Source organism: Apodemus sylvaticus, chromosome X (genome assembly GCF_947179515.1).
Source record: "Apodemus sylvaticus chromosome X, mApoSyl1.1, whole genome shotgun sequence".
NCBI lineage: Eukaryota > Metazoa > Chordata > Mammalia > Rodentia > Muridae > Apodemus > Apodemus sylvaticus.
In genome coordinates this window covers 66,212,730-66,284,818 of record NC_067495.1, presented here as the reverse complement: position 1 = coordinate 66,284,818, position 72,089 = coordinate 66,212,730, and the positions used below count along the sequence as shown (strand labels likewise).

At 38.9% G+C, this 72,089-nt stretch overlaps 1 protein-coding gene across 1 annotated transcript; it reads left to right on the top strand.

Annotated features, from left to right (window-relative positions):
• The first annotated feature begins 21,182 nt into the window (after window positions 1-21,182).
• LOC127675336 (fibronectin type III domain containing protein 3C1) lies at window positions 21,183-68,673 on the top strand. Its single transcript, XM_052171432.1, has 26 exons — window positions 21,183-21,260; window positions 21,953-22,066; window positions 22,405-22,480; window positions 45,540-45,616; window positions 47,194-47,464; window positions 48,861-49,562; window positions 50,475-50,530; window positions 50,820-50,959; window positions 52,297-52,356; window positions 52,767-52,905; window positions 53,437-53,490; window positions 54,235-54,356; window positions 54,443-54,617; window positions 55,803-55,889; window positions 56,049-56,187; window positions 56,783-56,854; window positions 57,539-57,657; window positions 57,782-57,884; window positions 58,312-58,418; window positions 58,629-58,742; window positions 59,722-59,871; window positions 63,200-63,474; window positions 63,761-63,973; window positions 64,308-64,474; window positions 67,449-67,570; window positions 68,276-68,673. The coding sequence occupies exons 1-26, from the start codon at window positions 21,183-21,185 to the stop codon at window positions 68,609-68,611; spliced, it is 4,068 nt and encodes a 1,355-aa protein (XP_052027392.1). The 3' UTR covers window positions 68,612-68,673.
• Window positions 68,674-72,089: the final 3,416 nt, after the last annotated feature.

Below are 72,089 nucleotides of genomic sequence, written 5' to 3'. Positions count from 1 at the left end.
AAAAATACTCAATAAAATTCTTGCCAATTGAATCCAAAACACATAAAAATGATTATTAACCATGATCAAGTAGGCTTCATCCCAGGGATGCAGGGATGGTTCAATATATAAAAATCTATCAATGTCATCCACTACGTAAACAAACTCAAAAGAAAAAAAACATATGATCATCTCATTAGATGCAGAAAAAGCATTTGGCAAAATTCAGCATCCTTTCATGCTAAAAGTCTTAGAAAGAACAGGAATTCAAGGCCCATACCTAAACATAGTTAAAGCAATATACAGCAAACCGTTAGCCAATATCAAGCTAAATGGAGAGAAACTTGAAGCAATCCTACTAAAATCAGGGACTAGACTATACACAAAGGATAAGCAGGCTGAGAAAGAAATTAGGAAAATGACACCCTTCACAATAGCCACAAACAATATAAAGTATCTTGGGGTGACTCTAACCAAACAAGTGAAAGATCTGTATGAGAAGAACTTCAGGTTTCTGAAGAAGGAAATAGAAGAAGACCTAAGAAAATGGAAAAATCTTCCATGCACATGGGTTGGCAAGATTAATATACTAAAAATGGTCATCTTACCAAAAGCAATCTACAGACTCAATGCAATCCCCATGAAAATCCCAACTCAGTTCTTCATAGAGTTAGAAAGAGCAATTCTCAAATTCATCTGGAATAACAAAAAACCCAGGATAGCTAAAACTATTCTCAACAGTAAAAGAACTTAACGGGGGAATCAGTATCCCAGACCTCAAGCAATACTACAGAGCAATAGTGTTAAAAACTGCATGGTATTGGTACAGTGACAGGTAAGTGGACCAATGGAATAGAATTGAAGACCCATAAATGAACCCACACAACTATGGTCACTTGATCTTTGACAAAGGAGCTGAAACCATCCAGTGGAAAAAAAAATAGCCTTTTCAACAAATGGTGCTAGCTCAACTGGAGGTCATCTTGCAGAAGAATGCGAATTGATCCATTTTTATCTCCTTGTACTAAGCTCAACTCCAAGTGGATCAAGGACCTCCACATAAAACCAGACACACTGAAACTAATAGAAAAGAAACTGGGGAAGACCCTTGAGGACATGGGCACAAGGGAAAAGTTCCTGAATAGAACACCAGTAGCTTATGCTCTAAGATCAAGAATCGACAAACGGGACCTCATAAAATTACAAAGATTTGTAAGGCAAAGGACACTGTCAAGTGCACAAAACGGCAACCAACAGATTGGGAAAAGATCTTCACCATCCCTACATTCTACAGAGGGCTAATATCCAATATATACAAAGAACTCAAGAAGTTAGACTCCAGAGAGCCAAATAACCCTATTAAAAAAAAGGGGTACAGAGCTAAACAAAGAATTTTCACCTGAAGAACTTCGAATGGCTGAGAAGCACCTTAAAAAATGTTCAACAACATTAGTCATTAGGGAAATGCAAATCAAAATAACCCTGAGATTTCACCTCACATCAGTCAGAATGGCTAAGATTAAAAACTCAGGAGACAGCAGTTGTTAGCGAGGATGTGAAGAAAGCGGAACACTCCTCCACTGCTGGTAGGAATGCAAGTTGGTACAACCACTCTGGAAATAAGTCTGGCTGTTCCTCAGAAAACTGGGCATAACACTTCTGGAGGACCCTGCAATACCACTTCTGGGCATATACCCAAAGGATTCCCCGGCATGTTCCACTATGTTCATAGCAGCCCTATTTATAATAGCCAGAAGCTGGAAAGAACCCAGATGTCCCTCAGTGGAGGAATGGATACAGAAAATGTGGTATATTTACACAATGGAATACTACTCAGCAATTAAAAACAATGAATTCATGAAATTCTTAGGCAAATGTTTGGATCTGGAAAATATCATCCTAAGTGAGGCAACCCAATCACAAAAGAACACACTTGGAATACAGTCACTGATAAGTGGATATTAGCTCAGAAACTCTGAATATCCAAGACACAATTCACATATCAAATGACTCCCAAGAAGGAGGAAAGAGAGGTCCCTGGCCTGAAAATGCTTGTTCCAGCACTGTAGGGGATTACCAGGACAGAGAAGTAGGAGGGGGTTGATAGGAGAGTGGGCAGAGGGAAGAGGGCTTAGGGAACTTATGGGGAGGAGGGAACCGGGAAAGGGTAATCATTTTGAATGTAAACAAAGAATATTGAAAATAAAAAAATTATAAAAAACTACGTAGATGATCTTTTCTACATCTGATAGACAATATATGACTATACCACAGGTATCATACAATGGTAAATCACATTTTTATTTAAGATCTAAAAACAGAAAATGGATGCCCAATCTTGCCAAAACATAAATAATAAGCAAAAGATGAAATTAGTTCCTCATCTTACACCATAAAAAACCAACCTGCAATGAGTTAACTATTTAAGACTTGACATTTTAAGAAGTAAACAGAAAATATGATCCACAGCATTGGGTTTAGCAGTTCTCTTTTGGATATCGCATGAGAAGGACATCAAGAAACAGAAAAGCAAAATCTTGATAAGTAAGTTTACATCAAACTAAAAACATTCTGCACAGTAAATAAAACAAACAAGATTAAAAGACAACATATGAAATGGAAGAAAGTATTTGCATGCCATGTAACCAATATGGAGCTAATAGCTAAAATATGTAACAACTCATGACATGTGTGTGTGTGTATGTTAGTGTGCCTAGTTATAAGATAAAATAAAATAGATGGAAGACAAGTAGATATTTTCAAAAAAAGCATATAAATGACCAACATGTACATAAATGAAGTAGCATTACTCATCATCACAGAAATGCAAATCAAGACCACAATGAGACACCACATGTATTAGGATAGCTATTATCAATAGTCAAAAGATAACAAGTATTTATAAAGATGTAGAGAAATAGAAAACCTTATACATTGTTGGCAGGAAGGTAAATTAACACATCATGGAAAGTAAGCATAGAAGTTACTCAAGATACTAAAAATAAAAATAACATATGATCCAGGAAACCTACTTCTAGGAACATGTCCAAAGGAAATGAAATTAGCACCTCATGAAAATATCTGCACTCCTAAGATCACTGCAGAATTAGTCACAAGAGACAAGACAAGGAAACAACCTATCAGTTCACAAGTAAGAAAAATTGCTATTAGATTTGTGTAGAATATACATGTCGGGAAATATTATTCAGACCCAGAAAGACAAATGCTACATGATTTCACTGATATGTGGAATTTTGAAACATTAAACTCATAACTGCTGAGTAGAATTGAGGTTAGCTGATCAAGGGTAGAGTAACAGGGAAATGGTGATAAAGAATTATAATTTTTGGTTATAAAATAAATAAATTTGGTGTAATTCTAACCTATATCATGGTGACTATAATTAATAATTCATTACATACTTGAAATATTAAGAGTGATGCTTAACAGTATTCGGCAAAACCAGAACGGGGAAGTGGGAAGGGGTGGGTGGGAGGACAGGGGAAGAGAAAGGGGCTTATGGGACTTTCAGGGAGTGGGGGGCTAGAAAAGGGGAAATCATTTGAAATGTAAATAAAAAATTATATCGAATTAAAAAAAAGAAAAAAGAAAAAAAAAGAGTGATGCTTAAGCATACTCACCACAGTCACATAAATGCTGACCATGTGAGGGTACTGTGAATCTCCTCACAGCATATAGGCATACCAAAAGACCACATTACATACCTCAAAAACATCAAACTTTTCCATGGATAATCTTGATTCATCAACTTAATTTAAGAGGTGACTAAAAGAATTAGTAAAGCACACTTCTAAGTATGCATGTGAGGCCATTTCCTGACAAGATAAACAGAGGGAGACAACACACCTTAGATATGAGTGGCATCACACTACAGTTCTTCAGGCCCAAAGGGAATAAAAGGGAATAAAAGAGAAAACCAGCTGGCAGGACATACTCAAATATTCATAATCATTCATTCTTTCTCTTCCTCACCTTCTGTCCTCTTCCTCCTTATGTGCCACCATAATATGAACTATTCTGCTACCATTATATGAAAAACTCTGCTACCATGATACAGATACTCTACTACCATATCGCTTCCTCTGTTCTGCCATACTCTACACCATAAAGGACTCAGTTTCCTGAAACTGTGAGCTAAAATAAATCTTTCCTTCTCTTCTAAATTGTTAATTCAAGTACTCCATAGCAGCAAGGAAAGAGTCATGAATACAAAGTTTATTGTCTTTTATACCTCAATAAAACTAGGAAAATTAAAAATATTGAGGAAATAATAATAAAAATAGATAACATAATAAATATGGTAGGGTTGCAAACTAGTACAACTCTGGAAATCAATCTAAGGTTCCTTAGAAAGTTGGAAATAGATTTACCCGAAGACCCAGAAATACCCAAAAGATGGGCATATACCCAAAAGATGCCCCACCATGCCACAGTAGCACATGTTCCACTATGTTCATAGCGGCCTTATTTGTGATATCCAGAAGCTGGAAAGAACCCAGTTGTTGTCCCACGACAGAAGAATGGATACAGAAAATGTGGTTCACCTACACAGTGGAATACTACTCAACTATTAAGAATGAGGGCATCCTAAGTTTTGCAGGTAAATGGGTGGAACTAGAAAATATCATCCTGAGTGAGGTAATTCAAACCCCAAAGGACATGCATGGTATTAGTGCTCACTAATAAGTGAATATTAGCCAAAAAAAAATGTACAGAGTACCCAAGATACAGTCCACAGAACTCAAAAAGGTCAACAAGCTGAAGGGCCCAAGAGAGGATGCCTCAGTCCCACTTGGGAGGGAAAAGAAAGCAATCACAAGGAGGAGGGAGGTACCTAGGACTGAAAGGGGATGAGGGGGCAGATAGGGGAAAGTCATCTGGTATGGGGAGGAGGACTGAACTTTGAGGGCCAGCAGAAAGAAAGGAAATAGGCAACCTCGGAAGGTAGGATGTTGAGGGTACCCTCCAGAATGTAGCAGAGACCTGGGAGGTGAGAGACTCTCAGGACTCAAAGGGAGGGACCCTATATGAAATGCCTGACAGTGGGGAGAGGGAACTTGTAGAGCCCACCTCCAGCAGAAAGACAAGTGAGGGGTGGGGTTGTTATCTCGCAGTCACATCTCTGGCCCATAACTATTCCTGTCTGAAAGATCTATAGGGATGGAAATGGAGAGGAGTCTGAGGAAAAGAAGGTCCAGTGACAGGCCCAAAGTAGGATCCAGCTCAAGGGGAGGCCCCAAGGCCTGACATTATTAGTGAGGTTATGGAGCACTTACAAAAGGGACCTAGCATGACTGCACTCCAGAAGACCCAACAAGCAGCTGAAAGAGTCAGATGCAGGTATTTGCACCCAACCAATGGACAGAAGCAGCTGACCCCTGTGGTTGAAATAGGGAAGGCTGAATGAAGCTGAGGGCAACCCTGTAGGAGGACCAGCAGTCTCAATTAATCTGGACCCCCAGAGATCTCTCAAACACTGGACCACCAACCAGGAAGCATGCACCAGCTGATATGAGGCCCCCAATATACAAACAGTAGAGGACTGCTGGGTCTGTGTTCATTTGGAGAAGATGCACCTAACCCTCAAGAGACTGTTGGCCTCAGGGAGTTTACAGGTCAAGTGGGGTGGTGGGTGGTTACAACCATGAGGAGACAGGAGGTGGGGAGGTGGTGTAGGATGTGGAACAGTTGGAGGGTGGAGGGTGGAATAAAATATGGAGTGTAAAAAAATAATTAATTAATTAAAAATAATATCTTTACCAAAACTAAAATAATAGTAATAGTAATAGTATAATTGTTTTATAATTATTAATAATTAATAACGAGGTTAATTATGAGTATTAATTATTTTAATAATAAAATATTTTCATTATTTAATTTTCATATTTCTTCTATAAATTGCCAACTATATGGGCAATTTCAAATATGGATTGGATTATATGACATACTTTTTAAAGCAACTACTATTAAGTGCAGTAAGATCCCTGGATTTAGTTGATACAAGCTGAATTTTGTACTAAATTTCTTACATGAAGTCTCTTCCTGATTCAACCTGACACATCTTTACAAATGGCTTTGCCCCCTATGTAGGAAGCACAAGCTGCTGGAAGCCTAGCACTCTAGAGGCAGAACCAGGAGGATTATGGAAGAATTCAGTGCCAGACTGGCCTGCATAGTGAATTCCAGAACACAAACAGTTACAATGTGGGACTTTGTCTTTTTAAAAAAACAAAGTTGTTAGAAATGCTAAACAATGCTTATTTGTTCTTTGGATGGATGTTTACACTTAAAGAACTAACTTAACTTGTTTTTCATCCTGTAGTTTGGTTGTAAACTTGGAATGTTCCTTAGAATTTAACCCTCATTTGCCACACAATTCCGGTCAGTAAGGTTTCTGTTTATAAAATTGTTTGGAATAAGGGTCACATTTCCAGAAGTCCAACCCAAGTCCTATTAAAAAGAGGTGTGTGCATCTATTTGTAGGATGCCCCTATTTGCTGGGCTCCAGTACTGCCGATCTCTAAGAGTTTTTCCCTATTGAGTTATTTAGGCTCAACTTGACCACTAGCCTTTGCCAAGGGTATTTTCAGTATATGGTCTCTACATACCGCTTTTTGAAGTTCTATTTCATGGCTGCTTAGACTTAGACTACATTCCTTTAAGTACTAAATCCTGGTTAGCTGATATTTATCTGGTGAATAAATTTTACCTCTGTATGAGTTTCAAATGCCACTGCAAAGAAACTGTCCCAGGTCACATACCCTGATTAAAACAACACTCGGGGGGAGACAGTAAGTCTTGTTTGATTTACTTTTACTTTTTAAGTTAGTTAAACTAGGAGATCATGAAAGAGATAGAAATCTTAGTAAGACATGGCCCTTGCCCTTCCAAAGGTCTTCTTTCAACTGTGGCAGACCCCTCCCCCATAGTCCCAAACCATATTCTCAACCAGGCACACAGCAATGCTGCAGACTGAACCGTGGGCCTCTGTGCCCTACACACCATGAATAACAAGGCTGAGAAGGGGGAAACCAATCTTGACACTAAAAGGCCAGCCTCTCCACTCACTGGCCCTCCCTACTCCCTTCAATGAGAAATTTGCTTAATGATTCTCACATCCTGTCCTCTACATTACAGCAAGTGAGTTTCTTTAGGATCTTTGTCCTGGTCAGCCTCTCCCAGAACCTTTTTTTGCGTCATCCCCTGCATCATACAGATTGGTTCCTATAGGGACTCAAAATATCAAGTCCTGTAAGTTTCCCTGCTCCTTTCTGGTTCCTAGTTTTCGAGGTCCTGCCCAACTCTGGGAGCTCACTTTATTCTTAGTTATCCCTTGTCTCGGTTTTTGTTTTTTGTTTTTTGTTTTTGCACTAGTCTTCCCTTGACTTGAGACACGTAGTCCATTCCACAGAGCTGTCCTGCTTGTCTGATATCTTCAATCCTTGCTGCCCTGACATAGCCTCACAATCCCCCAGGCTGCCTCAGTTTATGAAACTGGGAATGTATCCCTTCTATCTGATGCCAGCATCAAAGGACTCTAAAATATAAAGCAGCTTAATTGAATTGAATTGACTGAACATCCCTCTGAGAATCACCATATCACAAACTGGGCTCCTGGCACTTGTCTCCTGTCAGACATTAGCATCTCTACAACTCTTAAGGACAGTTTGTTTACTCTGACTTTAGCCAGGCTAGGGAAATTTTCAAATCCTTTTATTGGAGATGACAGGGATGGGGGGGGGGGGTGGAAGTTGGCAGGAAAGAAGGAGCCTGACCACACCGTTCTTTGTGAGCTATAGTATTTTATAATTGTCCCTGCCCTTTCCCCTCACAAATCCTTTTGTTAGAAGCACACTTGTGTCCAATTCTATGATTCAGCAATTTCCTCTTCTGGACCCTTTCACTTTGGGGCTGCAGCTGCCACAGACCCTTACGAAACAGAATCCACACAATAAAATGACCTAGGAGATAGGTTTGCAAATTGGGAGTGCTAATCTCACAAGAGACCGGAAGAAAAGGTTGGCCGGTTCCATGATTGCGCAAATGAGTGAATAGCGTAGTATACAAAGAGGTAAAAGGCCCTCATATGAAAGAACTTAGAGCAGTGGCTTTCCAGACCCGGGCCTGGGGGTTGGGGGGTAGACACGCACTGAGTCAGCGTCCTTTGATGTCCATCGATGAGTTTTAACCCGCTTTCAGAAAGCCTGGCAACAGAGGATGGCCGCTGTGTGGGACAGATCTGGGACCAGGCTAAGGACCGCCTGCAGAGTCTCAGTAGGACTCAGAACTATCTAGATTTGGGGATGGGAACCTCTCTCAACTAACAGACCTTAGCCAAGAAAATGAGAACCGCTTCAGTCACTAGTGAGTTCTCAGGCTCAGATTAAGAGACCTCGATAACAATGCCAAAAAGGCAAGAGAGGGGCAAGGTAAAGTTTGATGCTTGGTATGGTATGCCTTCCCTGGTTGGGGTGGGGGTGCAATGCCTTTCAGCAAACTCCCTTGCACCGAGCTTGGCACTCACTTGGGCTCATTTTGCACTGCACAGACCTCAGAAGCAGAAGTCAGTCTGTGCCCCAAAACCTCAGCTGTTGAAATCTACTGCTCAATCCACCACTCTCAGTTGTTCCTGGAATAACTTGTTGCTTGCACACTATAGCAATGAGGTCCAGGGCTTTCGGAAAAGCTCAGGGGCTTAAAGGACAGAGAAGACCCACCAGGGATAATAGGAAAGAATGGGATCTTTGTCAGCACCGGGTGAGAGGGGCGGTCAAGGAGCCACGGCCAGTCCCCGCCCCCTCCCTCCCTTTTCCCCTGACCTGGTGGCCTGGTTAGTCTGTTGGTACCCTCCCGGGGCCGCGGGCCTGTGACCCCACTGAGTCGACAGCGGGGGGGCGCGGGCCTCCAGCCACTCTTGTTTTTCTTTTCCTGTCACTTTTTCTTTCTCACCCCTCCCCTCTCAGTCTTTGGGCTCCGAACAGCTGCTGCTGTAGCTCCTAACTTTGTGCCTTTCTTTCTCCACCCCCCAAACCCCCACCTCCCAATGGCTGTTGGCATCTTTGGAGACGCGGACTGGCCACCCCGCCAAGGGGGCGTGAGCAGGCGGCCGGTTGCTCGCCTAGGGAGCACGGATGGTGCGGAGGTAACCGGATGGAACGGGAGAGGAGCACGAGGCGGCGAAGGAGGGGCGACGAGGGGCGAGGGGGCGGGGCGGGGCGGGGCCAGCAGGCCAGGGGCTGGATGTGCCTGTTGCTGGGATGCTGATGGATAGGGTTACACCGCTGCTGGGGCCGACTCGAGGAGGTGAGGGGATATTTTTGGAGGGAAGAGTTTCTGAGTTCGGGATCTCAGAGTGGGGGGAGGGTGAGAGGACACTGAAAGTGCCTCCTACGTCTGGGCTTTCGTCTCCATTCAGACCACGTAAAAGGCGCGGTCCCCGCCAGCCTTTGGGTGCCACATGGACCTTCTACTGCGCTCCTGTGCCTCGCGTCCGGTGGCCGGCCCCATAGGTCCTTCCAGATCCCTTTCTTCGCTTAGCTTCACTTACTTGTCTTTGTATTTGTGACTGTTTTCCAGCCCGGTCTTTTAGTTTTCTTAATCTTGAATTGGTCACTGTCGCCGGATCTCTAGCTATCTGGAGATAGATCGAGGAGTACCTGAATGAAGAGTGAGGCTTTTGGAGAAGCGTTTTTGTATCTGCTTAGGTATGCTCCTTGACTTTGTAGCAACTATCTATACTTTTCTATGTGCTGTTAGTCAGAGAATTCGGGGCTCTTACTCTCTGTGAACGCTTTGCAGAAAAGCTCTTCTAATTCCGTCCTGTGCTTTTATTTTATTTTATATTTTCGTTACACATTGACTGGTAAGTGAACTAGGTGCTCAATTTATTGGGGGGGGGGGGGAGAAATTTAGATTCCTTGAAGAATGTACACAAGAGGATTGCCCTGCGCTGGGCATCATTTATTTAGCCACCTATGGGATAAGTATTTATGGCTTAGGGTGGAAAGATTGTTGGGAAATCATTGGTGTTGTGTTTTGTTTTATATCTGTACTTTTGTATCGCGCCTTGAGGGTATCATTATTTTCGTGGATGTAAAGTTTTCCGAAACTTAAAAAGAACACTAACTGGTAGTGTTCTCGAACTTTCTACTTATTTTCTTCTTATTGTTGTTGCTATGCTTGCTTAGTTGCTTGAATGAGAGATGCCTGGTGAAATACTCAGGATCACGTTGTCTGGTTCCTTCTCGGTAGTATAGTTGGAAATTTTTCATATCGAAATTTTGTCTATTTAACAAACAAATTAATTGTTTTGAAATTAGTTTGATGCAGAATTCATTTAAGAAATTAGTAATTATTTTCTCATTATTCTGACAGACTAAAGGGGATTAAGAAATTTAAACACTGATTCAAAATTTAAACACCTGAAAAAGGAGAAAGCAACCTTTTTGCTACCTCAGGGCTGGGCTCTGCGCACCAAAGTTCCCTGTGCCTTGCCAGGCTTTGGCGCACTCTGCCCCCTCCTTTGACATTCCACATAATGAATATACTTGAAATATGATTCTTAAAGTAATATCTGTGTCGTATAGAGTGCGTAACAGGAATACCAGGGAGCTTTCATGGTTTATTTTTGTAAATGACCACCACAGTGAGTTTTTACATATTTTGTTACCTTACTTTTTGTTTTGTAAAGAACGGAAAATTAGTTCTCAGAAACGTGTGTTCTTGTTTTTCTCTACAAGTGAAATATATGTTAACTTTAATCATTCATCAAGGCGTGAAATGTTCGTGAAGGGTAGCAAATTAAAGAGTCTCCTGAGAATAATCTTTTTTGAAAAAATAAATGCCTAATAAAAAAGTTTTTCATTCAACAGTAAATAGAAACCTAAATGGTAGGATTGTAAAGCATAGCTTTAGATGAATTTTTTTCCACCTGTTTTTGTGTCCACCTCAAAGCAAGCCTTCATTGAAATCTTTCCAAACCAACGTGGCTCCACATAGCTCATCACTGCTGAGTGCCAGATTTTAGCAGAAGAGTAAGCACCTTTCACTGCACTGACTTATTAAGTTCTTGAAGTCCTGATTATAAAGGCAGTATCACCCCGTATTTTAAATTGCTTTCTGCCCACTAATACAATCCTGAAGTCCTAGGACCTCAAATCCAGTTTTAAGCTCTAGGCAAAACTCCTTGTGCTCTATTCCAGTAAAATTAGATTGACCAAGAAAACGAAATCTCAACTTCCTTTCTATTATATTGGACCTGGGCTATAAATTGCAGTTGCAGTTCATAATGAAATTTATTCTAGAAATATTTGAGGAAAAGTAAGTTTATAATGATCTGCTGCTTAGACTTGCAAGCTCTAATGATCTCCCAGATCTTCACATAATAGGTTTGCATTTGTGTGTTCATTCAATTTTGTTTCCTTGTTTTCCTTTGTTTTGCTGTGACTTAGAATCAGAGTTTGACATTATTACCCAAACTTTCACTAAAAATGAAAACATATTTTTCCCAAATTTTCATTCCGTTGTAATTACATTAGTGAATTAAATAAGCTAAAGGACAGATTTAAACTTATTAAACATACATTCTTTGTTACTTTGTTAAAAGTGAGTCATTTTCTGATTAAAAGATTCAAGAATTAAAAGTAATTCACCTATGGAAAAGATCAAATTTTTGAGATTTACAATTTAACATATTGTATTCAGTCATACTTTTTGATGTTCAGCATAATTTGATGCTTAATGATAGTTCAAGACCATAAATTCAGTAGATTTTTTAAAGTTAAAAAATAAATGACATTTTTAAATCAACCTTTTTAATGATAACATCTTGTTCTATGATAAGAAAGGTTGTTCTCTTCAATATAAGAAATTTAGTAGGAATATCTGGCAAAATAAAATATATTCAAAGAGATCTTAGGCTAATAATTTGTAACATCTTAATTCTTTAAAAAATATCCTTTTAGTAGAAAGTATCTTTTCTTTTGTCAAACAGAGACAATGTTCAAATCCAGGAAAAACACATAACATATGACCCCACTGACCATTGCCAAAGAGAGGCATAATTTCTCAGTTATGACTGGCATTTTTAGTTTGAACTTTTCTTGGATATATTACCTTTAAAATGTAATATAAGCGGGATGTAAAGGAATAATAAATAAATAGATGAAATAAAAAAGAATAACAAGGAGAAAAAATGTAACATAAGTGTTTCTTAATGGAGAAACTTTTAACTTTGAAGTTAAACATGCCATTCTAGGTCAACACCAAACTGTCACAGAGCCCAAATCTGGTAGTGACACCAAAAGATGTTTTGTGAAGAATATAGCTGCTTTTTATCATAAGCCTCAGGACACTAAGAACTAGCATTTCATAATCCTTGGTTTCTGTTAAGAACCCAAAATTGATGGATATTTTAAAATTTTCTCTAACTTCTGAAGGTTATTTAAATGGCATATTCCCAGAGGCATTTATATTCAAAAAAATCTTTTATGTGTTCTCATCTACTTGAGTAATGTATTAGTTCTCCTGATGAGTTTCCTTCCCCCAGCACATACCCCCATGAATGGGGGACGGAAAGGTACTAAAAAGAATCTTGATTTTGGTATTTCAATGCATGTTGTAGAAATGCACATTTATTCTGGATTTACTCTCTCCTTTTTCTCTGTTTACACTTGTGTTTGAATTTTAAAGGTGAAATGGGAAAAATAATTTTTAAAATTATAAGTCATTTGTCACACCAGCCAACTGAAGCCAGCCACTGGTAAAGTTCAATTATATTTGTGTCCACTATATTTTCTGCATATATGTGTAGGCACAGAAAAGTGCTAGCCACTGTTGGAAGCATGCTACACACAGGTTTGTTTGGGCTTTTGTTTGTTTGGAAGTTCTTTTGTTTATTTTTGTTTTTCTTTTGGGTTTTGGAGTTATTTGGTGTTTTGAGGGAGTTGTTTGTGGGATTTTTTTTTTCTGTGATGAAACCTTCCTCAACCTATCACGTAGCTAGGATTACAGGCATACACCAGCATCATTCTATATCTTTCTATCCTAATGTTCTAACCTTTAGAGTCAGTATTTATGTATGCCAAAAATACTTAATCACTGAGACTCCAAATCATTTTTCTATTTCATCTGAAGTATTATTTTTCTGCTTATTTTATTGAAAAGCAATATAGTCTGCTCAACTGCTGTGATTTTTGGTTAACAGCCCATTACTGCAAGTTCTCCAGCAATATTTAAATTTGTAATCAACACCATTTGCACATATATTCTATACAGAAATTGCTAAACAGGACACTGAGTGCTATCTTTAATTTTTTTCATCAATATAAACTAATAAAATGTTAAGTCCCTGATTTCCCTTGAGATTAAGTCTCCCTTTGTGGTTAACCAGTCCATGTCCAAATTTAAAAGTTTTCATTGCAATGTGGCAATTTCAATTTTTTTAATTACATGAATGTTTTGTATTTATTTTAGAATAGTACCTCCTGTGCACATTTTTAGGGAAAATCTCATTGATATTGTTTATTATGTTAAACTTAACTTTGTGCTTTTTCACAGACTATATTTTTTATTAAGCTTACTGGCTAACTCATAATTATTTAAATATTACAAATATTCATTTCTAAAGCTAAGTAATTTGGAAAAACGTTGAAATAATGGTGGTGGGGTGTGGTGTGCATGTGTTGTGTGCAATGGTGGTGGGGTGTGGTGTGCGTGTGCATGTGTGTGTGTGTGAGCATGAGTGTGGCATCTGGTCTGTGTCTGGCTTGATCCTGTGCCATTAATCTTTCACATTCTTTTAAGAACTACTAAAGACTCCACTGGAGGCTGTGTTGATCATGTATGTAATTACTGTTACAGAAGGAAATTAATAGTAGTAGTCCTCTAATTGTATGAAAGAAAAGAATTTAAGATGAGAGTTTTAATTATTCACTATAGCAACTGTTCTATAAAACGTCATGGGATTGAAATAATTTTTCTCTGGCTTCTGTATAGAAAAGATTAGGCCATTTAATTTTTCTATTTTTTGTCATTTCTTCTACTGTGTATACTCAATCATAAATTATGATTTCCTAGAAATATAGTTCATATGTATATGTATTCTGGCCTAATTAAATATTTGAAAGATAATAAGAAGTCTTTAAAGTTTGCTAATATAAATACATAGTTCATAGTTCACTTCAAGAACCATCTATGGTGGCTGGAGAAGTGGTTCAGTGGTTAAGAGCACTGTCTGCTCTTCCAGAGGTCCTGAGTTCAATTCTGAGCAACCACGTGGTGGGTCTTAACCATCTATAGTGAGATCTGGTGCCCTCTTCTGGGCTGCAGGCATACATGCAGGCAGAATACATAATAAATAAAGCTTAAAAAAAAGAAAGAAAGAACCATTTATGGATCATTTCAAGTACCATTGATCTCTCCATTTCCTAATTATATCTGGAATTATTGTCATTATTACATATTTTAATGTGTTACTATACTCAGTTTAGAACTTTGTTTTATATAAGTGGCCCATTTAACAAGTAAGTTTGTGTAGTAGGTCTATATAAATATGTATAGACTCATTAATCTGGAAACTGGTGCATTTCCACAAATAAATAGTACCACAAAATAGTAATTAGTATCCCTAGAAAATTAAAATCCTTCTTGAATTTTGAATGCTGGTATTTAAGGGGGAAAATTAAGTTAGAGTATACTGAAGTTAGTACTCAAAGCAAGCAGGTAGGTGTCATGTGTTTGCCACATGTACTTTCATTTGTTTTGTTTTGTTTTGTTTTGTTTTGTTTTGTTTTGTTTTGTTTTGTTTTGTTTTGTTTCTCTGTGTAGCCCTTGATGTCCTGGAACTCACTCTGTAGACCAGGCTTGGCTCAAACTCAGAAATTCGCCTGCCTCTGCCTCCCAAGTGCTGGGATTGCAGGCGTGCACCACCCACCACTGCCGGCCCACATGCACTTTCATTTGTAAATTTAATACCTTGATTTAGATGTATTACCAACATTACTCCTTATTAGTACATGAGAATAAGGTATTTTTCCTTTCTGAGACATGCAAATTAGAAATTGATTTTAATGGAGATTATATAAGAGTGAAAAGCCAAAGTTAAGAGTGCACAGTCAACCAGGTGGTGATGGCACATGCCTTTAATCCCAGCACTGTGGAGGCAGAAGCAAATGGATCTCCAGTTTGAGGTCTATAGAGTGATTTCCAGGACATCCAGGGTTACACAAAGAAATCTTATCACAGAAAAAGAAACCACGCAGTCTTATGTGGATGAATTAAGAGATAAATATAGAGATTATAGGTTACAAGGTAAATTGGGTTAGAAGATAAACCAGAAAGAATTTGATATTAAGGCAGTTCTCTGTTTTGGCCTCCAGATTATGTGAATGGAGCATAACCGAAAAGTCATGAAATTCTTATACAGTGTTATCTTATTCTACATGTACTTTGTCTGAGTTAGGACTGTAGGTTAATGGTAAACTACCTCCTCAATATGTGCAAGGCCCTGGCTTTGACTCTTAGCACTTCAAAGGAGGCGAAGCAAGACTGAAGTGAGAGGCAGCCAAGGAAGAAAACAACTGAATGCCCTTTCTCAAAAGAAATTTAACTTTGAAATGTCCCCTACTGGTTCCACACAATATCAAGTATATGCCAATCACAAGTCAGTCCATAATAACAATATAATGAAATGCCTACTTTATATGTACTTATTAGATGACTTTATGGATGAATAATGCTCAGACTGGTACTTAGCATATACTTAAGGACCAATATCCATTTTGTTATTGCTGTTACTATTTTTTTCTTTTTTAAAATACTTATTTACTATGTATACAGCATCCTTCCAGCATGTATGCCTGCAGGCCAGAAGAGGGCACCAGATCTCATTACAGATGGTTATGAGCCACCATGTCCTCGCTGGAAATTGAACTCAGGGCCTCTGGAAGAGCAGACAGTGCTCTTAATCTCTGAGCTATCTCTTCAGCCCCCTGTTTCAACTATTTTTAATGTTAGTTTTCCTGTATGTGTGAATGTATGAGTATGTGTGTGTGCACATGCATGTATGTGTGATGTGTAGGTCTCTGTGTCTAAGTATATGTAGGTGCATTCTCACACAATAAAGTAAATGTGGAGACCAGAGCTCAATCTCTCTCCACCTTAATTTTTTGAGATGGGTTCTATGATTGAACCTGCAGCTTCCTAATTGATACACTGGCTAGCCAGCAAGCCCCAGGGTCCCATCTACCCATCCTCAAAGTGCTGGGACCCTAGACATGCACTACCGCACTCATATTTTCCATAGGTGCTGGGGCTCTGGCCACTGGTCCTCATGCTTATGCCTCAGACCTTTTACCCATAGAGTCATCTGCCCAACCTTTTAGTGTTTGTCTTCTTTAATTAAACTTCTTGATATTCTCTGAGAAGTCATTTGTGGCAAAAAAAAAAAAGCATGTCTTGGTGAAGTTAATAATACAGTGTACAGCACAATAAATACAATTAATAATATTATAGTATGTATCCAAAACTAGAAGGAATGCAAATACACTCGTCATAAAGAAATGATCAAAGCTCCTATGAGTTGATTTACTACATGAATCAAAGCATCCCATTGTACCTCATAAATATGTATAAATATGATGTGTCAATCCAATGCAATGTATGTTTTAATGGGGTCATTCATGGATGCTATCTGCTAAACATTGAATTACAGTGGCTGTGGACTTTAACCTCAGCTTCAGACAGGGACTAGGGTTGTCCTGAAAGGAACCTGGAGGTAAGCTCTGATTATGTCATCTGATGTTGATTGACTTCTTTGTGCCCACCCCCCATTATTTGGTGAAGGGCCAGAAATATTGGCAATTGCATCATTCCTGAGGTTGCCAATCTTCAGAGTCTGTTTCCTGGTCCAACTGTTGTATTCATGAGAAAATGTAGTTGAAATGTCCTCTCAATAGATGATGTTAGAGACATTCATGCCTTTTTATTTAAATAGAATAGATTTCTCTGATATTAGCCACTCAAAATAGCAAATACCAAATAAATAAATAAATAAATAAATAAATAAATAAATAAATAAATATTAAAAACCAAAAATTGCAAATACCTTGAGTGATTTTTTTTTTACAGAAATGGTTTGATCTGTAAATTAGGAAGCCTTCATTTTTAATTTGAAGCTTGTACTTCTGTCCATGACATGCACAGGGAAAGCCGGTGGCTCTCAAAATACTAATTCATTTATGTAGTAAACTTCATTATTTAGCAAGTGCTCTTTTCTTTGGGAATACAGCCTCTAATTTTGAGCACTTTGTAATTGGGACTGTTTCCTGGTGATTGCAGGTAAACTATCCAGCCTTCATTCAGCATTTCTGAAGCTCCTGTCAAGTACTAAGCAGTGAAGAATACAAACAAAGCAGAACTTGCCTAATAAAGGGCAAAGCAAGAATTTGACCCCAGGTCTTTTGACCATCAGACTTGACAATAAAACAATTCACTCTGACATAAAAAAAAAAAATACAGAACAAATAAATATAATAGCACCTAAATAAAAAATAGTAGCAGCACCTGTTCTCTTTCACCAATAAGCCCTGTTAATTCCCTATGTAATTAATATGGATACCAAAGAAATACAAACTGTGTTTGGTATAAAGTTAAGTTAGATTCAAACTGAAAAGCTAGGTCAAGAAAAAAATCTAAAAATATATGTTTACATAATTTCCTTCTAATCATATCAACCAGTATTTACAAGGAACAATTCCTAATCAGGTTACACATATGATACATTTTACTGCTTTCAACAAAAGTTGAAAATAATGTCTGGGGTCCATCTATTCCTTTAGAAATGATTTGTACATAGTCTAGTTGAACATGTATGTAGGTAACTTCCAAATCATTCTTGTTGTTGGAGCAGACAGGGTTAGGTATCAAAGCTGCATATTTTAAATATCCTTGTTTTCTTACAGCAGAATAACAGTGAATGCTTACATCGACCATCCATTTCATTGAAGTGTAGCGGTTCCCCCAAAAGAATATCGCCTTGTGTTCCTTTTGTTTGTTTCACTGGGTGTTTATGGTAAATGTGTCCAGACACATAGTTTAGCTTCAAAATTTATGTAGTGAGATTTAAAAACAAATCTTGATTTCAACAAGTAATTAGCACTTTTTAAATGTAACAGTTTCTTAAATTCCAAGATTGAAAAGGCATGAATCTAGACCCACCTTGGAATTAAAACTATAAAAAAGAGCTAAGAAGCCCTAATGTGTCTGCTTTAACATTTTCTGACCAATCTCTAAAGCTTTTTTTTTTTTTTTGCTTCCAAAATGCATATTGTTTCTTTGTGTTTTGTAATGCCTTATTTTGGCCACAGTCAATAAATTGTATTCATACACAGTAAATTTATCGAAATTAATCAGGAGATTTGTAGTTGCACAAATGCCACTCGCGGTTTTGTGCTTTTTTTTTGACAAAGCATTTTTTGTCTTCTTTCAAGTTCTTTTACATTAACTCATTACAGTCATAGGCCAATTACATTACAAAGTAGTAGCAGCATAATAGTGAATTTGTAAGGAAAATGCAATAGCAGAATGGGAGCATCTACGGGATTTTTTTTTTTTTCAGGAGACTTCAAGAGCCTGAAAAGCAAAACTTCTAAAGCTTCATTGAAAAAGGTACTTCACCTTATAGAGTAGTTAATTGACTACTTAATGAGGTGGAAAATAGATTATGTTGGGAAAGAGGTATTTAATGAAGCAACCCTAGAAATTCTCTACACTAGAAAAAAGTCCTTGGCAACGAAGACTTTGTCAAATTGTCCTTAATTGTATACTTATCTATCTTACTTGTGCCTAATGGACAAAAGCTGTATTTAAAGCAGTTGTTAAACTACACTGTAGAAAGGAAAGATGTAGGTTTTTGTTCCTTTAGTCCACTTTCGCCTGTAATAATACTGATATAACTATGGAATTTCAGTTCTAGAGCGTTTACACTTTGTTGATATTTTGTTATATATGCTTAAAAGGATAAATGTGTCTTCTTTGAAATAATTGTGATATTATTATTATTATTATTAAGTTTTTGGTGGTAGTTATATAAAGTCATAGTACCTTAAATTTTTATTAACATTATTTTATTTTATGTGTATGTGACTGCTTTGTCTACATGCTTGTACACTATGTGCAGGCCTGGTGCCTGTAGAGGGCAGAAAAGAGCATTGGATCACTTGGAGTTTGAGTTACACGAGGTTGTACCTTCTGTAAACCACCGCGTGGGTATTGGGAATCTAACTGGGGTTTTCTAAAAGAACAGCCAGTGTTCTTTACCTCTGAGGTACCTCTCAAGCCCCCAAATAGTAATACTATCTTTAAGAAATTAAAGATCTAAATATGAATTTAAAGGTGATTTTAAAAAAAAATAATGAAATTAATGACCAAGTTATAAGGAGAAAACACAAGTTGCTAATTGGATAATTTAACTATCCATACTGTAAAATATCCATACTGTAAAAATATCCATACTATAAAATAGAATAAAGATAACCTGTAAGGCTTAAAGATTTAATAGTCCAAAAAGGAAACTGAATCCCATATAATGTTTGGTTGTGGGAAAAGAATTTTCAGATGTTTCTATGTTAGAAAATCTGATACCGATTATAATTTCAGAACAAGTAAAACTTCTTTCTCAATTTGTACTAAAGAGTAGTTCGCTCCCTCAGCCTGTCCACTGTGAATCTGTTGGCATATGGATGTCATCGACAGCCAACAAATTGTAGCAGAGACATAGCAAATTATATCAACTTAAGATGACTTATGGATAAATGATTGTAAATTAAAATGAACTTTAGTATATAGGAGTGAGAAAGAAGAGAAGAAGGACAGAAAGAGGAGAGGGAACAGGGGAGAAAGGAGGTTAAGGAGAAAGAGGGATAGAGAGAGAGGAAGAAGGGGAAGAAAGAAGAGAAGGGGAGGAAGAGAAGTGAAGTGAGAGAAAGGAAAAAGGGGAAAGAGAAGAGGAAGAGAGGAAAGGGGGAAAGAGAGCAGTGGGAGAGAGGTGGACAGAGAGATAGATTCTGCTTTAAAATGATACTTTAAGTTGGTCAATCCATCCATCAGAATAGACCACAAAGCAAGGACTTTTGCCTTATATTAATCCAATACCTTGATTATGAAAGATATATGTAGAATAATGGAAATTGCTTGGCACCTCTGAGGAGGCATTTTAAAGCCCTCGAAGGGGTGACTAGTCACTAGCCCTCAAACCTAAAAGTGTGTGGTTTTCCCCACTAGATACAATCCAGATTTCTTCATGACTCCAAAGTTTTCTTTTCAAAATACTTACCTTTAAACGATATTCATGAATAAGGAGTCTCCCAAGGCCACTTTAAAAACTTGGAAAGGAAATGATACCATCAAATTATCACATATAAGTGTTCTTTTACTAAATACTGTGGGATTATCACAAGACCCTCATTTCAAGACTTGCCTCCCTTCAGAGAGCATCTTCTCTTGAGCATCTTCTCTCTCTATCTTGAAAGTAATCACATTCTCCTACCCGTTTTTCATCTAAGTGCTTATTTTGTTGTTTAGTGCCATCTATAGATGAAGTATTTCAATCAAGGAAGAAATATGACTTTAAATGTTTGGGTTTAAAATTTTACATTAAGTTTGAGCTATTGGGTTTAGTGTCTAATACAGCTAGGCTAATTTTTGTATTTCTAATATAATTAATGAGAACTAGTTAATTCTTACAGATATCTTTACAATATAAAAACCTTACTTATAATCAATGTTATAAATTGTATCTCAGTTTGCTTGACCTAGATATAAGTGGATCAAATAGCCAATGACTTGTTTAACTAAATCCTTATTTGTATTGCTTGATGTGCTATCTTTCTTTGTCTTTACATGAATGAAGAGAAAACAATCAAGCAGAAACTGTCAACTCTACATTTGGTTCTGCCTGTCATTTATGAAGATTAATGATTACTTTAAATGATGTCTTAACATAATTCCATTTAACTCAATCATCCCTAGAAAAGAAAATTAAGATGGAATTTCTCAGAGTTACCTTGTCCTGTTTTGTCTTTTAAAAAACATGATTATGACTACATTAATTAATATCTAAGTTTCTGTTTGTTTATTTATTTTAGAACTATCACTTAATGTGAAAGTCAATCCTTTTAGAGCCAATGGAACATCAACTTGCACCCATTCTTTCTGAAATACCTCCAACAGTGCCATTTATCAATGGAGATCCCATGTGCCCTGTAAGAGAAGTTTTGGTTCTTTTTTATTTTCACTATAACTGGAAATGTTATGAAATCTGACATTGGCTTTTATTGGGTTTTATGGCATATTACTTGGAATGGTTTTGGTTTTCTTTTTAACATTAGTTGTTTTCCTTGTATACCTTTTGAAAATAACTTTAAGGCATTCGACACTAGCTTACTTATCTATATAACATTTCTTTTTAAATTAGCTGCTTTTTTATACTCCTTTGCACGACTTGAAAGGTCTAGTTCTATATTGTTACATTTCTACTATTTACAATTTCCTAGGGTATATCATTTGAAATTGTGTGTTTAATGAAGACTAACATTCCTTCATAGTCATTCAGTAATAAGTTCAATTATATAATATTTGAAAGTATTGTATTTGAATAGCTATTAATTGATTTCTAGAATGAAAGGGTGTAATTAAGATTTAGCATTTGCCCCTTTAATAGATTCAGGAGAAGGCAAACTCAATATATAATGTAAAAAGATGACAAACTTTTTGTCTCTTGAAAAAAAAAGCAAAGATGATACTTTCTCATAACAGAAATGATTGAGATATATACATGCATAAAAACGTCAAAATGATACTCAGTTTTATTATTAGTGTATGATAATAAAACGTGTTACTTCTGAAAGTGAGAAAAGTAAAAAATTTTTGTAAGCAAAATTACATTTTTTTTTAGGTGGAGAGTTATCTTCTGGACCCTAATGCCATGGCAGTGTGTTCTAATTATTCACAGATTATGACTCAGCCCAAGATGTATAACACCTGGACTTGTCCTCAGTACTGTTCTCAAGTATGTCTGCATTTTACCTTCAGATAAATTGTGTTTTCTGGGATTTCCTTTATTTCTTTTTAGAGTTTTGTTCTGAGGGTAGATGCAGAGGAGAATGTTATCTTTCCACTCAATGCACCTATTTTCTATGACCTTATTAAGTTTTACTTGGGTGGAGGAATGAACTGTTCTTACTAAGGGGTATTGAATTTCTGTTAAGTATCCATTGACACAATTGTACTCTTCTTGAGCATTTTGAAATCCCTATAATTTGGGAGCCTAAATGTTATTCAAAAAATGATAATGACTTTTTCCATAGATTTACAAAAACATGCTATTAAATAATTATCTATTTCCAGATTATATTTGTTCAAGTGAATCCTGGAGAAATCCTTACCATAAAGTCTGATGATGGGTCCATTCAGAACATTCAAGGTTTGTTAAAATAATGTTCTTACTGCTTGGAAGACTAAATATTCTTCTTGATATATTCCTCATAGGTGCTTAGCACCAACAAAAGAATCAAAGCGAATCTTGCTTATCTTTATAAAAATCTTCAAAACTAACTTTTAAAACATGAAAGGAAGTTGGTTGAGGAATTGTACTTGAAGGTCAAACATTGTAGATAATGATTTTTACTTACAGCTTTACTTCTGACTTCAAATTTTTAATCACTTACCTTACAATATGACCTGTGCTAAAAACTTTAATTTAATAGTAAAATCTTTGAAGTGGTTAATGTACTTCAGGCTAATACAAAGGACTATACTTTATGTCCAGTGAGATGTTTGTAAATTTGACAGACTAGAGACTATCAAAAAGGCAATGAAAATAGTTGCATATACTTTTAATGTTTGCATCAAATTATAAGGCCACAAAAAGACATATCAGGATGTGTAAGCCAGTTTTTATATACTTCTACATTGACAAATATATCTATATTTTCAAAATTAAATGGCATTTCAATTACAGTGGCATATCTTCTTATCAAAGTTAGATTCAGGCTTATTGAATTTATGAAGCACAGTATAACTGATGAACAGAATAAAATAATTTTTTTTCAAAAGCAAATGTCTTCACACATTCTCCTTAATGGCCTTTCCTCCTCTTTTAAAAAGATGCAAGCATATATCTCTTTACTTCATGTATGTACATAATGTATTGTGATTGTAGCTTCATTGCTCTCTCCTGCTGCCCTTCCTTTTCTTATCTCATCTTTCTTCTGCTTTCATGGGTGGGGTTGCTTGGTTTTGGTGACCATATTCAGTTTAGTTAGGGTTACTTGCATGAGCATGGGTGAAAGGTTTTGTACAGAAGTATGTATCTTATACTGCAGAAGAAAATGTGTACTCCTTCCAGCCACCGTAAACTGCCAATAATTCTTCAGGAAGGTGTGGGAACTTGTGAACCCTTGCCCCTCCAGAGTTAACTACCTATAAATCTTCTCATTTTTAAACATTCTGTTAAAAGGTAAATCTCTTGTTAATTACCAATCTGTACAATCTAAAGCAACAAAACTAGATATGCATTATATAAATATGTATATATATAATGAGTGTTTAATTGATCAGTTTTAGACTGCTCTACAGATGGGACCTTCAGGCAGCTCATTTATTCACATTTCCAACAAATATTTCTTTATACCTGGCATGCACCATCATTGCACTGTATACCTAGTAATAATAATGGAGAAGACACACATATAAAGTATTACATTGCATATAATAATTTTACTATACTATTATAGTATTTTAATTATACATATACATTTTATTATGTGTAAAACAGAAATAATCTCAATTTTAAATAGTCAATAATAAAGTTATTGCTTTATATCCATAGACTTACTATCAACTATTTTAAATTAAGATGGTTTTTGCTTTATGCTAATTGTTTTATATTCTAAGGTGATTTTGATCTACTGTTGTGTCAGGAATGGCAGTAACGAGCCAGAGGCTCAGTAAATGTACTTACCAGGCCAAAATAGATGCATGGTGGGCAGTTTGTGATTACCTCCTGAAAAGGGAATGGGTTTCCTTCATTCAGTTAAGGAAAGTTACTTAAGTCTTCTTTCATGTGCTATATGCATAGGTCTATACTTGGATACATAAGCAAGCATATTAATATTGTGTTAAGTAGTAAATAGTATAGCATGAATTGCTGGGATTTTGGTCATTTGGAATAAGTTACCATGGATCCTTAAGATTTATTGGACTTTAAAACAGGGCATAGTCATACATCTTTAATCCTAGCACTCAGGAGGCAGGAGGATCTCTGTAAGTTTGAGGCTAAATTGGTCTACATAGTTACAGAACAGTGAGAGAGAGAGAGAGAGAGAGAGAGAGAGAGAGAGAGAGAGAGAGAGAGAGAGAGAGAGAGACCCTGTCTCCAAAAAAAAGTATTATTAGGCTTTTAATACTTGTATAAGACCTCACAAGGCACTGTGGTCAGGCTACATATAGTGAGGGGCTGATGGTTAAAATGTGGGGATTTTTCTTTTATTTTTAGCCTTTTTATCTCTAAATTTGCTTCCTGACGTAGTAGTAAGATTAAGTCATTGGCAAGGGGCAGATCATCATCTGGCACTTCTTCAATGTTCAGAAAGATTATCAAAGGGACGTTATTGATATTGATGATATATCATAGTGTTTGAAGACCATGGGCAAAACGTAGAAGGCTTAAGCATTTTGGATGGGAAGGGAAGAATGACTATCTCAAGAGGTTGAAGGCCTAACTGTAACATCAACTTGGAGATTGTGAAGTTATTGATGGAGGAAGACAGGAACTGATGCCAATGGTAATGGTAATGGCCTGCAACAGGGCCGTGGAAACTTAATGGCTTTAATATGAAAAATAGCAGTCATACCAAATGATTAAGTGAAAAAGACAGAGAGGGGGAGGGAAGGAGGGAGGGAGAGAGAGAGAGAGAGAGAGAGAGAGAGAGAGAGAGAGAGAGAGAGAGAGGAAAGCCGATCAGTCCCATGAGTCCTTCCATAGGAGCCATCTCTCAAAGGTTCTCTCCATTTAATTAGATGCCTGCTGTTTTAGTCTTATAACTGCATCTTGTACTATCCCTACTTAATTGGCATATATATGACATTTCTGTCCCAGGGCCAGGCAGGTACTCCTTGGACTACTGTAAACAATTCTACCAGTTTAATATTCTAATTGAAGCCTTTGGAAAGTTAAACTGGCCCCAAATGGATTTTGAGGGATACCTAAGTATAGTCTAGTCCCAAAGACTATTATGGCCAACAAGTATGATAAGCGTAAGAAGCCAATGTGAGTATTCTTATTCTGGTACCTATATCTGCCATGATGGCTTATTCCATTAAGAAAGGTATCCGATGAAAAAGTCAATAGATTACAAAAGAAGGTACAGGGAGGAGATGGTTGAAAGGAGCAACCTGGATATCAAGAGCATTGTACAAGTATTAAACAAATTAATGAGATACCAAGAGAACGTAGTTCTACATAGAAAGGAGGCTGCTGAGGAATTAAGGCACGTGGTGATGACTAAATAGAAAAGTAAGTGATTAGGATATTTTAAAAGGAATAAGTTGATGCATGAAATAAATTGTAGCAAGCCAAGGCCATTCCAAGAAAGAGCTGAAGCTGAGGGATTTCATGTTGAAATAATTAGACTGTTAGATTTTTCTAATCCTAGTAGAATTGGAGGAGATGGATTTGGACCCACTACTGGTCATTATCGGAGAGAGAGGAAATATGAAAAGCTTTCTGAGAAGAGGCAGAATCTTGTTAAAGAGACAAACTGCAGTGACTAAGTGGCTAGTGTGATGGAACTGGGAGTTTTAATTTAGAAGCATCTAAGAACACATGCCTGTGAGTGTTGTAGATTGTCTTGGATTGAGAGTATTTGAGAAAGAGAAGGTATCTTTTTCTTGCCTTTTGGCCTCTCTAACAGGAACGTGAAGTCACATGATGAAATAATGCCCAGAGAAACGAACTTTTCCTTGTGGCCCTAACAAAAATGGAAGTCTGGCTTAAAAAGACAATCTGGTGAATAATAGGATGTAGAACTGACATCTGTGTTTCTTCTGTTTAGCCATATGAGCCACCTGTGTTAAAAGGTGTCCCTCATGATAGTGATTCCATTAGAAGTATATATGGAGGGAGACTGTCAGTTGGGTTCATTTAAATGGAGTGACTGGGTAAAACATGATAGCCTAGTTAGGAGTTGTAGTCAGGCAAAGCCAGAAATCCTTTGCAAGACCTGAGTTGTTTTATTAGAGGGAATCATTGACCTTTTGGTAAAGACGATGAGGGAAAATGGCTGTAGGATGTAGGAATAGAAATTAGAGGATAATGAAAGTCACAATGGTTAAAATTACCATGAGGTAATTTTAGGGAGGTGGGTAAGAAATATAATAATAACAATGGTTGTGAAGATGCAAAGAAATCCTCTGTAACATATAGGAACACAGTGATGGATAAAGATGGAGTAAGTGAATCAAAGGAAGTGATCACTTCAGTCCAAGAATCAGTTAAGAAATCTCCCTAAGGACCACAAGATGGCTCTGCAAGAAAAAGGTCTTTCCAGGCAAACCTGCAAACCTGAATTTAATTTCCAGATCCCAAGAGCAAGGGTAGAACTGACTCCTGATGTTGTTCTCTAGCCTCTCCCCATGCCTGCCCACAGTCACGCATACACATATAATTCATACACATACATACAAACATACATACATACATACATACATACATACATACATACATACATACATACATCTGTCTGAAGGAAAACATCTAGTATGAGTTTCCTAAACTGAGTTGAGTGTTGTAGAAAGAATATCAAGAGAATATTAGGAAAGAGCTTGTAAAATTATATCATAGAACATTTTTTGTAAAAGCAAGAAAGGGAACTAGCTACTCATTGGGATCTAGGGCACTTTAAGAGTCTGTTTCACCTTGAGTCTTACTATAAAAGGAGTCAGATCTCTAAGGCGTTCATGGAAGCAGGCCTTTTGAGCTAGGGGTGGGCACAATATTCACACTGGACTGATGACGCCATGTGAAATAGGATTTATAAATTGGCTGTTTTGGAGACCTGGGTAATATTTGATAAAATCTGATCCAAACAACTTCAAGAGTTCTTTTAAAATGTGAGGAGGTCTTTAAGATAAGCTCAATCGTCTGCATTTGTGAAAAATTATCATCACTTTATAAGAAGAGTACTGGCGACTCAGTGTAGTTAGTGAAAATTAGTTTATTTCATGACCTTGCAAATCTGAGCATCAGTCTAGAATGGCAGGTTTGCCAATTAAGCACAGAAAACAGTCTTTGTAAGCCTAACAGCCTCTTCCTCCCTTTGCTATTTGGCTGAGTAATCAGGAGGATGCAAACTTACACATCATCTAAGTATTGCATTTCTTTTCACCACTTAGCACCCGTCTTTTACTCAACAAAAACCATGAGTGGGTTTATCTCTACCCTTTACATTATTTTAAAACGTATCAAGTATGTAACCTTGTTATATTTCTAGTTTTATGGCTAATTATTTTCGATTTTAAACTTGTAGTTTGGGTATGTGGGGTAGCTTAGCGAGTGTGGGTTAGGGGGCACGGATAGCTAGACTAACCAACTCCAGCAGGGGTCCAGTTTTCTTTGTTTATCTGTATTTGAACCTACGCTGGCTCAAGGCAGTTTTGAAAATTGATTTTTTTCCTTATTTCTTATAGGCTAATATGAGGAAATAATAGCCTAAAAGTCAGGCTTGAGCTATACTTACCTTGGTAGTGAGGGATAGCCTTGATCATCTATCCCAAATGAAATAGGTAATAAGCCTCTAGACCCACCAGGTCTGCCTCAAGGGAACACTTTGAAGGGGCTGGGGTGTGGATGCCATCTAGCAGTACTTGCTGGTTCTATCTGATCCCCAGTGGAAAATCTTGAGATTTTCAAGGGTCTAGTGTGACCTGTGAGTCATCGTGCTCTGAGGCTTAACCGAGTCTTTCCAACCAAGGGAGTGCCAATGCCCCGAGGTAAGGGTAGCAGCCCTATGCCATCAGGCTTCAAAAGATAACCATTTGGGCACTGAGAGGCCCCAACACATTTGTTGAAACTTCTACTGCTACTCCTTTTTTCTCATATAATAAAAGAAAAAATTATTAAGATCTTTCAGAGCTAATTCTGGGTAGGTGGTAAATCCTCTTTAGGCGATCTAGGGTTCATATCATTTCAGGGATCCAATCTAATGTGTCTTCCTCTGTTTCCCTAAGTCTTCATAGACAAGTTTAGCTATCAGATCAAACTGGTATACTCAAATCCTATAAAATCCCATCCTTCCTAAAAAGTTTTTTAGTAGGTTTCATCTAGAGCACCATAGTCAAAACATGATTATTGCAGTAGATGGAAAGAATGCTTGTGCTGTTAGTGTAAGTCCCAATATGTTGACATTTTTAGGGGATATCTGGGCCTTTGAACACAAAAACCTTATAGCAGCATGAAGACAGTTTTTGAATAGTTAGAATGATGTTTTGTTCTAAAGTGGAATTATCTGAGTTACAGATTAATATTCACAGACTGAAGGAGGCTAGTCCTAGGGAAATTTTTAAGGAAGGAAAGGTCTCTGTACAGATAGGGTTTAAACATCGGGAAAGATAAGGTTATCCTGAAATCTCTGAGGTAAGACTGCTGAGTAACTTGGATAAAAGAGGTCCTACCATTATGCCATCAACAGGAGCTGAGAGTTTGGGTAGACAGGAATATAAAGGAAAGCATCTTTAAAGTCTAACACTGGGAACCAGAAGATGTTAGGGAGTGTCTGTTCTATGAGGGTTAAGGACTAGAAAAAATGGCATAGATCAGAACCTAATTCATTGTCCTCAAATCTTGAGCTGTTCTGTGGTACAGCCAAACAGGGGTGTTGCATGGGGAGTTACAGGGGTATAGTAGCCCAGAATTTATCAATGAAAGACTAAGTTTTTCCTGACTTCAGACTTGAAAGGATATTGAAACATTCCAGATAAGCTGTTAGGATCCTTAAGGGCAACTGTGATAGGAGTAGCTGTTAGGGAATATTGAAAAATGAAGATATCCTATTTATATGATGTAGATATCTACTTTGGAGAATATACGGAGGACCTTTGAGGCCCCAAACAGCAACATATCACTTCAGGACAAGAGAGACAGAATTAAGAAAGCCAAAGAGCCTCTGGACTGTTAAGTGGATGTGAAGTTTAAACATTGATGTACCTACCTAGGAAGGGAACAGATCAGCTAGGGCGGACCAGAAAAGAAATGAGTGAAAAGCTGTTTGCCTGCCATACAGGTTTAAAAGTTTATCAATCAGGCTTGCCATTAACATCAGGGAGGAGAGCCTGAGACCAAAGTGCCAAAGATGAGAAGGTGGTCAAGACACAAATTTTCATTTTCTTACTGATAACTATTTTCAACCCTACCAGTTCTAGAACTGCTAAAGGCTCATCTGTAGAGATGGAGAACACAAAAGTCTGTAGAGCCCTGGGGTTTGTCTAAGTTACTACTGCTGTGAGGTGACACCATGAGCAAGGCAACTTATGAAAGAAATTTACTTTAATTCGCAGCTTGCCTACAGTTACAAAGAGTGAATCTATGACCATCAGGGTGGGAAGCATGGCAGCACGTAGGCAAGCATAGTGGAGTAGTAGCTGGAAGCTTACATCTTGTCTAAAAATTGGAAGAAGAAAGAGAGACAAGACCTGGCTTAGGCTTTTGAAACCTCAAAGACTAACATGAGAGATATTCCTCTTCTAAAAAGGTCACAGCTACTCCAAGGCCACACTTCCTAATCCTTCCTAACTGTCCACCATCTGGGAACCAAACATTCAAATACATGAGCCTATGGGGACATTCTTATTCAAACTTCACAAGGCTTTATAAGTTCTTAGGGAGAGAGGTACCTCTTTCCTTACTAGAAACAAAATGTAAGAAGAAAAGGAAGACAATGAGGCAAATCCACAATGGCAGGGAGAAGTCTTTTTCTAAATAATCATGGCTTTCAGCAAAGAAAGGAAGAGGGTAAATTTTGTTTACAGGCTAGAATTTTTATTGGAGCTGAAGAAGGAACTGAGGTCACGTTGGGCCAGGTAGTAATTATACGTAAAGTAGGATGTGCAGAAATGATATTAGTGGTGTTGATTTGAGGAAGTCGACTATGGAAAGTTGTAAGTGCTGGCCACCGGAAGGCTGTTCGAGCTGGAATGTAAGCACAGGAAGAAGGGGCATTCACGCTGGAATGTGGTTTAGAGTGAGGAAGGGAGTGGAGTGGAGTGACCTCCCAAGTCTTATTCTTGAACTCTTGATTTTGGCTCTGTGGCTACAAAAGAAGATGAGGCAGCATTGGCTCTCTGCTCAGAAGGACATGAGGCTTGGAAGTGAAGGGCCTGCCGAATAAGGATACCTTTGGCTTGTTCTTGAGAGGTTGCACAAGAGTTTGTGACTCAGAAGGTTGCTAGGGAGAGGATCATATGCACATCCAGGTGTGTCTTGACAGAGGTCAAGATCTGTATTCAGATGAGTAAATAAGAGAAGAGTAATATTATAGGTTACAGGAAAGTACCCTATAATTCTTCACATGGCACACACAGGCCTGGGAGCCACGAATTCAGAAAATTCCAATGGTGGATGCCAGGCAGGGGAAAGGTCAAAGCAGGCTATCTGGAATAACTTCCCTGGGAGTCAGCATTTGATGTTAGAGTGAGTGTTCCAGGGGAAGGGCTAGGGGTGCATAATAATCTGAAGAGAGCACTTCCAAGGTTAAGTTGTGAAGGTACTGTACTGGATTTTAGAGAAACTGTAGATAAGACCCAAATGGCAGATGGAGATGGAGTTGTAGAGAGACAGAAGAAGATGGAGGGTGGGAAAAGAAGGACAGGAAGAAGGGAAGTCAGGACAGTGGCCTCTTCCCTAGCAACTGATGGACCAAGATTTGTTAACTGATTGCTAAAAGGTACACAGTTCAGTTAGTCTAAGGGGTTCACCAGCCTGAAAAGAAGGAGGTGTGTTGGTATGGTAGATGGGGAAGGTGTGGTTAACATGCAGTTTCACACAGAGGACTGAAGGCTGCCAAGAGGTATGTAGGGGAAAAAATGCAAAGGATGTAAAAGGTAACTTGGCAGCCAGGCTAAGGGCCTTTTGGTTTGGCCTCCTGAAGAGATGTTGAGGGGGTTGTAGGCAGGTAAGAAATCTCTGGAAATTAATTATAGTGACCTGACTGCACAGGTCTTTGCCTCAACTCCAGTCATCCCATGCACATATTTGATTTCAGGTTTTCTAGTAGATGTGGTACAATTCCCCTGTCAAAGAAAGTCAGACAGATATGGGGCAGGAAAGCCTGATCTGCTACCAGGGACAGGTAAACATAGTTCCAACAGGCGGAGAACATGGAGGAGTAATGGGATTTCATGAGATGGATGGATATGAGGCAGTCTGGTGGACGTATGGAAGTAAGGGCCCCTTTCTGACAGAGAGAGGGAGAAAGAATTAAGGGGAAGGAGAGGTTGGGATGTGCATCAGAGAGCATGCCTTCAGCTCTCCTTGTCCTCTGGGATGCAGCTGACACACATCAAGCTGGGTATTTTTTTAAAATTGTTTATTCACTTTATGTATGCAAGTTACACTGTAGCTGTCTTCAGACACACCAGAAGAGGGCATCAGATCCCTTTAAAGATGGTTGTGAGCCACCATGTGGTTGCTGGGATTTGAACTCAGGACCTCTGGAAGAGCAGTCAGTGTTCTTAACCGATGAGCCATCTTGCCAGCCCAAGGTGGGTATTTCAGTAAGATACCAGCAGAACTCCTGAAATAGGGCTCCTGAACTGGGTCTCCTGAAAGAGCCGCTCTGGTTAAGCTGAGGTGTTCTGCCCGTGGACCGGGGTAAGGAGGGATCAGGAAAGAAGTGATGTATACAGAAGAAAGAGACAGTGGAGCACAACCTGGACCTGGACTGCTAGGCCAGCCCAGAGATGGGCCATTCAAGCCCCCAGGGTACAAAGTCTTTGTCTGTGATATGCCCTTGGCAGTGAATGGTAGCATCCCCTTTAGGCATTCTGAATGCTTCACAGGGAGAGAGAAACCCCTCAGTGATGATAGTGTTGGCCTAGGTATAAGGAAACCACCATTATCACCAAGTCAAGGAGATGGAGTGAATGATCCTATAGGTAGGTACCCACAGAGAGTCAGCATAGATGGTCACTGCAGTGTTCCGGGCTGAGGGTAGGACCCTGACAAGTATGCTGAGCTCTGCCTGCTAAAGAAGCAGGAAGTGTGCCTCTTCCACTCACGGAGAATGGAAGCAGTTGAGAGTCTCATGCTATCCCTCAACAAGGGAATCAAACAAGTAGGGGGACTTTGAGGGAGCAGCCCTCGATCAAACAATCCAGGGTCCCAGGAATGAGGGTCGAATTGAGCTGGTAGGAAACCTTAAGGGAGTCATCTACTGCCTCTGAGTAATGCTGAGGAGTGTTTGTGTCCCAAAAAGGGTGTTGGCCGTAGCTGGGAGAACAGCAGTCACAGATACTGGAGGGAACGGCTGTCCAGAGGCTGCAGGGTAGAAAAGACTGATGTGACAAGACTGGAGGCAAAAGGACGAAATAGAGGAGAGGACAGGAAAAAACAACTTAGTAAAAGATAGACTGGAGGCTGTGACGAAGAGCAGAAACAGTTGTTGCCTGAAGTTAGAGGCATAAGGCACCAGCTCAAATATTTTTATCAGTTCCTTTAGACAAAGGCTACAGGCTGGGGATAATTAGAGCAGTTGGGCTAGAGTATCTAAGGCCTGGTTGTAAGCACTGAAAAGGTAAAGGTGGAAACATTAGAATAGGTTGGGGAGCCCAAGAGCAGGAGGTCCAGGAAGAGCCAGCTTCAGGACTATAAAGGCTTTATGTTTTTCTAGTGTGGAAAACAAGTGAACATTGACATCACCATTTAATGTAGTATAAAAGGGTTCTGAGACAACAGCAATGTTGGGGACACAAGTTCCAGTAGGTTATGAAATCTAAACTGAAAGAAGATCCTTCTTGGCATTAGAGAAATGAATTGGGCTAATGTCCTCCTTCCAGGAGGCAAGAATTGTGTCTGGTATGGGGGTGACTTTCAGGCCAGATAGATGATCTGGTTTCAACTAAGCCTTGGTTCTACACACTTGATATCTAAGGTTGCTAGGAACTTGAAGAAGATATGGGATTCAGGAGACAATAAGTCAGGAAGGAAGCCTAAGAGCAGGTTTTCTATGTCTTAGAAAGGGGGCTTTGGAAGAGTTTGTCCCAAATACTGAATATTAAGAATCCCTGAGAGAGGACAGCCAAGGTAATGTATTGGAAGAAATTTGAGTCATGAGTTAGGTAAGAAGGTCACAGGACTTGAGGTGGAAAGTAATAATGAAGAAAGAACCATTGAGGTCCAAGACTGTGAAATAGTGACCAGGGAGGGTTGAAAATGGAAGACCTAAGAGTTGAGGACTACTAGGTAGAAGGGTTCACAGTTAGAAGGAACCCTTTGGTTTCTAGACTGCATAGATGGGCATATTTTGGAGGGAATTCTCAGGAATGGGGCTAACAGAATCAAGGAAGTGAAAGATCATGGGGTTGATACCCTTAGCCCCAAGGAGAAGAATGGGTATTGAGCTATCAAAATATATTCAGAAGGGTTATTGAGGGAGCTGTGTTACAACTGATGCTATTGGGTAATACTAGACAACTTTGTCTCATACATGCCCTAGGAGTTTCAGTGAAGCTCAAGGAATGAGGCTCTCCATAAGCTGCAGCCTAGAATAAGAGGATAATTTGACAGAATTCAAGCTTATGGAGTAAGTTCCTCCCTAGTAAGCAAAGGGGACAGAAGGGTAAGAAAAGAAATCCCTATGGATAAGTTTTGTGAAATAGAAGGTGAATAAGAATGTGGCATATGAAATCTTGGGTTTCCCTTATGACAGCAAAAGGGAAGGAAACTCCTGTAGTTGTTCCCTGGTAGTCAGTTAGAACAGAATTAGTCAATTGCACCAGTATCCAAAAGAAAGGGCACTGTCTTGTCATTATGATCATAATTTCCCTATGTTCTATGGACTTAAGTGTTATAGGCACAAAGGATCCTGGGTACCTTCATTCCTCATTTGACAGCATCAATACAGAAGAAAGATGCTTAAGAGAACAGTTGTGACTGTTTTCAGTACAGGACTCCAGTCAGTGAATGTGTCACACACACACACACACACACACACACACACGCCCAGGCTGACACAGTCCATATTCTAGTGGCCCTGGTGACTACAACCTGGGCATAGGTTGTTGGATAGCCTCAGGTTTAGACAAACCTTTGCCCATTATCAGAAATAGTACAACAAATGGTCCAGGTGGACTAGAAGTGTAGTGACAGTATTCCTTAGAGGCCTCTTGGTTTGGATCTTTTATGGCCAAGACAAGCATGTGATATTTAAGTTGTAACTTGTAAAATTATTGGCTTTTTAAAGCTTAAATTGCATCCACTGTATTGTTAAAGACACAAAAGGTCAAGTTAAATAGGTCCTTTTGTGGGATCTGTGGATCAAGGCATTTCAACTTTCATTGTAATGGCTGTGGCTAATTGAGAAATGAACCAAAAGTGGAGAACAGTCTCTCAGGAAGCTCAGGTTTAAGACTGACAAATTTAGAAAGCCTAAGTTAATCCCATAGAAGGGGGACTGAGTTCTCAATTAGAGCCTGTGTTACTTCCCTAAGCCATCAACGCTTTACCTACCACCTTATGGGCCTGTTGGGTCTTGCCAGCTGAAATACTGGAGAAAATATGCTTGAGTCATTGGTGACCAGCATCTCTCATTCAATCAGTGTTCTCTCTAGGGACAGCCATGGCTATCTTCAAGTGATCATCAACAAGACTGTCAACATGGTCCTCAGCCACCCTCCAAACATGCTCCTTCTCATTCAGGGTTAAAGAGGAATAAAGGATAATGCAGTCACCCAGTCAGGTCAGGGCAAAGAGTTGGGTGATATGGATAAACTGTCTATGGTCATGGTCAGTAGGATCCACAGAAAAGAAAACTACCTAGCCTCTATTCAGACCAAGTGGGACATGGAAAAGGAAACTGGACTCGAGGTGGTCCCTAGAGTCTGGCGACCTCATTTATGGGGAAAATGGTTCCAGACATCATGAAATGGGGAGAGATCACAGGGTCATGTAACAGACGAAGTGTTAATGATGATGGGCTGAGTCATAGGGCAATGGGAGCAGGAGGAGGCTGGGAGTGTGAGAGCAAAAGCAGTGAAGGCCCAGGGAGCTGGAACTGAGGAGGCTGACAATGCCTATTTTCTGGTCGCAGGCTCTCCTCAGAAGGAGAGGGAGTAAACTTCCTAAGGTGATGGATTCTATAAGGGTTAGGCTTGGAAAGAGGTTACTGGGGGGAGGGAAATTTTGAAATAATCAGAATGGCCTTATAGGTTGGAGAAGATAGTATTAATGGTTAAATTAGGATGTGCTGAAACAGTATATTCAGGTAAAGTCTGGCTTCAGGAAATTTAAACTGTTTCATGAAATGGAATTCCCTTCAAAACAAGATGATCATGAATCTTGCCACTCAATTCAAGCTCATGCTTCAGGAGGAAGACAGGGCAACCAAGACTCTAAATGGAACTTCCTGGAGAGGGAGGAAGATGGTCCTAGGAAGAACTGGTCTGAAGGACAAGGACAGCTTTGAGGTGTTCTTGTGACTTCACTGGGAGAAATTATGAAGAGGTTAGTGAGCAAGGGAAGCAGAGGAATCCCAAGGTAAGCAAGATGAAAGGGGCAACCAAAGAAAACAGCTACGACAATGAAGAAGCCAACCATGAGCTAGAGCCCTGCAAAACAGCAGAGGCTCTATCCCTCATCCTCTTTAAATGATTACTACCAGAACCAAGATAATGATACAGTAGCCCTGAAGAAGTGCACATATACTACTATGGGTGGCCTCCAAGTAACAAAGTCCTTTATGACAAACAGCAGCTAGAGAACACATCTGGTCATGGACTGCCAGGAGCTGATTACAACAAGAATTGAGAATTTCTAATACTTGTTGGGAGTCCCAGTGCCCACTTCTGTCAGAACCCCAAGATTTGTAGGAGGAAGATCATCTTCACAGCCCAGAGACTCCTGACAGAAAGCAAATTCTGGAATTGGATTTGCATGTCAGGAGGAAAGGGTTAGAATGTGGGGCAGAGGAAGGTAAGAGGACACTCTTATCTGATAAAAGGAAGAGACGTATATGCCTGCAAGCTGCAAATCCAAGATTCCAGTGCTGTAGGACAGGCAGAGAGATAGAAAGGTTAAAGCAGGATATCTGGAAGAACTTCCGTGAGTGTCTTCATTTGGTACTAAGAATGAGTGTTCCAAAGGGAGGTGGAGTGTCCAAAGGTTGGGGCTGTGAAAGGGTACATAGCGTGGCATGCCAATCTGAAGGGGACACCTCCAACATTAAGTTGAAAATACTTGTTTTTAAGAACAAGATTTCAGGGAAATCATGAGTATGAATTTAATAGAAGGGAGATATGTATTTGAGAGGAGGAAGGGATAGCTGAGGACAAGTGAGTGGGAAAAGTAAGACATGAGGAAGGGATCAGAAAGCCAATCTCTTCCCTGGCAGTCAGTGGGTCTGGGTTTAGGTTTCTGACTGACTAGCGGTGGGTGGTTCAGTTGTTCTCGGGATGTGCTAAAAAAGTATGTTCAGGTAAAGTCTGACTTCAGGAAATTTAAACTGTTTCATGAAATGGAATTCTTCAGATAGAGCAAGGAGAGGCATGATAAGGTGATAAGGTTGTGAGTTTGAGCAACAGTGGTTAGGATAAGATGGCAACGGTCAGATTGTTAGCTTCCAGAAGTTGCACAGGAGGCCTAGGTAGGCCAAGCAAAGGCCTTTTTAATACAGCCAGGATGAGACACCTAGGAGGTGATAGGTAGGTATGTGATCTCTGGGAACAGTTATGGTGGCCTGCTTGCAGGAATCTTCGCCTCCATTGAAGCCATCCACATGTGTGTATAAAGATCCAGTGGAGTCCTGTCAGGCAGGGTGGAGTCACGCTTCTGAAGCAAGCCAGGCAGCAATGGACATCAGGAAAACGTTGTTAGCTATGTGAGGCAAGTGTAGTCAGACCCAACAGGAGGAGTGGACAGCATCACTGAAGCTCTTCTGGAGATTAATAGTGAGTGAGGTGGTCTGGTTTAGCTATCAAGTAAGGACCTGTGTGAGAGGGCAGGAATGAAGAAAGGGGTGAGAGTGTTATGTGGTAGACTGGGGGGATGCATTCATCCATATCCTCTAGGACACAGATGAGGTACACCAAGGTAGGTCTGTGAAGGTGAGAGAGTATTTAGGGACTTGTGTGTTCAGGTCCCCAGGGCCCAGGGGAGCTTCCTTGGGGGGGGGGGAGAAGTGGTAGTACCAATGGGAGCAATCTTGAAGTTTGGGCATGGGAGGGATCTTTGGTGAGAAGGAGCTTGTGCAGGTCCTCACATATGGGCTTTAAAGGGTTCATTAAAGTGAGAATCAAAACAAGATCTCAAAGGAGGAAGAGGAAGGAGTAGTCTATTAAGGAAAGGATAGAAATGGGGTCCCGGAAATTAGCAAAGGACAGTAGAAGGGTCTGAAGAAATGAAATAGAGACTCATTTAATGAAGTAGGATGGGTTTTTGATGTGCTCCAATTAAAAGGATGTGTGGGTCAAAGTGGGTGCCTATACATTAACTCAGAAATGCAGCGAATGAGAAGATTGTAAGACACCTCGGGAAGTTTGAGGAATGCGAGGGTCAGGACAGAAATCCAGTCCATATGTAGCTGGAGAGAGGAGCAGGCTAGATGGTTTTGAAGATTCCATTCACTCTCTCTCCTTTCCCATAGGACTGAGTAAGACAAGAATGTAAAATCTTCTGAAAATGTTTAGGGTACTGCAGATCCATTGAGGTGTTTGGTAAACAAATTCAGAGTCATTGTCAAATTGAATGGGAGGCATGAGAAAATATTTCTCCTAGTAGCCTTGAGGCCACAAGAGAGGCACATTTGTTAGAAGTAGGGAAAGCCTCCACCCAACCTGAGAGAGTGTCAACTACAGCTACTACCAGGAAGTATTTGGTGCATCTTATGGGAGGAAGGCATGAGTTGCACAGTAAGTAGATGAGTCGGGAAAGGTGGGTGCCTAATAATAGCTTGAAGAGAGACCCTTGGTCAGATGTTACATTGTTTACAGAGATCCTGTAAGCACTCTTTCATAAGAGGGCTGAGATGAGCATGTGTACTAAGAACATGTCAGAGGGGAAAGTGGTTGGCCTGGAAAGTAGGAATGGCTCCCGTGGAGGAATGAAAAGCCTTTCAGGTGAGGAAGAAACTTCTAGGTGGTTAAGAAACAAGTAGGGTTCTCAAAGGCTGGCCTTGGTGGATCTGAGGTATTCTGCTGGTCTGAGAAGATGAATTTGAAAAGGAGACAAGCTAAGTAAAAGAGTCCAGTCAGAGGGGAAAAATAGTGGGACACATCATGGCCCTTGGCCAGCCAACAGGGCCAAGGGATAGGCAATCATGTCCCCAAAGTGGAACCTTCTGGTAATGGGGCTACTTCAAGGAGACACTGGAGAAGTTTCCTGTTAATAAAGAGAATCCCTTTGAAGCAAGGAAACACTACTCTCTTCAAGTGAGGGAGTTTGAATGAATGATGTCATAGGAAAGTTTTTAAATGAACATAGATGCTAGCTGTCCTATTTATAGCTAGGTGTAGAACTCACATTGAGCAATGAACTCTGCATGTTAAAAAAAAATGTCATCTGAAAAGGAAGGGGACTTGCCTCAGCCACCCACTGGAGGAAGCAGTCAAAAATCATCATGTTAGGCCTCTAAGACTATACACAGTTGAATATGGGAGTTCCTGGAGAACAAGACCATCCTTGAACCTATCCAGTGGTCCAGGAATAGGAAGTGAGACAAAACCATAAGGATCTATCCATTATCTCGTAATAATAATGAAGTATTTGGGCCACAAGAAAGATGTTACCTGTATTTGTATGGAGAGCAGAGTGATTAGGGTTGTGTGGCTTTCAGGGCTGAAGAGAAACTGGACATTGGAGAAGGGAAGTGTGACAAGACTGAGAACAAAAGGAGGAAGTGGAGGATGGTGGAGAGGGGCTGATCATGTTGCACAGAGGTGGGAGACAAAGCAGAGGTTAAAGGAGAGTAAATTTGAAGGGCCTGGGGATGAGCAGAATGTCAGTTTATAGAACTTTAAGGCATAAGGGGCCAACTCTCATATATAGTTCCATTTGTTTAGAGAAGTGGGCAACAGGTCAGAGTGAATCTCCTGCTGGTTGGACTAGATAGACTAAGGCCTAGTTACAAGCTCTACAGAGGTAAAGGTAGAGAAGAGTCATGAAGCACTAGGGAGCCCAAGGGCATGAGATTCTGAGGGTCTGTTTCAGGGCTATCAAACCTTGCTCTGTGCCTGGACTGGAAAACAGATGACAATGAGATCATTTTCGGATGCAGCATAAGAAGGTTGGGAGACACTAGCGACTCTGGAGACCTACAACTGCTAGTAGCAACTGTGGCATAAAACTGAAGGGGGGTCTCTCTGTCTTGGGAAAGGAAATTGGGTCTACTACATCTTGGAGAAGAATGTTGTGGGAGAGGGGGATATTTGGAAGGAGGAACAGGTAGAGTCAGAGGGAAAGACAGGAGGGAAGAAAAAAGAATGCCTGACTGCCTCTGAAGAACATTCCAGAAATGACTGGAACTGTCTCCAAATTCCTGCTGAAAACTTGCCAGGTAAGTTACTGGGAGAAGTTCTAGTCAGGATCAGTCCAAGGTAAGAAAGAAAGAGTTCAAATTTTGACTAAAGGATAATGGTGAACAAGGTAACTTTGAGGTCCAAGACTGAAAAGGGAGGTGATATCTGGGGGTGGGGTCTGAGAGAAAATAGTAGATAGTAGGCAGATTAATGGATGGACAGCAAATAGGAGACTATCAATCCTGTCAAAAGTCTAGAAGGGGGGGACATTTGGCTTTCAAATAGTAAGAATGGGCATGTTGTCAGTGGTTACAGAGTTTGAGGGCATGGGAATATTCACAGAGTGAGAAGAACAAGATTGAAGCAGGCAAAGCCAACAACGGGGCAGAAGACTTGTAAAAAGAGCACTTCCTACCACTTTCTGGTTCTGATCCTAAAGTGATCAGGGTCCCTAAGAATTTGTCAAGTCCCATCTACTATTAAGATCACAGAGAGGTATTCAATTTATATTAGCACTAAGTCATTTGTTAGGTCAGATTTTACTCCAGAGACCCAATTTGCAGACATTAGGAAAAGGGCATCTTAAAACAGATGTTGCAGGTACTGGGGGTGGGATTTGGAAACCCATGGTGTTTAGGAGAGCCCAGGGTGTTCTGAAGACCCCTGACCTGTGTCCTTGTCAGGATGTCAGTCAACTGTGGGACATTTCCCGGGGAGGACAGAAAAGGAAATGGCAGGCATCCCAGTAACAACTCCTTGGCCTCTTAATAGAGGAAGTACCCAAGGAACAGATTTCCTAGTCACCTTGGGAGAGAGGCATAGAAGGGAATCACTGAACATTCCAAGGACAGAACAAGAAGCATTCACAATGCCAGAGCTGCTAAGGAAGGGAATATGAGAGGAAATGGTGGAGAGAGGTGAGGAGGAGGGGGAGTAGAGGAGAAGAGAGGAGAAAAAGGAGAGACAAGAGAGAACAAGATGGAGAGGAGAGAAGAGAGAGGAGAGAAAAAGAGAGAACTGCTAAATAAAAAAGTGATCCAGTCCAATGGTTCAATAAGTACTTAGAGGGAGTTGGAGAGGGTTGCATTCTGCAGAGGGTTTGGGGTGTCATGACCAGGATGCCATACTTCTACAAAGTGTTCAATCATCTTCATGCAAACTGAGAACAAGAAAGAAAGAAAGAAAGAAAGAAAGAAAGAAAGAAAGAGAGAGAGAGAGAGAGAGAGAGAGAGAGAGAGAGAAAGAAAGAAAGAAAGAAAGAAAGAAAGAAAGAAAGAAAGAAAGAAAGAAAGAAAGAAAGAAAGAAAGAAAGAAAAGAAAGAAAAGAAAGGAAGGAAGGAAGGAAGAAAGAAAGAAAGAAAGAAAGAAAGAAAGAAAGAAAGAAAGAAAGAAAGAAAGAAAAGAAAGAAAAGAAAGGAAGGAAGGAAGGAAGAAAGAAAGAAAGAAAGAAAGAAAGAAAGAAAGAAAGAAAGAAAGAAAGAAAGAAAGAAAGAAAGAAAGAAAGGGTGAAGGAGAACATGGAGAGTAAGCCAACGACTCTCCAGAATAGAGAACAGAATGCACTACAACAGGCGGCTGCTTCCTGGTTTGCAAGAAGACCCTGACACTCAGGAGGCAGGTCCACAGCAGTGGGGACAGGGTAATTTTGAAGTAAACCTAAGGAGGTCTTTTGTCACAGAAGGTGAGAGAACAAATATCTTTTAGATGGGGAAGGGGCTGAGGTCACATTGGACAGGTAAAAATCCTGCTTAAACAGAGATGCACAGGAATGATGTTAGTGGTGTGAACTTTGGGAAGCTCACTATGGGAAACTGAAATGCTAGCCACAGGAAGGAGGGACTATTCAAACTGTAATTTATTGACAGGAGGAGGCAGGGCTGGAATGAAGGCTACCACTGAGTCATGTTCTTGTTCTCTCCCCAAATCATGGGCAGTTATCCTAATTTAGGTTTGTTCTGAGGATGAGTTCTTTGAGAGGATGTTGGTCTTTCCTTACAAGGCAGAGAGATAGTTTCTTGCTTGCAATTGACCTGTTCTTTGTTGATTGGATGTGCCCTGTGGAACACATATTGCTGACTAACTTTTAAAACTGATGGTTAAAATATCCTAACTAACAACAGCAATAACAGGAAAGAGTCCTTTGGCCCTTAAATGAGCTGATTCCTTGTGACTGAGCAGAGTGGCCACTAGGTAGAGCTATAGAGTTTCCAGAGATGAGCTGGAAATTGACAGTTGTCAACCAATCTCTGTCTCTCCTTAGATTTCTAGTATGCAGCCTTGGCTATCTAAGTCTCCTCCTGGTTTTAAAGATCTTGAAGCTCATATCTAATAAACTGAAGCAAGACTGTGGGATTCCTTTAAGCTTTTATCTAATATACAGAAAGATTTGACCTATAAAATGAAGCTAGGCTTTCTGACATGTAGCCAGATTAGTGTTCTTCTAAATGGTTTCAACTAGCCTAGACTGATGGTAAGTCATGTTCTTGAGAGCATCCCTGTATCATCTCCCACAAATTGTTATACTTATTTAGTTTGATAATGACTATTTTCAAAACTACCTCTCATAGACAACATACAGTCTTGGCAAATCCTTCCCCATCAGATTCTACTTCAGTGGACTGATAGAGCCAGAGGAACTACATTACATAGCAGGCACCACACCATACCCTGGCCTAACTAAACACAGATGAGCCTTGGGTGCCCACAAATGAAGACTTCTCAAGGATATCACCTAGAACTAAGCTTAGAGGTCATGGAATAGTATAGGACAATCTATTAAGGCACATAAAACATCTCTCTCACAACTGAAGACCATGTGTCAGAGACATGGTGACCTAGATATAAGGTACCTCAGAGACTTTTCATAAATTACAACTGGATAGGTCTAATTGTAGATTGTAGTTATAATTTAATATGGCATGAGCAGGCAGTCATTCTTGTTCTGTGAGTGAAAATAAGGGACAATTTTGTTACAAATGAAACTAAGAATTTTTTAAGACTGACAATCAAAATTATACCAGTGTTTGAGACCACACTGGAGGTTTCTGTCAGAGACAACATAGAAGGAGCAACCCATTTCATGGGTCTGGCACGAGCTGCAACGTTCACCCAGAAGATATTTCCCAAGGGCAGTAGCCCTCCCCTGTAGTCAGAGGAGAGATCCAGGACAGCATACAGTCTGGGCATGTCTCAGCTAGGGCTCTTCTCACAACAGAGACCCTTCCAACGTTTAGAGGTGAAACAGTTTCACCCCAGATCATACACATCTATTTAGTTAGGCTATATTAACCTTGAAAGGAAATCTCACAGAACAAGATGGATCACAAAATTGTGAGGGAAAGGAGTTGATTCCTGGTCCCAGAGAAAATGTTAAAAAAAATTTTTTAAACAACCTGAATACTCCCTCCAGTTTTGAAAAGCAACAGCAAACACTGGAACAGAGAGAAGAAGATGGGCAAACGAAGGAGTCCTCAGTACATGGGAATACATTCTGGATAAACTACCAGCCATACCACATGTTGAAAATGGCTCCTTAGCCTTACAGACTAAGGACTTATAATGGACCTTCATCCTTTCCCCCTGCCTTCAATTTTCAAACAAAAAGCTTTGGCCAGAGTCTTGCAGTTGTAAATAAGTAAGCCTTTCAATAAGGAACATAAAGGGACTTCTTGATGAATTATATTAGTTCAGAGTCATGACTCTGAAGCCATTGGAGGTCTCTGAAAACAGCCCAAGCCTACTTGGCTGACTACCATAATCAGAAGACTGCAGAAAGCCAAAGAGGCAAGAAGGGTTGCTCTACCAGACCCCAGAACGTTGTATCTAAAGCAACAGTGGGGAGCCAAAGGCACCAGTGCAAATCTGTTTACCAGACTAGAAAAGATAAGGAAGTATTAATGTAAATAGAGTAAACACTCTAGCTCCAGAGTATGACAGAATTGTGTTACTCTCAGCCCTGGCCAGAGAAGCTTCTCCTGTAGAGGGTAGTTGTTAATGCAGAGGCTCTGAACTTTACAAAATGCTAAGAATATGTAATTGTGATTGTTCAGCAGTAGATGAAACATCTACACCAACACACACACATATCCAAGAACACACAGGCACACACTCAAACATGCAGGCAAGCACACACTCACCAAAAATCTCTCAGGGAATATCTTGCAACTAGGTTTAGAAAGAACATAAGAACCAGAGGATGGAGAGGAGTAGCACTGTGAAAGGCTGGCCTCTAGATGTGACATAGGTGTTGAACACATCAACTCTGCTGCTGTGGTTATTGCATAATAACTGGGAGGTGGGGAAACTGGGAAAGGGGATAACGTTTGAAATGTAAATAAAGAATATATCCAATAAAAAGACCAAGATGCAGTGTATGCATATGTGAAATTACAAAGGAAGGAAGGAAAGAAAGAAGAAATTATGCTGCAGAAACACAGCAAGATAATATGCAGAGAAAGAATCGCCCCTTGAAAAGGAAGGAGAGCTGTTGTAAAGAAAAGTTATTTGATCTCTTCTCTTGCCATTTGCTTGGCTATGTACCTGGATAAGCTAGTAAGCATCTCACTATTGTTTTAAGTAGAAAATTTCATAGTACTCGTATTTTCTTCTTGAGAGTGACTCTTGGGAACAAGAATCATTGGCTATTAGACTAAGATGTTAAGAGGTCTTCTTACTCTTGCAAAGGACCCAGGTTTAGTTCCTAGCACCCACAAGGCACCCACAACCATCTGTAACTCCAGTTCCAGTGGATCCAATACTCTTTTCTGGTATATAATGTTTACTGTGATCTCATACAAATGACCATTCCAGGACCCTAGAAACTCCTGTATTCTTTGAAATAAGTATTAATTTTAATAATTTCAAATAACCCAAAGAATGATGACATATAAGTATCTGTACTGTAATAACTTTGAACTGCTGTGCAATGGTATGTGTAAATATTAGGAATATGTGATATAAAAGTGTAGTGGTGCATAAGTCCTTCTTATAGTAGATCATTCCCTAAAACTGTTTGCTTTTTTCTGAAGATGTGTTTATTTTTATTTTATGTGTATGATTGTTTTCCCTGTATGTATGACTTGGTGCCATGTGGACGTCAAAAGAGAGCTTTGAAAGCCCTGGAACTGGAGTTAACAAATAGTTGTGAGTCACTGTGTGGGAGCTAAGGATCGAACCCAGGTCCTCTGGAAGATCAGCCAGTGCTCTCAACCACTGAGCCATCCCTCTAGGCTCCCCTTTCACTTTTTAAATTATTTCTTTGAGATTACAATATAATCGTATAATTTTCCCCTTCCCTTTACTCTCTCCAGACTATCCCGTATAGTCCTTGCTCTCTTGCAAGTTCATGTCCCCTCTTTTCATGTGTATGTGTCCACTTTTATATTATGGAAGGAAGACCTAATGAAAATTCCTTTCATTTTATTTGTTAATATAACTACAAGAAATAATTTTATGACACGAAGTAACTTTAGGCAATATAAGCATGCTAAGTGAGAGAACACCAGCAGAAAGCTGAAACTTTATCTCACTTGCAGTGAACTTGCCAATAGTTTTTATAATACACATTTTTCCCAGTACTCATTGAATCCCTTGGTTATATTCCATTGGTTGAAATGAATTTTCAGTGATCTCATCTATACTTTGGCAACAGGCTTTGTGTATATGCAACAATATTCTTTCAAAATGACTATTTTAAAGCTCAAAGCTAGTTAACTGGAATTCTGTAATGGTCATTGATTAAAATTCATTAATAATTCTCTTAGGACCTGCAGATGTACCTCTGATAGCACCAACTGGCAATTTGCCACCAATATACCTTCCTCCTGGTTACATGTCTCAGGTATGCTAAAGTGATTTTCTCTTGTTCATCTCTTTATTATCATTTATTTTTTTACTATGTTGCCATATGTTAATAGATTTTTCTGAAATATGTATTTAGTTACTTTACTGTTATCATTCTTCGAATTTGGTTCTAACTAAACCTTTAACTGAAATTATTTCAAGTGACTGATTTTAACCAAACCTCCCTTTGATTGCTCCATATGTGATACCTATTTGCTTAGAAAATTTAGATCACTTAATAGTTATCTTCCATTGCTTTGTAGAGTGTGTTAATCCATCTCAAGGAGCATTACATACATGGAGCAATGGATTCTGATAATGTATAATCTTTAGTCCTTAAAATAACGTACTATTTTCAATCCAGTAGCATTTTATTCCTAAAGGTCTAAGAAAACTTATTTTTAAAATCCTCAAATATTTGTAGTGCTCTTAAAATGGGCAGGAAGATAACCCTCCTACTGAGATTTACAAAAATGGTCAGTGGCCTTGGAATTACAGTAATTGAGAAGATGTCTTGTTATCCTTCCTCCTAGCCTTTGTCTTCATGGATTGTTTGCTTGTGTATATTACATAGTGTTGTAGATGCAAGTCAGTATAAGGTACTTTAATTCAATACAGAATTGCTTGTAAGAAAATATCTAGTAAAAATGAGTGCACACATGCCTGCAGTCAACAATTTCACTTTAAAGAATTAGTCAGACAGACATTTTTAAACCTTTGTAATGATATTATTTTAGCATATACATAATATTGTTAACATAGCATATAAATAATATTCTTTGCAATATTGATGTAATCACAAAAACGTCTGAAAACAAATCCGATGCTTATAAATGAGTGACAGTATGATACATGGAGATAATGGAGCACTAGAAAACTAGACAAAAAACTGCAAAAAAAAAAAAAAATAGGCTGTGTGGTGGTGGCACTCGCCTTTAATCCAAGCACTAGGGGTGAGTTCCAGAGCAGCCTGGTCTGCAGTGAGTTCAAAGAGCAACATAGTGAGACACTTTCTCAAAAAAAAAAAAAGGGGGGGGGCAAGGGCAGATCATAAACCAAACCGAAAAGTTTTCAAACGTATATTGCTAAGTGAAAGTGAAAATGCAGATTGGTAGAAATAAAGCTATTGTTTTATAAAAATAAGGAAAACAAAAAATTTTAGAAATGTTCATAAGAAGTTAACAGTTTCGAGTTGGGAAGACTTCAGGAAGCAAGAATTAAAAAGGACACTTTTAAATTATATGTTACACTTTAAGGTTTTGAAATGTGTCAGAAATGACCACTTTTTCAAAAGCTAGCTACAGTCAGGCATGCTGGTGCACACCCATTAATTCCAGTACTCAGGAGGCAGATCTGTGTGTCTGAAGTCATCCTGGTTGACATAGAGTTCTAGAGACTTGATACTGAGGTGAAATCAAGCTACCTGATGGGGGAGGTGCGGAATGATCTTACCTTCTTGATTATTGGTCCATGATACTTTAGATTTCTAAATTAACAGCATTTGATATAAATCCAAAACATAATGATGATCTCTGTGGATGTTAATATGTAATATAATTCCGTCTCCTTTTTTAGGTGGTGGAAGAAAATGGAATTCAAAAAATTGTCATTGTACCTCAGACCCTCGACTATCATGTACCTGTGACTGCTCCTGTGCAGCAGCCCTTTGTAGCAGCGCCATTGCTCACATACCCACAGGCCCCTCAACTTCTCTATTCTCCAGTTCAAGGGGAATTCCCAGTACCTTCTTACATCCAAGAACCACAGCAGATTTCACCACTGACACTTCTACCACCACCACCACTGCTACCACCAGCAGCAACATTTCTGTTCCAGGAACATCTTGGTAGTCTATACTTTTCTTCTATAGAGATTTTATTTTTATTCATCTGAAATGGTTGTCTGAATGTATGTCTATACACTATGTGTGTGGAGTGTCCGTGGAGACCAGAAAGAAAGAGGATAACAGATCCTCTGCAACTGAATTAATCTGCAGTTGTTAGCCACCATGTGGATGCTGGAAATGGAACCCAGATCCTCTGGAAGAGTACCCAGAGTCCTTAACCACTGAGCCATCTCTCCAGCCCCAGAATATACTTTTCATAAATGCAAAACATTGTCATTGATTTGAGATAAAAATATAGATATGACATGGAAGTAGACATAAGAATATCTGGGAACTGATCAGTTAGTAGAGTGCTTTGCCTAAAATACAGAGAGCCTTGAGTTTTATTACCACATAAAACCAGATGTGGTGGTATATGCTTCTAATGTCAGCATTCTGCATGTGGACGCATGAGGATTCAAAAGGCCATCCACAAGATAAGGAGGAGGAAGAGGAGGAGGGGAAGAGGAGAAGGAATGGGGAAATGATGACAAAGACAACTATCTCAAAAAGTGGAGAGCAGGACAGGGAGGGAAAAGAAATAGGACGGTAAGGGGTAAATATGGACAAGTGCATGATATACTTGCATGAAAATGTTTTGTGAAACAAATCACTACATACAATGAATATGTGCCGGTGTAGATAGAAATGTTTACAAATGTGGAAAAATAAGAAGTATTTTCCGTTTGTTAAAAGTGAACATATTTGGGCAGTTATTAAAGTAGAAAAAAGTAAATGATAATAACAATTCCACGAATGATTGCATATCATACATATATATTAGGGCTGATAATACTCAATAGGAAAATGCTTACAATATATAAAGTGTATGACCTATATAAAATACTCAGTAATTTTGACTGTTAATGCTATCTATTGGGAATATTAAAGCCAGTGGAGGATATCATCACATCCATCACAAGACTTTAAGATTTTAAAGTAAAGTTACTATTTAGAAAAATACTGTATTTTCTCATTTTTTCTGTACCTATCAGTATATCCTAAATACATATACATACAACATACACATAAATACTGAATGTTTGCATTGAAACAAAGAAAACATTTTTTAATTTTTTATTACATATTTTCTTTATTTACATTTCAAATGTTATGCCCTTTCCTCATTTCCCCTCCAAAAACCCCCCATCCCATCCCCCCTTCCCTGCTCTCTAAGCCATCCACTCCCACTTCCCTATCCTGGCATTCCCCTACACTGGGACAATGAGCCTTCACAGGACCAAGGGCAACTTATAAAGTAGACCATGATTTATCAGTGTTCTTTGAATGGTTAGCTAATAGGACCTGAGGGAATATGATTACTACTGAACATTATCATATTTATTATCTCTCTTAGAAACCTATCCTAACGGAAGAGTGAATCATACCCAATTTGATGAAAGGATTGTAAAGATTGGAGAATATTCAAAGAAGAAACTAAGAGATCACCAACTTGGTGAACACAGGATTAGCTCCACTTTTAGTGACACACCTTTGCTTCTGAACAAAGCCATTGACATGCCTCCTTCTAGTGCTCTGTGTTCTTACACTGTGGGCACTACTCCAGGCACTGACACTGATAACAGTACTTCAGACACTTACTCTCTGAATACTGTCTTAAACACTTGCACTATTGACAGTGCTCCAAGAGACATGGATGCCAATATTCCAGACACTAACCCTAATGACAGAGTCACTACTTGTTCTGATCAGGTCCCAAGGATTTCGACCTCAAATGCTACTTTTTGCTCTGACAACAGTAACAATATTATAGGCCCTTCCGCAAGTACTTACAATCAAGTCACCTCTGATGAAACTCACGAACCACCAGATACTAATAGTATTCCAAGCTGTACTTCCGAGAGTGCTTGCAATGCTTTCATCTCTGAAAATGTTCATACCCCCTCCTCGAGTAATGATGGCCTCAGACCTTCTGATGCTGTCAGCGTTTCCGAAAACAGTCACGGAGAGACAGAGGCTAACATGGGAGCTGGAGAGGATAAGCAGATATTAGGTGAAAACCAAAAGAAGACTCTGTCGTCAAATGCGTCACTGAAAGGTAAACACAGGAGCCCTATTTTGTTGCCAATGGGGATACAAGCCAAATAATTTGGACTCTCAGTGCATTTTTAAATAACTTTCTATTACATATAATTATTTATTTAGTCTGTATGTGTGTGTGAACAAGGAAGATCAGAGGGCAACTTATGGGAGCTTGTTTTCTCCTATCAAAGATGCAGATCCCCGGTTCAAAATGAGGTTATAGTGCTTGGTAGAAAGCATCTTACTCTCCATGTCACCTTGCCAGCAAATTCAAAATACTAGAGTGCCATTCTCTGCTTCTGTTTCCTCTTTTCATCCATTTTTTCTAAATTATTTCTAATTTATCATCAATTGACAAATAATAAGCCTAAACTTATAAAGTACAATGAGACATTTTGACACATTCTTATATATGGAATATATAAATATAATTTGGAGCTAGTAAATGAAGCTAATTAACATCCATCATCTCACTTATCAATTAGGATTGGTTTTTTTATATTCGTTTTTTTTATGTTGAAACATATGAAAACGTGTGTCTGCTATATTGAAATATACCTTATAATGACCAAATCACCCTGCTGTTCAATAGCTTCCAAAACCTATTCCTCCTATATGAATTTTATCCCCTTTGATCAGAAATTCCATCCTGCTCCTATTCCCTGATTATTTTTTCAACTGTACAAAATTCTACATATAAATGAGACTGTGATGTTTAATATATATATATATATATATATATATATATATATATATATATATATATATATATGGAGAGAGAGAGACTGGGTTCTAATTCATATGTTTTAATAGAAATCTTATTTAGGTCTTACTAGTTTTCACAGTAATGATTTATTTGTAGTCTGATCTAACTCTTTTGTTTTTGCCAAGATATTATTTTGTTTAAAATTTTTTTCCTCCATTTTAGAACACAATACTGAATATGAAACACAGCCACGTTGTTTCGACATTGAAAAACTTGTGGTATGTAACAAAAGTAAAATATTCCATGCTCTTCAATCTTTTCTATCTAAACTCTCCAAAATCAATGCTATTTTTTAAAGCATTTACTGTGTTGATATATTCATAATATTCTGCAACAATGCAATAACAACCAATGTGGCAGCATTAAAGATAGAAGTGGTGGCTAATTAGTTTATCATAATATTTAAGGACTTAATATGAAAATTGCACCTAGTAACTAAAGAAAAGTTTTCATTTAAAAGTATAGATTATGATTTTTAAGTATAATCCTTGCATTTCTTCATTTTAGGTTTCTAATATTCAAACACGATCTGCTACGGTATCATGGACTCTGAACAGGACTGAAAAATATGATATTAATTCTTCTATGACATTTGAATTGGCACTGTCGAGCAGTGGTAAAAATGGAATCTATAAAAACATTTACATGTAAGTCATCCACATGTAATTATTTCACATAATTTAATTCAACTATACAATATAAACATATAGTCATTGTGCCCCAACTTATACCTAGGCTGAATACCTCATTTTCTCCTAAATTCTTTTTGACAGGGGTAGGCTTCTGCTAATAGGTTACCAAACCAATCCACAAAACTCATTAAAGGCACAGTATATTACTCAAATATCTAATCATGAACCAGCCATTGGTGGTGCTCACCATAAATACTAGCACTCAGGAGGTAGAGGCAAGCTGATCTCTGAGTTCAAATCCAGACTGATCTGATCTAAAGTTGTGCAATCTAATAATCCCAACCATCAGTAAGTCATCTGTGCTCTGTAGCACAGATGGGAATATGAAATATTGGCTTGCATGGAAATCTTTTTCTGGTATGTCAGATATTGTACGAGCACCACTACCTTAAAAAGATATAAAACTTAGCTTTCACCATTGGGAGGACAAGGAGGGTGAAGGGGAGGAGTTACAGCAGTAGGAGGAGATTGCCTGTTTGCTTCCACCTCTGATTATACTTTGCTTTGAGTACCCTTTGCTTAAACTTATCAATATCTTACATTTCAGAGGGGTCATTCTAGGAACTAGAGCTAGAATGAGTTGCTTGGAGTTTGCTCAGGAAGACATAGGTGTAGGAATATAATTCCTCTGTTCATGTGACAGACAGGATCTCACCCAGAAAGTCCCTCTTAAACTGAATGAACTAATTGTGTGAGGCATGCTGTTCTTCAACGCATTTGGTATCTACACTCTTTTAAAAGAGCTACTTAAAAGCAAATTTGTAATATTTTGGTTAAATATGTGCAGTAGTACAATGCAAATTGGCTGCACTGAATGAGTAATATCATTGATGGTGTGTGGTATAAATATATATTGAATGAAGGGACAAGACAAACTCAGAACTTCCTGGTGACTGCTGTCCTGATAACTACTTTGATCAGCTCCTTCAGCTTCCTCTTGGTGCAGGGATGCAGATGGGCAGATGAGTGGATTTGCAGATGTGTATCCCCACCCTCTGAACTTGAGCACCTGCCTCAGACACCTAGAGTAGCTCTGTGGAGTGTCCACGAGATCGTGAAAACCAGATAACTTCTAGATCCTACCATCCCTCAGAAACTCGATATGCTCTTCAAAGGAGGCTGCGGCCTACTAAGAACATGATTTTGCACTCATATAAAGTGGTTTAAAATTAGTGAAACTTTGAGAAGAATGGTGGTACTTTATCAGTTATTCAGTTATTATGAGACTAGAACTGTTTACTTTGCTGTTAAATGACTGTGAGATCCCATATAAACAAAGGTTATCTTCACAGTGGTGCTGGCGTTACTGTGCTCCTACGTGATCTACAACCTTGCATGGTCTACTTTTTAAGGTAGGAACTCTGTCCCACAAAACCTGCCACCAGCCTGTAGCTAGCCAAGACTTAAAATCTGTAAGAGTTTAGTACTTAGAATTCCTGTAGGAAGCCTAGCTATTTGCTGCCATAGTGCTCTTGAATACTCATGAAAGCAACCGTCTCATGAGGCTAGGGAAAAAAAACATGAAAGTAGAAAGCAGGTGACTAGTTAGGGACATAAAGGGGATCAGTGAGGGTGGGACGGGACCAAAAGAGCTTTATGGGAAGGTAGGAGGATGGTCATATATGAGGATGCTATAATGAAAGTTGTTACTATGTATACTCATTGTGTACTAACAAAAGGACAACAAAGAATATGTCTAGAAACACAAACCTATTATAACTTGGGACCTCAACTCTTACAACAATTTCTGTTCCCCTTTCAGAGTTACAACCATTAGAGATGAAGAACACAGAAGTGTGTCTGAAGTGGTTAGATTCACAACACCAGGCTGTGAACCAGACCCTCCTCTTGCACCCACACTGATTAGCAGAACCAAGAACACCCTGAATTTACAATGGAAAGTAAGGATTTTACTGACAAAAGAATCTCAAAATGATTTTAAAACAGTATCCCCTTTCCTGAATTTTAACCATAAATGATACATGCTTCTTCTAAGTTAGTTTTCCATCACATCTGTTCACAATGATCTCTCTGTTCAGTCTAAGAGATCATACCTTGTGAATTGAGAAATGTCAATATACTTTGGATCATTAATAAAAAGCTAACTGCCCATTTCTAGCATTTAAGAGTTGGTGTCAATCATCCCAGTTGCCAGTAACACTGTGTCTCTGGTACCTTTGGTATCCATTTTAACATCCTTTTATACACTCTGGAAATACGACATATACAACTGGGGTGTGTCTGGGAGACTGGAAAATATGTGTATTAAACTTAAATCTGAAATGACTTGAAAATAAATATTCTTACACAAATTTTTGCAGTACAAATTCACTACACTTTAAATGCATAAAAGTATACTCATGATGTGTGCAGGATAAATATGTGCTATATAAAAATTAACTGTCATGATTTTATTATTCTGACCTTTTCAGGGTCCCAATGATAATGGATCCAAAATAAGCAGCTTTCTTTTGGAATGGGATGAGGTATGCTCATTTATTATTAATAAGAGAGTTTTTCATATAATATGTAATCTGATTACTGTTTCCTTTCTTCCAAATCCAGATTCCTGAGACCCAAACCACCCCCAGGCAAATCCACACCCTTTCTATTTCTCTTTAGAAAGCAGGCCTCTCAGAAAATGTGGAGGAAAATAATAATACAATTAGATATGATTACAAACAAAGAAACCAGAATAGGACAAAACAAACAAATGAACAGAAAAAAAAAGGAGTCAAAGAAAAAGCACAAGGAATACATATAGACACAAAGACACACACTTTCATATACACCAAAGTTTCATAAAGACACAAACTCAGAAAACATAATAGATAAGCAAAAGACCTGTAGGGGTTTTTATAATGACAGGCAACACAAATTGTGTCACACAAACACACACACACACACACACACACACACACAAAACCCTTCAAAATTATGATTGAGTTCATTGTGTTGGCTAACCACTCCTGAGCAAAGGGAATGCCCTTAACTACAGATTACACACCCAGTGAGACTTCATGGGAGGAAGGTAACTTTTTTGTACACAGTGAACACTCTGGGTTATGGTCCAGTTCCGTCGCTCAGTGCTGGGACTTCATCTAGTTTAGAGCTGGTACAAAGGAATTTTTAAGAAATCACCTGATTGTGAATGAATGGTTAATGCTGTGGTGAACATGAGTTATGTGTGGTATTTTTAAATATGGTAATATTTTGTGTGCATTGTCTAGGGTAAAGGAGAAGACTTCAAAAGTTGTTACACTGGGTCCTTGAAACAGCACAAGCTCTTTAAACTGAGCCCTTCGACGAAGTATTCGTTCAGACTAGCTGCCAAAAATCACTTTGGCTGCAGGTACACTGAGTTGTTTGCACCACTGAAAAATCTATACTGCCATCAGATCCTGAAATTAATGCTTTCATTTCAACTTATTCTTTTAGTAATTTCAGTGAAACAGCAGTCTTCTATACATCTGGAAACACACCTCCAGCCCCACTACCACCTAAATTGAAAGAAGCAGGTGTCAACAGTTTGTCTCTAGAATGGTGTGCCCCAACAAACCCAAACCCAAATGACACTCTTACTTATGTGCTAGAGATGGAGGAAGCAAAATCTGTAAGTCTCCTTTTTTTCTTATTTATACAATGATCACTATTCTCTGCTTTCAATAACTTTCTATACTTACTTCTCACTTGGAAAAGAGCCCAGCCTTGAGTCTCTGTATTCAGAATGGAATCAGTGCAGAGCCACTGTTGGGCAGGTCTCCATAGGCCTCCTTATCCCGCAACTAGCTGGATGCAAGTGCTCCAAGCCCTACCCAGTGTCTATGCAAAGAAGCCTGTTAGCATCTTCAACTCCAAGCGTGTTCTAGGTGTCTCTCTGTGGCCACATGTAGTTTTAAGCACCTTCAATGGAATTCTCAAACTGTGTTCTTTCTTCATTTAGTTTCCTCATGTGGGTAAACAACTACTGCATTCCTTTCTGACCTTTCAAAGAGCTAGTCTGACATGTCAAAGAGCTAATCAATTTAAAAAGCAGCAATAGTAGCTGGAGAGATGGCTCAGCAGTTAAAAGCACTGGCTACTCTTCCAGGTGACTCAGATCAATTCCCATTAACCACATGGTGGCTCAAAACCACCGTTAATTGGATCCTATATCTTCTTCTGGTGTGTCTGAAAACAACTATAGTGTACTCATATAAATAAAATAAATATTTTTTTAAAAAGCAGTCATAAGTGACCGCGTCCATGTTACCAGAATTAAAGACAAGCATATAACATTAAGATAAGTTCTGGATTGTAACTAATTTGCTATTGCTTCCACTTGTGCTATCTCATTGAAATAAATGAGCTTTTGAAAAGAGAAATTTTCTCCAATTTTCATTGAAAATAGATTTTTCTCTCATAGAATACATTACACCTGAACCACAATTTCCCCTTCTATTCTGCTCCTTCTAACCTGCCCCTCCCACATAAACACACCCCTTTCCATCAGAAAAAGGGCAGGCCTCTCAAGGTTATCAACTGAACATGGCATAAAAATTTACAATAACACTAGGCAGAAACCCTCATATCAAGGCTGTTTGAGGCAACCCAACAAGTGGAAAAAGGTCCCAAGAGCAGGCAAAAAGTCAGAGACAATGCCCATTGCCATTGTTAGGAATCTCACAGAACACCAACATCATAACATAGATGCAGAGGACCTGATGCAGACCACTTTGGGGTGGAAACCATTCAGGTAGATAGTAAATTGAAGCTACACCTTGAATCTAGTCCTAAATTTACTGTCCTCAATTTTTAGGGATTAGGTTTTAAACCTAAATACAATGGAGAAGACCTCTCCTGCACTATAAGAAATCTTCAAAGAAATACTACATACAAGTTTCGGGTATGTGGCATGACTTAAAATTTGATAATTTTTTCTTTGTAATGAAACTTTTCTTGACATTTGATTCATGGAAATTCTCATACAGCTGGCTCTCTACACATTACTAAACCAGACATTAATTTCCAGTGATCAACAGAATATCTTTTTTCACTCCAACAGATTTTTGCCTGCAATCTTGAAGGAAGGAGCAACCCTAGTGGAGAAGTAAAATATACTACTCGTCCAGCTAGGCCTGAATGCCCTAATAAACCATATGTAGTGGGAACGATCCATGCCCGCCAAGTGACAATTGGATGGGGTAAATAATGTTTCCCTTTTGAAATTTTGCTCTCTCCATACTAGTATTTACTAGTCAGAAGACATCTTCCTGCATTTTCACTAAGCAAAATGTTCTCATTTGCATGTGAACTATTCTGCCATATGAATGAGTTTAGTTGTTAACCCTATTTTTTTTATTTCCTATTGAATGAATATCCTATTACTGGCTTAACTATTCACAAGTGAAGCTATTGTTGAACTTCATAGGGATTAGTGAATAACCTTCAAAGTTTGTGTAAAAGATGAATGTCAGCTTAACTAGAAATACTATTTATACATATTTCTTACCTATAAACTAGATAAATGATAATTATTCCACATATACTATAAATAAAGTCTCTTCATAAGAACTTTGAAATGCTATCTAAATGCGGATGGCTGATATCACATGTATATAGCTTGTATTATGTTTAGAGATAATTAGTTTAGTATAGAGATGTGAATATAACAATGTGACATAATTATATTTTTCTGTGAAGAGGTATAATTTATGAGACAAAATTATACTGGAAACTTGTGATTTCAAAAACCTCACTAAAAAAAAAGAATCACTTAAAATTTATTTCTTCCTTTAGACTTACCCAAAGACAATGGTGGAATGAACATTTCAAGTTACACTTTAGAAGTTTGTGAAAATTCAGATGGTGGTAAGGCAACACAAATTTTAAAAGATTTTATTTTGATATAATCTTACACTCATCTAGAAATTATTAAAACATTCTACACAGTTCCTCTGTAAAACTTGCACTTGGATTCACCACATAGCAGTGCCTCATGTAGACATAGTGCAATTACCAGAACCAGAAAATTGGGATTAATACACACCTATAAACCAAACCCCAGAACATTCATGGATTCCTTTGGATTTGAATAAGAAATTGTTATTTACTGATCACTTACAATTTATGTTTAATTCTAACGGTAATGAAATTATTAACAATCATACAAATATTGTTGGATTGTTGCTGAAGAGATGTCTCAGTGGTTAAGAGTATTGACTGCTATTCCAGAGCTCATGTGTTCAGCTCCCAACATCTACATGGTGGCTCACAACCATCTGTAAAGGGGTCTGATGTCCAATTTTGGTGTATCTGAAGACAGTAGGTATATTCAGGTGCATCAAATAAATAAATAAATCTTTAAAACAATATTATTGGATCAACTTATTTCCCAAAATGGTTTTTTCTTAGGAAACATATAATATGTAGATTGTATATATAGATAGATATAGATATATGGTTTATATCATGCATACATTAGCTATTATGGTGACCTATAAAATTTATACATGATGTATGAAAAAATGAACCAAATTTCTCTTCTTCCTTCAGCCAATCTCTGGAAAATAATCTACAATGGCACTCTACTGGAATTTCTGTATGCTGACCTCCAACCAGACACCACATATAAACTTAGAGTCTTTTGCACTTCACCTGCAGGCCAAAGCCGTGTAAGAAAACAGAAAGGGGAAAGTTCTCCAATTGAGTATTGAAATAAGCTGCTATATTACTAAATGTTTTCTGAAGATCATCTTGAATTTCGTATAGTAGTAAAATATTTTGTATTTCTCTCAGCCTTCAGACGAATTGACAATTCAGACACCTGCTCTTCCTCCCAACTCTGGCTGTTCGCAACCCTTACATGGTAAAGCCAAGGGCAAGGATACCAACCTTCCTGGTAAGTAAGGCTTCCTTATGTGATTGACAACTCTCCCTAAACTTCTTCCTGTCTTGTGACTTTTGCTTTGTGTGCATGTGTTAATACTAGCCAGTAGCATTTCCTTTTAGAACAGAATTGAACAATTCTTAGCAAACTAATCCTTAGTAATTGACAACCCAATATATCAATGTCTAAGTCAAATGATGAAGTTAATGGATACAATAAGCTTTCAGTATCTAAGCATTTTTAAAGAGTTGTCTTAATTCATTGTGCAGCATGTTGTATTGTTTTATAGAAACATCTCTAAAAACTAGGGACTTGGTGTGGGGCCAAAGGATGTGGTGTACACTTAGCAGTCACAACTCACTGGAATACATCACTAGTACCATGGTAAATTTGATGGTTGGGGGGGAGGGAAACTGAGTGCATTTTGCATATTTTGTAGACAATCGTGCTGTTAATGTGAAGCCGGAAGCACTTGTGCGTGGCAAAAAAGCAAAAGGTCCTCATCAAGACAGAAAGGAGTGCCCCAGCTCTGAAAAGAAATGTGCAGTAAGTAAATTAGTTCCTGAGGAACCCAGAGTTTCTGGATGAAAACATACAAAGCATGAGTTTAAAAGGTATACTATTCAAGTGAGGTACTTGTGCTTTGTCTCACGTTGAATGAGCACACGCTTGCACTGTTGTTGCCAAGGTGAAAAGTGAGCATGCCTGGCAAGTCATGCATGTGTTTGTTTATTTGTATGTTTGTTTGATTTGTAGCCTGGATCTCAGTCAGTGGAGTGTGGATCTGTACCAGCCCGGCACCCTCCTTCTCAGTGTGGTACACCTGTGCTAACCTGCAAGGGTCCAACGTGTGTTATTGTCAGTTGGGAAGTATGTTACCAATTCAACTTTTTATTCATTCTGCTGATACATAAACATGTTCCTAGTTTAGAGCACTTTTGGGGAAAAAACTGAAATGAATCATATATTAGAATTAGCATCCTCCATCCCTCAGACCATGCTTTCTAGAACATACATTCCTAGGACCTAATACCACTGATGTCATGAAGACAACACAACCAATACTCTGCTCTTTGGATCTCGATTATAAATTTGAGGACCAAAATAAACCATGAATGGGTAACTCACTGAATTTTTGAAGCTAATGGAAGAGTCAGTGAAGGTTAAGCAATTTGTAAAAAGTTTAATTTTCTGTGGTGCTAAGGGCTGAACCCAGGGCTTCATACATGCTAGGAAAGTACTACTACTTCTGAACAATATTCGCAGCCAAGAACTTGATCTTTTTTGAAGAACTTCATTGGGAAATCTCCTGCTGCTATAACATGTAACTACAATGTGACACATAAAGAAGAAAGATTTTAAAATGTACTTTTTACAACCATGTGAATGTCTTACCTAACCAAGTTTTCAAAAATAATAATTAGCCTAATTATTTAGTCATATCAGTTTATTTGTGCTGTTCTTTTTCCCCAGTATCAAGCAATGGTGTAATTTTTTAACATTGACCCAAAACACTAGGTCTGTTAATGATGCATGACAAAGCTGATTCTTTAACTTTTAAAGGCCAGATCACCAGAGCATGTGTTTTAGCATACTAACCAATGGTAATGCTAAACAATCTCAATATATTTGTTTTCATTCATCTAATATGTGGAATTAGCAAGTCCTTTTTCTTTAACTTATTCCTTTTAATGTTACTACAGTGTCATGTCTGTATTTGTTTCTACTCATCTCTCTCTTGTATCACTTGATGCATTGCAAGCTTTTATGCAGTATTCCTCCTCATAGTATCAAATATAGTGACCACTTAGAAAAAGAACTGAATTTCTATGTATGTTTCATCTTTCAGATTCCTAAATGCAATGGTGCTGAAATCATTGATTATCGACTGCAGTGGGGACAAGTTGAAGATTCCATGCATTTGATTTACACTGGCCCTTGCTTGCGCTATGAAGTTAAAGGTCTTATTCCTGCAACCACATACTTTTGCAGAGTACAGGTAGATCTGACATTCCCTTCACTATAAAAATAAATAGCTATAAAAAATAGCTATTAACCTATATTTCCCACATACATAATACTAACATCATTTCCACTGTAAAGACTAGAGTCAAGAAGGAAAGAATTTTCAAATTGAGAATATTGCTTATATTTAACAACAGAAGTTGTTGTTTGGTTGGTTGGTTTTAGCTTTTTGAGATAGGGTATCTCTTTGTAGCTCTAGCTGTCCTAGAACACTCTGTAGACTAGGCAAGTCTCCCACTCAAAAATCTACCCACCTCTGCCTCCTGGAGTGCTGCTGGGATTAAAGGTATATGCCAATACTTCATGGTCAATCAGTTACTAATTTCCAAGTTTGGTAATCATTATATTTAATAAGCATGTACAATGACTATAAGAAGAAAGGACAAAGGATCTCAAAGTCAAGGACAGGTTTATTTTGAGATAAACTTGGGACAGACTCTCATTAGAAGTCAGGATAGTAATTTAATGAACTTCTTTTACTGGCTAGGGTTGTTAAGGGGCTTGGACTTGGAAAGGGGCTGGGAACTTCTCTTAATGATCAGAATAGTCTTATTGGTTAGATGAGGTAGTGTTAAGGATGTGCAGGAATGGTATATTCCACTAGAGCCTAGCTTCAGGAAACTGAAACTGTTACTTACATGAAGGAAACTATTCAGACCATAATGGAACTGCCTTCAAGACAAGATGGTCATGCATCTGTTCTGTCATTTCAGGTTCTATGATTTGGTGAAAAGACAGGGCAACCAAGTCTTTAATAGTACTTACTCCCTACTAGGATGGAGTGATGCTCCTTGGAATGAATGTCTGAAGGAGGATGGAAATTTAAGACATTGTGGGGTGCTGGAGAGATGGTTCAGTGGTTAAGAGCACTGATTGCTCTTCCAAAGGTCCTGAATTCAATTCCCAACAACCACAACCATCTGTAATAGGAGCCGATGCCCTCTTCTGGTGTGTCTGAAGAGAGTGACAGTGTATTCACATACATAAAATAAATAAATTAATCTTTTTAAAAAAGACATTATTGTGAGTTCACTCTGCTAGTAGGAATTAAAGTGATCCTGCCAGCCAAAAGCTTCTGGAAAAATTAATAGAGCAAGGAAGGAAGAGGAGTCCAGGATAATCATGACAATCAGGAACAAAAAAAAATGCTCCAAAAAACTTTGAAAGGGTTAGTGGTGATATGGAGGAACTGCTGAGGAGCAATGGCTCGCTCTTCTATTTTGATTTACTTTTGTATGCATGCCTAGTGCCCACAAAGGACGGAAGAGAAAGCAGCACTTTGCTGGAATAGGAGCTCCATATGGTTGTGGGCCACCAGGTGGGTGCTAGGAACTAAGCCCAGGGCCTCCGGAAGGCCCTTGGTTTTAATGCTCTAACCACCTCTCCAGTCCACTAGCCTTTAAATTTTGAGAACCATCTCTGTCAGTGCTGACTTACCAGTAAAGAAATAGCACTGTTCATTCACAAGTGCACACATGGCCCAAGGGTTGCCTCTAGAAGACAGAGCTAGAACAGGACAGTTCTATATAACAACAACAGCTAGGGAGCAGATCTACTCTTGGATTGTCAGAAGCTAATATACAACATTGTTGATGTTCTCTAATAGTTGATTGGAAAGAGACATTAGCTGGTTACTTGCAGGATAGAGGAGTATTGGGATTTCATGAGATGGATGGGTATGAGGCAGTCTGGTGGACGTATGGAAGTAAGGGCCCCTTTCTGACAGAGAGAGGGAGAAAGAAGTAAGGGGAAGGAGAGATTAGGATGGGCATCAGAGAGCATGCCTTCAGCTCTCCTTGTTCTCTGGGATGCAGCTGAGAATTGTTTATTCACTTTATGTATGCAAGTTACACTGTAGCTGTCTTCAGACACACCAGAAGAGGGCATCAGATCCCTTTAAAGATGGTTGTGAGCCACCATGTGGTTGCTGGGATTTGAACTCAGGACCTCTGGAAGAGCAGTCAGTGTTCTTAACCGCTGAGCAATCTTGTAAACCCAAGGTGGGTATTTTGGTGAGATACCAGTAGGATTCCTGAAATAGGGCTCCTGAACTGGGTCTCCTGAAAGAGCCCCTCTGATTAAGCTGAGGTGTTCTGCCTGTGTAACGGGGTAAGGAAGGATCAGGAAAGAAGTGATGTATACAGAAGAAAGCTACAATGGAGAACACCCTGGCCCTGAACTGCTAGGCCAGCCCAGAGATGAGCCATTCAAGCCCCCAGGGTACAAAGTCTTTGTCTGTGATATGCCCTTGGCAGTGAATGGTAGCATCCCCTTTAGGCATTCTGAATGCTTCACAGGGAGAGAGAAACCCCTCAGTGATGATAGTGTTGGCCTAGGTATAAGGAAACCACCATTATCACCAAGTCAAGGAGATGGAGTGAATGATCCTATAGGTAGGTACACATAGAGAGTCAGCATAGATGGTCACTGCAGTGTTCCGGGCTGAGGGTAGGACCCTGACAAGTATGCTGAGCTCTGCCTGCTAAAGAAGCAGGAAGTGTGCCTCTTCCACTCACGGAGAATGGAAGCAGTTGAGAGTCTCATGCTATCCCTCAACAAGGAATCAAACAAGTAGGGGGACTTTGAGGGAGCAGCCCTCAATCAAACAATCCAGGGTCCCAGGAATGAGGGTCGAATTGAGCTGGTAGGAAACCTTAAGGGAGTCATCTACTGCCTCTGAGTAATGCTGAAGTGTGTGTTGTGTCCCAAAAAGGGTGTTGGCCGTAGCTGGGAGCACAGCAGTCACAGATACTGGGGGGAAGGCTGTCCAGAGGCTGCAGGGTAGAGAAGACTGATGTGACAAGACTGGAGGCAAAAGAGCGAAATAGAGGAGAGGACAGGAAAAAACAACTTAGTAAAGGATAGACTGGAGGCTGTGACGAAGAGCAGGAACAGTTGTTGCCTGAAGTTAGAGACAAAGACGCCAGCTCAGATATTTTCCACAGGCTGGGGGTAATTAGAGCTGTTGGGCTAGAATGCCTAAGGCCTGGTTGCAAGCACTGGAGAGGTAAAGGTGAAAAGCACATGGACAAGAAAACACTCTTGAGCTCTGACAGAGTGGCTTGAGGTTTTCAGGGGGCTGTGGCATATGGGGGCAGTCAGTGTGAGAAACCAGGGTTCATCTGCACTCAAAAGAATAGACAGACATCACTAGTTTCCGAACCAAAACAGCATGATTTTTACAGTCACAAAACACTTACACATATGTAAACATGTACGAAAGGAATGAAATCTATCCTCAACAATCACAGAGTACTGAACCTGAGCCTAGGTGACATGCTAACAAACCATGTGTTTTTCAGGCTGTAAATATAGTTGGGGTTGGAATGTTCGGAGGAACCGCAAAAGTGACTACACCTGGAACCGTCCCAGCAATGGTTCCAGGGTTACAAGAAGTAGAGAACAAAGTGCCTGCCAAGCTGTCATCAACTTGCATAGCTATCCAGTGGGAGGAGCCAGACTGCCATGGCTCTCAGATCACCGGATATAACATTGAATATGGAGATAAAAAAATGGTCACTGTCAAAAGAATAACCGAGTATGTTCTGAAAAATCTACAACCTAATACTACATACAGGTTAGTCACCCAGATCTTATTTTGGGTAAATGAAGAGGATGTTGAGAGCACATCCACATTTGTGTATTTAATACACACAGATGTCCCTTGAAACGAGTTCTTAGTGAAATAACAGTAAGAGCCAAAGTCTGCTTTCATCAATATTCTCCATAGTAGTTATGTCTTGGAAATCTGTCTTGTGACCGGTATGATCATATTTCTAATATAGATAGAGTGGGTTGGCTTATATGAAGAAAATAATTTCATTTATTGAATATAAATTCTTACATTTTACTTTTACCACTAGAATCAGAATTCAAGCAATCAATCATTATGGACTAAGCCCTTTTAGCCCATCAATAAGATGCAAAACCAAACCACTACCACCAGAGCCTCCACAGCTCAACTGTGTGGTCTATGGACACCAGAGTCTCAGACTCAAATGGGGCACGATCTCCAGCAAAAAAACACTTGCCAACTTTATCAACTACAACTTACTAATGGAAGATCGATCTGGAAGGTAACGACTTTTACCATTTAAAATCTACTGCAGTAAAAACAATTTAAATTTGTTATATACTGCCAGGCATGATCCCTCTCTCCCTGTGTGTCTCTGTCTCTGTCTCTGCCTCTCTCTCTGTCTCTCTCTCTGTCTCTCTGTCTCTCTGTCTCTCTCTCTCTCTCTCTCTCTCTCTCTCTCTCACACACACACACACACACACATACACACGACACCGCCTTGATTTCTATTGGCCTTTTTTGTTTGGTTTGGTTTTACTGGCTTAATCTGACTTCTCTGGTCATAACTGATGATTATAATATTGTTTCCTTAATCTTTATCCTCTTTCTCTCAGATTTTCTGTCATTTACCGTGGGCCAGATGTGACTCACAAAGTGCAAAAACTGAGTGAATATACAGAATACAAGTTTAAAATCCAGGCATGTAATGAAGCTGGTGAAGGACCAGAGTCTGACATCTACACTTTCACTACAACAAAGTCCCCACCCACTGCACTCAAAGGTAAATGGTATACAAAGACACTAACCATTTTACTGGTGCATCCACAGAACACATATCGAACTGAGCAGTACTTAGAAAATTCTAGACTCAGACAGGAGACCCGGGTCAGAAAGGTAGATGCCACATGTACTCTCTCATGAAAACTCTTGCTTCTAAATTTTTATATCAATGTGTTCAGGTGACAGTAACTCTGGGTAGAGCTCAGGAAACTAGAAATATTAAGGTGTGGAATAGGCTCTCAGGAAGGGGTACGGAGAGGCCATAGAACACATACTATGAAAGTGGCTGGGCTTGGAGAAGTCCCAGTAGGATGAGAGAGAACAGGAAGCTGGGATGAACAGCAAATGGGGAAAATAACCAACACTTAAAAAAGATGAAAAGGCCATCCTCATCTGCCCCACAGTAAATGATCAAAAATCTGAGAGAAAGAAGATAAAGATTAAGGAGACAATATTACGATCATCCATTAAGCCCAGAGAAGTCAAATTAAGCAACAAACCTGTAGTTTTGTTCACGGACTAAATATTAAATCTTGGGGCTGGAGGGTTGGATCAGCGGTTAAGAGCACTGGGTGCTCTTCCGGAAGACCAGGGTTTGATTCCCAGTGCCCGCCTCACAACTATCTATATCCACTGGTACTGTAGTCCACATGTAGTACAGACATACCATTTAATGCAAGCAAAATATTCACACACCTATAATAATAAATAATTTAAAAATTAAATCTTAAAATAAAACTAGCAGTAGAAATTTTTTAAATTCACTAATAGGAAAGTTCTACAAAAAAATATAGTCCTTAATGAGGGATTCAAATGGCAATGTAAGATTTATTAAGATTTCAGGCCCAGTAGAGGTGGTTCATGTCTTTAATCCCAGCACTCGGGAGGTAGAAGCAGGTGGCTGAGTCCAAGGCCAGCCTGGTCTACAGAGTTCAGGACTGCCAGGGCTACACAGAGAAACCATGTCTTGGAAACCATAAAAACGGTTTAATCAGGATTCTTTCAAATGTGTTAGAGATCATCTAATTCCACCACTACCACTTTTAAGAGGAAGACATGGAGCTGAGAGATATCTCAGAAGTTGAGAATACTTGCACCTCTTTCACAGGGCCTGAGTTCTATCCCCAGTACCCACTTGGTGGTTGAAAGCCATACATTCATAATTCCAGTTCCAGAGGATATGATACCCTTTCTGACCTCTGTGAACGCCAGCATGCACACTGCTACACATACCTATATGCAAGCAAAATACACATAAAATAGAATTAATAAATCTAATATAGTTTTAGAAAAAGAAGTGAGATGGTTAGTTCCACAGATGGAAGACACCATGACTACAGTAGTCTTTGATTCCACAGCAGAGCCAAGATTATAACTGTGGGCTCTTGATTTCCATAATACTGAACATTCCTCATTGTCATATTGCCTTGCTGCTTAATACATTTTCTCAAACAGTGTGTAGTGAAAGAAATCAATTAGCAGGCGTAGCTATGCTGACCAATCTAAAATTAATATGTAACTTTAATAAGTTTATTTCTAAAACTATAAATTTACTGTCCTTATCAGTGTTATAGCATATCCACCAGAGAGGACTGCTCAGATATGATCAACAGAAGTCTCTATTAGCCAACCAGTAACTACACTGGGTGTTTAGGATCCCAGTATACCACTGAGCCTTTCTCAGGGTCAGCTGTTAAGCACAAAGCCCATGTCCCAGGTAGACAAAGTTCAGTTAACAAGAACAGTTATCTAGAAGCACAACTAGAGAACCTAAAAAGCAAGGTTAGTACATTCAGAGATATTCCAGAACTATGGAGTTTAGTGGATTAGGTCTTTGTTTTAGTTTTGGCAGGTGATGCTGAGTACTGAGTTTTGCACCCTAAATGTACTTCCATTGTGGAGTTAGTTGTGCTAAGGTCAGAGGGCCTATTACACTCTGAGCAGTAAAATACTATGTGTCACACTGACAGTGAGTATAACTCTGCAGTTCTCAGAACCTTGGACTTGAGGATTGCCTTTCTATTCCCAGTTGGGATGCTTGGTTGATCCAGTCTTTCCTCGTGAGTCCAGTCATTGTTGTTATTTATTTCATGTACATCAACCTTCATTTACAACTGTGTGAAGTGTCAGATCCCCTGTAGCTGGAATTACAGACAGTTCTAAGCTGACATATGGATACTGAAAATTAAACCTAGGTCCTCTGGAAAAGTAGCCAGTGCTCATAACTTCTGAGCCATCTCTCCAGCCCCCAAGTTCAACACTGGTATGAAACCATTCCTCTTTAGTGTACTTCTAATTGAAACACACTCAAGTTAAAATAATCATGCTTAGATGACAATAATGCCTTCTTTTCTGACAAATGCCCCTGTCTATTCAGGCCCCATTTTCTTAAAATATAGAGAATAGCAACATGAAATAAAGAATCTGCTCCTTTCTGCCTCACATAATTGCTGAACTCCTACAACAAAATTTTTTATTAATAGGAAAACACTTCTAAATGGACAATGTACCATAAAGTATAGTGCATATCACTCTAGAAGTAAAGAGGCACTATTAAAGTTTAGAAAATTTGAATAGAAAATCTAAAGAAACACTATGAAGGTATAACTTTGTTACGGATTTTCTACAATCATAATACCTGATGGTATAACAAAATTATTTCCAATAATAATATAGTTTGTTGGGTATGGTAGTGAATGCCTTTAATGTCAGCACAAGGTGGGCAAAGGTAGGTGAATATCTGTGACTTCAAGGCTATTCTGGTCTTCATAGCAAGTTCCAGGCCAGCCACAGTTACATTGGAAGACCATCTCTCAAAATACATAAATTTATTTTAAAAATATGATTATATATTTCTCATGTTAGGTTTACATGTGCTTGTAATGATTGTGTGGTTACATGAGTCTTTTCAATGTATGCTAAATCATTTAGGAAAGAAAAAAATAGACCTTCTAAAATGTAACCTTTTCCCCCAGCACCTAAAGTACATCCACTGAATAACAACTGCTGTGAGATCAAATGGGAGCCTTTGGTGCCAATTAAAGGTGACCCCATTATTTACTGTCTTCAAGTCACCACCGGAAAAAAGGCTAATCAGGTACATTCTCTCAAATTTAGACTTTACCATTTTGACAGTCATGGTAGTTCATATCTGTAGCCTCTGCACTTGTGGGGGTAAAGGCAGAAGGATACAGGCACTCTTTGGCTACACATCAAGTTTGCTTTTAAAACAAAATGGTAGGTTGTGGTGGAGTGAGCCTTTGATCCCAGTACTTGGGAGACAGAGGTAGATGGACCTTTGATTTGAGGCTAGTCTGGTGGAAGGAGAGAGGAGTTATAGGACATTCAGAACTAAAAAATAAAATTACAGTTCTATGTCCATCTGAGTGCTGCCCTTTTGGCAGGGAGTAAGTTATTGTTGAAAGTGTTTAGAGTAACTAAATCTTATCCCAACTTCCATCTCATCCATACCATTTATGTACGTAATCTTCATTTGGAGACAACTAGCTTATTCATTTAATTAAATCATTACCATTGAATTGTATAATGTTTCTTGATTCTCACTGGACATGACCATAATGTAATTAAACTTTAACAGTTGTGGGGGTTGCTATGCTTTTTTAAACAAAATTATACAATCAATACTGAATTCCCTCAGAACAGTAGAAACACTGAATAACTTTTTACTTTTGTTATGAACATGTACATGAGATAATTTTCATTTCTCTTGTTGTAAAAACCTATCCAGTGCATCTTTAATTGGAAAGAAAACCATGATGTTCATTTGATCCTTTTTCCTTAGATTTACAAAGGCCCGAACACTTCCTTTTCCTTTTCCAACTACCATGCAAATTCACGCTATCGCTTCAAGGTCTGTGCAGGACGCCGATATGAAACCTCCAATGGTCTTCAAGAGCTGTGGGGCCCATATAGCCCCAGTGCTCTGTTCTCAACTTACAAGCATCACTCTGGGCACGGTAAAGGCAGTGGAGGTAGAGGAAAAGGCAACCACCACGAGAAAGGGGAAAAGTGCAAGACAGAGATGAGTGATGATACCTTCGTTCTTACCCTTCTGATAGGGTTCGCACTTATTGCTGTTTTGTGTGCTGTTGCTGTTCAGTACCTCCTGATCAACTAGTCTATTCTTGTAGGAAAAAAGAAAGCAAATTATATCCAATTTAGAAAACCTTAGATACATCTTAATGCATATGCTTATACTTAAGGCTTATTGATAGAAAGTAGTAACAGAAAAAAAAGTCTTCATTTTACAAGCTTTTGTGACAGAAGAAGAGAGATTTCTAAGGAAACATGTACCATAAATTTTACTATTTTCATTGTTCTGTCAAAAAACATTGCCTTTTTATGGAAAACTCAGTCATCTGTGGAAACTATTTTCTGCCTTCACTTTTCAAATTAATATTTTCAAAAAAATTTAGAAGTATAAAATAATAATAGTATTTTGGATTTTTTTAGAACAAAATAAGAAATATTCCTTCTATCTGTCCTGTTAATGTCCATATGAAGAAATAAAAATGTATCTACCAAACTTCTTGTGTATTTGTTCAAAATAATATACTCAGCTATCGGTTTCTACTGGGATAGAGACTTGGTGTGTTTGTTAGGATTCGCTAAAGGAACAGAGCTGGCAGAATGTATATGTATACACACACATACACACAATAACAGGGGTTTTATCAGAGTGCCTGAAAGTGTGTGTGGTCTGGATAATCTAACACTGACTGTATCCTGTCAAAAGGACAAGAATTAGCAGTAGTTTCATCCACAAGGCTGGCTGTCTCAGCAATCCCAGTCTGGGCCTGGAGTCCTTGAGGATTCCTGAAGAGCTGTTGGTTTTCAGACTGCATTGGAATCCTGAAGAAGTTGGATTTAATACCAGAGTAAGAGAAAGCAGGCAAAAACACCAACACTTCCTTGTCCTGTGTCCTTTGATGTAGACTGCCACCAGAAGGTTCAGCCAAAATCTAGGATGGGTCTACCTGCTTGAAGTAATCTAATTAAGTACCCGGAAGTACCCAGCACCTTGGGTTTTCATTGACTCCAGATGCAGTCATGTTGACAACCAAGATTAGCCATCATGTTTTGTTGTGGGGAAATAGTAATTTTTAGCTCCAGGAGCTTTTCTCAAAATATGCCAAGAAACTTACTGCTCTCACTGAAAATATTTAAGATGCTATTTCCTATTTTAGTAGTTCTAACACTGAATACGCTAAATTCAGGTTGAAGATATCCATTTCTAAAGGCCACTGACAATTTTGACATATTTTAAGATACAGCCTTTTATTGGACACTGATAAGTGATATTATACAAGTACCACCACATTTTGATACACATTGGCCAAGTCTTCCTACTCTTATATTTTTGGTTGTGAGCCTACACAGCTGAACCATCTCTCCACTCCTCCTAGTGAATCAAAGACCTCAACATAAAACAAGATACACTGACTCTAATAGAAAAGAAAGTGGAGGGAAACCTCAAACTCATTGACACAGGGGGAAATTTCCTAAAAAGAACTCCAATGGCTCAGGCTCTAAGACCAAGAATTGATCAATAGGACCTCATGAAACTTAAAAGCTTCTGTAAGGCAAAGGACAAAGTCAATTGGACTAATCAACAACCTATGGATTGGGGAAAATATTCACTAGCTCCACATCCAATAGAGAGCTAATATTCAAACTATATAAAGAACTCAAGAAACTAACCTCCAAAAAAACCAAACAACTCAATCAATAACTGGGGTATAGAACTAAACCAAGAATTCACAAGAGAGGAATCTTGAGTAGCCTAGCAGTACTTAAAGAAATGTTCAAAGTCCCTAGTCTTCATAGAATTGCAAATGAAAATGACTCTGAGATTCCACCTTACACCAATCACAATGGCTAAGATCAAAAACTCAGGTGACAGCACATACTGGTGAGGATGTGGAGAAAGAGGAACACTTCTCCATTGCTGGGGGATTGCAAACTGGTACAACTACTCAGAAAATCAATGAGATTCCTCAGAAAATTGGAAAGAGATGTACCTGAAGACCCACTATACTACTCTAGGGCATATACCCAAAAGATTCCCCACCATGCCGCCGGGAACGTGCTCTACTACATTCATGGAGGTCTTGTTTATGATAGACAGAAGGTGGAAACAACCCAGGTGTCCCACAAATGAAGAATGGATACAGAAAATATGGATCATTTACACAATGGAATACTATTGAGCTACTAAGAATGAGGGCATCATGAGTTTTGGGGGCAAATAGATGGAACTGGAAAATATCATCCTGATATAACTCAGACCCAAAAGGACATATTGTATGTACTCACTAATAAGTGGATATTAGCGAAAAATATACAGAATACCCAGGAGACAATCCGCCAAACTCAAGATGGTCAACAAGCAAAAGGGACCAAGTGAGGATACCTCAATCCCACATGGGAGGGAGAAGAAAATAATCATGGGAGGCATGAGGGACTGAGGGATCTAGGTGGGAGAGGGGACAAGGAGGAGAAAGGGGGAACATGATCAGGTATGGGGAGGACAGGTGAGAAGCCTTGAGGGCCAGCAGAATGAATGGAAATATGCAAGCTTGTGGGGATGGGAGGTTAGGGACGCTCTGGAACTTACCAGAGACCTGGGGGGTGAAAGACTCTCAGAACTCAAAGGGAGGGGCCTTAGATGAAATGCCCAACAGTGGGAAGAGGAAATTTGTAGAGTCCACCTCCAGTAGAAACACATCAAGTGGAGGGATGGGGTTGTCATCCCACAGTCAAAAACTCTGACCCAGAATTGTTCCTGCCTACATGAACTGCAGGGACAAAAATGGAGAAGAGACTGAGGGCAAAGCAGTCCAGTGACCCACCCAAATTGAGACCCATCTCAAGGTGATGTTCCAAAGCCTGACACAATTTCTGATGTTATGGTGTGCTTACAGACAGGAGACTAGCCTAGCTAACCTCTGGGAGGCCAAACAAGCAGCTGATTGAAAGAGCCACATATACTTACACCCAAGCAATGGACTGAAGTCAGGGACCCCTGTGGTTGAATTAGGAAAGGCTAGAAGAAGCTGAAGATGAGGACTGCCCCATAGGTAGACCAGAAGTCTTAACTAAGTCAGATCCCTGAGATCTCTCAGACACTGAACCACCAACCAGCCAGGCAGCATACAGGAGGTAGTCTAAGGCTCCTGTACATATATAGCAGAAGACTGCCTAGTCTGGCCTTAGTTAGGGAAAACATGCCTAACCCTTGATAATTGAGGCCCCAGGAAATGAGGAGGCCTGGTGATAGGGGCAACATCGACTTGTAGACATGGGAAGAGGAATGGGATAAGGAAGTGTGGGATAAGAGGAGAGGAAGGACTGGGTAGGGGGCAATGGCTGGACTATAAAAAATAAAAATAATAATAAAAAAGAAAGAAATGTTAGAGACTACTTGAGACTGAAATAAAAAATAATGAGCAAGAAGAAAATATTAGGAAGTATAAAATTCACTGGTAAGGATAATTATTCAAATTCAGAATATTCTAATATGCTGAACATGGTCTGTAGACTGTTCATAGATTTACTATAGATACAAATTAATAACTACATTAATATGTTAAGAG

Excerpts from the sequence above, each read along its gene's own strand:
- LOC127675336 (XM_052171432.1), top strand. The coding sequence starts at position 21,183 with ATGGAACATCAACTTGCACCCATTCTTTCTGAAATACCTCCAACAGTG. Across the intron at positions 58,743-59,721 it reads GTGTTATTGTCAGTTGGGAA|ATTCCTAAATGCAATGGTGC; the intron begins GTATGTTACCAA and ends TTCATCTTTCAG. Across the intron at positions 59,872-63,199 it reads CATACTTTTGCAGAGTACAG|GCTGTAAATATAGTTGGGGT; the intron begins GTAGATCTGACA and ends TGTGTTTTTCAG.